Raw genomic sequence first — 64,554 nt, 5'->3', positions numbered from 1 at the left:
CTCACAGCCTACCACTACCACCTAGGCTAATGTTATGCCTCTATATTTGATGAATTAAGAAGTAGGCCTATGTATTGATCAGGGAAACATTTAGTTTCTTTTTCTTTCGGTCCACGGTTCCAGCAGTTTTCCAGCCGCAAAGTTAACAGACAGAAGCACCAGGCATAGGGGAGCGTGGGGCACAAAGTAACTTTTTGGTTATGGCTAAATAATTCTAAAATCATTTGAGTTTCACTAGTTATACTTTTTAACAAGCAACATACATATCTCTGTTACACATATGCACTGGAAGTTTGTTTGTATGAGCTACTGTTCTTTTACAATTCCACGAGAGTGGCGATAGGTGAAATGTTACAACCTGCCCCATATGCGGGGTTAGTTATGCTTTCTCATCAGCGTCAACATTATGGCATAGCGGGAGCTAAGTGCATCGTCATGTAACTTTAGCTAGCTGCATTACTCTGAACTGCTTGCAGTATTCTCGTTTGCTTTTGATATCAGTTATTTTCATTTGACAATTTAATTTAAAAACCTGTTAGTATATAACCTGTAAGTAAGTTTGTTTTCTAGTACCAATTTGCTTGTTAGGTCAGCATTATATTGGCAAGTCAGTATAGCATACCAAAGCTGAATAAATCAATGGGCGCCGCGTTTCTAAGTTGCGTTCTCTTACATGAAATAAGTTGAGCGATATTTTTACTCCTCTCAATATGTAGTTGTAGAAAACAAGATGTGAAATCACGGATTCTGTCAGAAATGTAGTGCTAATTAACGTATTGCCTCTCCTCGGGTTGTTACCTCGCTAGGCAGTTTGTAGTGAACTGTTTTACCTTGCTAACTTCTAAATGACAAACATCAGACGTGCTTGTCTCAACATTTTCTAAGATGGCATGACTTGATATTCTACTCTTCTCAATATGTAGTTATAGAAAACATGATGTGAAATCACATATTATGTCAGAAATGTCATTATTGCATTTCAGCAGTTAGTTACTAGGTGAAATGTAATCTGTCTTTATCTTAATGCCAGCCAGGCAATCAGATTTAGGGTAGCTAAACCCATGTGTAATAAAATTACTTTTCATACTTATAAATATTTTTGAGTTCCTCAGAATGCTTCAATAGTTTAGGCTACCTCTTCTTGTGTATGTATGTGCACACACGCACGCATCTGTAGTTTTGTGATTTTATTTTTTAAATTAATAAAGGTATTACATTTGTATGATTTTACTGTTGTTTCAGATGGAGGATGACAAGACCTACACAGACCTCCTTGCAGGCCTAAAGAGGTAGCTGACTGCTGATGAGCTTGCGCTCACAATGTTGAAGACCATGTGAGGATGGAGGAAGAAGGTATAGATTTAGGTGGCGTGCGTAGGGTGGTGTAGACTGCCACTAAAACACTGCAAAATATACTTGTTATGTTGTTTTTTATATGTTGTTGTCCCAGACATATGTGGTTTTACCAACCAGAACGGGTGGGAGGTTGTGCTTAGTAGGCCGTCGTATGCAAACACACAGTGCAGGGGCATGGGACGAAGAGACCCCAGAAGAGTTTCACAGTTTTCTGGGATTGATCATTGACATGGGACTTCCCTTCCCTCCCTAATATCCATTGCTACTGGGGAACCAAGTCTCTGAAGGGATCAGGGAGCGTTGACCAAATGAGAAATACATATTGTGTACAGTTTTTCTCCATTGACATTGCCAGTAGTTTCTTATTATTTCAAGTAAGGCTGCACGATATCTAAAATCTATCGTTATCGCAATATCAACATTTGCGATGGACATACCGCAAAGATTACTTAATTTTCGATAAATTTCGATACATTTTCTGTGCCGTGCGCATTCCATACAGTCTATGGTGTATTCACATTCTGAATGTCAACATATTTTACCAAACCGATGCTGACTTTGGCGAAAATCTATCACAACAGCTGGCAGGCATTTCCGTCAAAATTTCAGCCTCACCTTCAGCTGCTCCAACTACTACTATGTCGTATTTTCATCAAGTACATATTCCTGTACAGCAGGAGCCAAAGAAAAAGTGTTGGCTTTGTTGGCCACATTTCCCTATCCTCCTCTGTGTGTGTGTGTGTGTGTGAGTTTGTGTGTATATGTTTATTCTCAATGTACTCCACTTTCAAATGTTTAGAACACATTGATTTTTGAGTGATGTTGAAGATGATTGTATTCCTAGTTTAATAAATAATACATTTTATAGATGTATATCATTTTCATATTACACTAATTTATATAAGGAAGTTGTATCTGTTGAACCAAATGTATTCTATGTCTCTATTCAGAATTGATCTTCAATAAATATACAGTATACTTACTTCCTGTATTACTGGTAAGGTACATGTTTTTCTTTTATATATCACTATTAGAGTGTCCCAGTGACTTCCGTTTTACTTCCGCTACAAGGGACCTATCTTTCAAAAAAATATGAACGGGAGTTAATGGAGAGATAACAATTATTTTTTTGGTCCAGTTTGAATTGTGCCACGAATTTCACATATGATGTGTGTGAATTTAAAAGATAAATTTTCACGTCAATAAAGTACTGTTGTTCGATAGACTTCAAAAGTTATGTTGGTTTTGTGCAAATCCCCTCAGTGGACTACATCTCTCATCTCGAACGATGTACGTCACCAACGTAATGAAATGATAAGATTAGCTGTTATGCTAGTTAACGGTTGCATCTTGCTGCCTGCTTTGTCACTTAACAGTATCTAATGTACAGTCTATGGACGAATACAACTTACCTGATGTGTTTAATCCTCTGACTCATGGTATTTTCATCGGCAAGGAAAGCACAATTAAGACCTGTTGCTGGTATGCTTGTACAATCTAGTGTGGCTGTGAATGAGCTAACGTCATTAGCGCGACTGATGGGTTTGTAGTCGTTGGAATTACGATCTTTCACAGTGTTGTAATTCAATAGTTACGAAACAAACTGCAAATGTCTTTACAGGAAAAATTGTCTTTAAAATTGACAAACATCATATGGGTAATTCAAGGCACAAGTCAACCGGGACCAGAAAATAATTTATTTTTCGCCATAGACTGGCATTCAAAATTTTTTGAAAGATAGGTCCCATGGAGGCAAACGGAAGTGGCGTCACTGGGACACTCTATAGTCCAGTAGTAATAGTTAGCAAATTAGTAACAAACTGAATTTTTCAGGATATGTTCAGAATACCTTTAGGAATGACATACTAAAAGTCCCCGTGAATCCCCTGTGTGCTCTCTGAGATATTCAAGATGGCGTCCAAAATGGCCACCATTTGGAGATTTCTCCGTATCTCAGGCTTAAAACCTGATACAAATGCAATTAAAAGGTCAAAATATATGGTTTTTTTTAGGGTAAGTGAGTTAATTTCATCATTAGTTTCTTGAATGGAGACATTTCATAATAATTAATCACTTCAGTCATCATGTTGCTTGGCTACAGCACTTTGGACGCAAAGTTGCCAACTGGAAGGACGAGGAAAGTGAAGTTCTGCTGATTGCCTTATTGTAAGCTATGTATCGGAACTGATCCAGTGATTCACAACTGGAAGCTCCATACAGCTTCAGGAGGAAGCTTTGACCTGCTTGTTGTACTTGCTGATGAGTACTTGCAGCATTGATGAATGTGTCAAGTAGATCATACTCTTTCTTCTTATGCACCAGATTGAATGCCTTACGCTTTCCTTGGCGATACAGAGCAGATACAGTGTCACATCCAGTTATAGCATGTAACACCATCACCCGTCAGCATTATATATAATATTATGTGCTATTACATTACAAAGGTTATAGAGGGAAAATTGCTGTCTGATTGTTGTCTAACTGTGCGTTCAGACCAAGAGCTCCCAAAGTTGCAAAATCGCTTTTGTCACTGGTAAAATGCAGCTGCTAAATAATAATTCTGTCGTTTTTGTCACTCAAGTCGCTCACGATATGAGAGATTTGAACTTGATTTGAATTTGAACTTGATTTGAATCATGGTTTATAAACATGATTAAATGTATACAGAAATGCCTGTAGCCTAAATGTGCTTTAAAACTTGCCATCAAAGTTATTCCTCTTTTGCCAAACTTTCTGAATGAACAAGGTATTCTTATTCAAAGTTAGCTTACACTAGCTGTTTTTTGGGTCACTGTACCATTTAAGCCCACCATTTAACCTACCATTTAAGGAAAAAGGCATTTTTTGCACATATTTCACATTTAGAAAACATTTAGTTTGTATACTCAACATTTTTAATCCTTAAGCAGTGTATCTATCAGTAGGGCTACATGTATTGACTAATGGTTTGCTCACTACGCTAACTAGCATAACTCATCTTTCTACATAAAGATATAATACAATAAACAATAATCTCCCAATTTACATAATATGAATCTACATACTAAGTCAGTGGCTGAAAATAATTGAAAAGAGGCTCTATCTGAGGGGTTCAAAAACACCAAAGTTTTGAAGCGACTTTATCTGAGCCTCCTTGAGACTGCACAGATGTAAGCGAGCCTTATTCAATATTGACAAATGTGATTGGTGCCAAATAAAACTAACATATAATAAAGACATTGTGTGATTAGACAAAATAATGAATAGCATTAGAGAGGCCCCTCTTTTTCTAAAAAATGACTTCAAAGTTACACATGGGCTTAAATGGTGCCTGGGGTTAATGGGTACACTGTGAATTTTGTGTTATTGTCACATTAATGACCTTGTAATCTTGGTTAACTTTAACTTTAGTAGTGTGTCAATGGTGAATTTGGATTCCTTGTATGAGAAAACATATATTTTAACATTTTTATTGCATTTGTATTATGTTTTAAGCCCGAGATATGGAAAAATCTTTCAATTTTGGACGCCATCTTGAATATCTCAGAAAGCACTGAGTCAATTGACTCAATTTTGAGGTAATGCTCTTGGACTATAAATTTATCATAACTTTTGAAAGGTTAATGATATTCCAATTCAGTCTTTTTTGTTAAATAGCCCACAACTTGCTGAACATGTCATACACTCTATATTTTTCTCTATCTCGTATAGAAATATGCTGAAAATTCATTTTTATGTGAATGAAATTCAATTTTAACGAATTTCGGTATACATTTGGAGAGGATTTTCAAAGACTGTTCATTACTATATAAACATTACCATATTTATTTTACATCATTCGATAGAACTGACCCTTCTGATTACAATGGTATGTATATCCCATTGATGGTATGTATTATACTCAAGAAATAAGGTTTTTTGTGTAAGGAGGTCATCCAGCACCAAAAATGGAGTGTTCGGCACGGGCACGAAAGGGTTAACGTGGACACCTCCCCTTAAGAGCAGTGCATGCAGGTTCACGCTTAGGGCATGTTTGGGACACAGTCGGAAAAAACAAACAAACAATCTTAAGATGAATCATAGAAAACCCTCGTAAGTGCATGAATCCATTGTCATCGGGGAACCGGGCCCTGGGCTTTTCACAACTGAACAAGAATGCTCTTGTTGATTCATTTAAAAAATCTTTTTTTGAGAATTTTGATCATGCAGGAAACATGAAAAAAAAAAAATATTTCCTGATCATAAATATCAGGAAATTAAAAGCAAATTCTGCTGACCACCAAGTCACTGAAAGTAATGTTTCCCCTAAGCCCCCCCCCCCCAGAAAACTACACGATATCAGTTGGCCCACGCTGAGTAAATAATAAAACATATCTGACCCTGCATTTCCAGTCCCAAAAAACATACATATCTCTATACATATGGTCTACCCATTAGTCCAGATGTGCCGTTATTTCCTAGAACACATAGGGCTAAGAGCTATTAACACCCAGGGCATGTTGCCTGTATTTCTGCTGCTGTCGCGGTGCTTTTTAAATGAAGAGCTTATGCTGAGGCAAGATTTTTGTTTGTCTAAGAAGAAAAAATATGTAAAGTAAAAACAAATAGAGTTATCTACTGACCAAATAACTTTGTAAAACCAATTTTAGGATGTCCTGGCAGGACACAGAGAGCTCTATGTGCCCTCCAAAATCTTGATAGTGGGGAAAAAACAGCTCATGACCTAGCCTTTAACTATCTGCAGGAGATTGTGTTTCGCCCTGGAAGTGTGAGGGTTGACAGTTCTGAGGCAGTAGAGAGAATGGTGATGAAAGGTAGATCTGCCGAAACAACTGTTATTGTGTATCCCTGGCAACAATTAAAGATGTTAGGTCCTCAGAAAGATGTGTCTCATTAAGTGAGAGCATATTTGCAGCACATGAGTCGTAGAACATTTCCAGTATGTTTCCAAGTCTTTTTAGTTTCATGGAGCAGACTGGCTCCAAGATGGGGTTAATCATTTTCATATATCTGGGTCCTACTTTTTAGAATTGCTTCAGTCCAGATATCTGTCAGTAGTGTTAAATCCATATTAGCTTTATTTATTTGGCAGAAAAACTTTGGTAGAAAAAGCAATAGAGACTATTTACATGTTAAGTAATATCTTCCCTGTAAAAATACATTCTCAAAGTAGAAAGACTCATATTTATGTCTTAGTTCTGGCAAGTGTTTCAGTCCTCAAAGTAGTCCGTGAGAAAGCGAGAAAATAATTCCTTCCTGCTGCTTCTCCATGTGCTTGGCCTGGCTGGAAGCTCATGCATGTAATCGTGGCAAACCTTTGGAAATAAAACAGGAACTTGAATCTGGCATCAACAGCTTATCAAGACAATACAATAGTGGTTTGTGTGTGTTTTACATGTGTGAATATTTTTTTTTAAATAATCATTTAAAGTGATGAAAACACTGGTTGGAAGAATGTACACTAATCATATACAGTATTTTAAAGTAATTTCCGCACCTGATAAATCCTGCAACTCAATGCTGTGCTGATATGGGTTGAACCTTGGATTACAAGAATGAGCCATGAGTATGAAATCAGGGAAAGTGTTGTAAGTAAGGCTTTAAGTAATTTGATGAAATGTAGAAATAAAGAAATCAGTAGTACCTTTCATGTGCCATGATCTGGGTTCTGTGATAATTATTTTGAAGTTTCTGTTGATAGTCATCAGCATAGACATAAGCAAAGGTTCTTGAGCATGTAAATTATTAGAATTTTATTTTTTTGTTACTTAAATGAAAATGTAATAAGCTGAAAATTCCCAGTGAATAAAACAAACCTTTAATCCAGTGAATTAAATTGTGATTTGTTAGTGAAACTGCATAACTCTGACCTAATGAATAATTATGATAAGTTTAATGTCTACATACCTTGTGTTTTATGAAGCAACAAACGGTGATAGGTAGAAGTATTCCACAACATGCTGTCATGGCAATAAATCCAAGCTTGTAGAAGTTGTGTAGATCTTGGCTAGTCTCATTCCTGAGGTTACTCCCCAGCTTTTCAATAGCAGGCTCCTCTGAGAAGAAATTAATTTGTGACTATCACACTCACAGTGTTTCTTCTAGATCAGGGACTGGTTGTACGCGAGCTGCCACTATGGGGTACTCAAGATGAAAAGGGCAATGTCGGAAAGGTGTTAACAATGATTAATTAATTAATAATCGAATTAATTCATAAATAATAAATAATTTCGAATCGGGTTATAATAATATGGAAACATGAAATTAAAGGAAATCATTTGTAAGGGTGTCACAATTTCGATTTTATTTCGAAATCGATCGAAATTGCATCTCAATCTCGAACTTCGAACTTAAAAGTAGAATCGACGATGCAACCACACCCCCAATGTCACGTCCAGCATGTATGCCAAGACGCACAAACACATGCACGTACTGAACTGCAGCGTCAACACTCCTCTAATTTTAGGCTGCAGCCAGTTAAAATATAGGCCTACACATCAACCTACCGAAATCAAAGCCCCTCTTGCTACTTTGAAATCACCGGTGTGGAAGTATTCGTTCATTCACGTCAATTAAAACTAACTTAGCAACTTAGCGGGTAACAATGGGGCAGAATGATGAAGGCAGAGGTGGAGCGCTTGGGGATAAAAGAAAGGATGAGACAGAAAAGACTGCGCGAAGAAAACAAAAGTATGATGAGGCATATACTGTAGGCCTTGGCTTCACATGGATTGGGAGACAGACTGCCCACAGTGCGTAGTTTGTAGTGAGGTGTATCTAACCGGTCTAATGTTCTTCACACTGTTTTTTTTTTGCGTGAGAGCTCATAGACCAGTTGCACATTTTGATTTTGTAATTTGTTATCATGTAGGGCGGCTAATTAAACATGATGCCTGGAATGCGTCAATAGAATGTGTTACTTTTTTATGTGTTGGATGGTGGGGGTACGCGAGCCGAGTCAGGATGTAGAAGGTGGTCCGCGGGGGAAAACGTTTGGGAACCGCTGTTTTAGATTTTTCTTAGCTGTGGGGGCAGGCCAGGGGGACACCCCCTCCCACCTTCAGAGTGAGCGGGAGAAAGCTTTGGTAAGCCAGTTATCTATAGGGTGGCCATACGTCCGGATTTAGGCCATGTCTGGTGTCCTGCACAGCCTCAAGCCCGACGCTCATTTGTCCTCCTTTTTGGAGTTGCGCTGGGCTTCTAGAATCGGACGCTAGACTGGTAAACCCAGCCTGATCTGCCGGCGATTTCTTTTTCGCCCTGCCGCTCAGGCTGGAATCTTTTTCTGCTGCTTCCGTTACAATTTTGCCGGCTTATCCACCTGGCACGCTATTGGCTGGTTTAAAACGATGACGATAGCGGAGCGACGGCAAAGTCTCTCTCATGACCGTCAATCCAATTCCCTTTCACCTCTCAACGTTGTTCAATGTCTTTTTTAGGTTAGCAAACAAATTGATTGAGTGGGTTTAAATACCATGCACTTTCATGTTTTTTTGCACAACCTGCAAAAATCGCTCGATGCCATTGCTGCTTCTGCAGACCGCTGATAAATAGAATGTTACCTATTAGCTGACTCTTTTATCCAAACCAACTTACAACGTCAGTTAAGTACCTGTGCTTGGCGGGCTGTAAGCAGGTGCCGGCAAAGGTTCCTGCTGGGCATACTCTGTCTCACAGCTCCAGTCCACAGGTGTACTGCTGTGGGTGATGATGTCCAGGTAGAGGGTCAGCACCTCCTGCACCCTGAGCAGGGCCTCTTTGGGAGAGCCATGGTACACCCGTTCAAATGTCACTGGATCCTCCTGATTTTGCAAGAACAGTAGCAAGATTAGTGCTGAATCAGTATAGTCAGTGTCTACATCAAAAGGAGAATTTAGATCATAAAGGATCAGTTCAAATCAGACATCTCAGATTTTGTTCAAATGCTGTCCAAGGCCTGTAAAATATTTCTGTTCAAATCATGTCTTCATATTATTTTCAGCGCTTGAAATTACTTCAGTTTTAGGGTGTTTTCACACTTGATCCCTTTCAGCCCTCTAAACAAACTCAGATCTATGACTCAGCATTTTTTGTGCATGTGAACACTCCAAATGCACTCAGAACCCTCAAAAGTGAACCGAACTGAGACCACCTCGGGAGGTAGTCTCGGCATGGTTTGCTTTAAAGTCCGGCACGGTTCGCATTATCTGTGCATTGTGAACACAAATCGCCCTGGGTTCTCTTTTTGCATTGTAGGCTAGCATATTTTGTCCTACTTGACTTACCATTGCCAAAGGAAGAGAAGGCATGTTGTTTATTATAATAATAAAAAACAATATTATCGTTAGGCTCATGATAGGCCTACAGACATTTGTAGGCTAATTTGGCTACAGCCAAACAAGTTTGTTATAACGTTAACATTAGACTGCATATGTTTTCCTCCAAACTAACAATGTAGAAATCAGCGAACTTTGGATTACATTGCTCACCATTTTTCATGATCTGCTAGCTAGGCTATTATCTCTCTGTCTAACTCTTCTTGCATGTGGCAAACATAAGAGAGACTGCGCAGTGCAGTTAACGGGCTTCTGTTCACTTGTCATTTTGGACGTGAGCTAAAGTTGGACATAGCAACAGTAACCAGGTGTGGTAGAAAAGTGTGATTCACCGGCGTGTTGACTGACAGTTCAAGAGGATATTTTATACAGTGGGCAGTGCTTCGACTTGGCCAGCTTCCCTCGCGGTCCGCGTGCGGGATCACGCAGCATCAAGCGACTTTAATTTGTATTTTTCCAGTGACGCTGCAACGACACTGCAACAACCGGCAGAGGTCTCAAGTGAGCAGGGTGTCTCGTAAAAAGAAATGGAGCTGGAAAACCCTACACAGACTTCACTACAGACTTTAGCAGACTGGTTTAGAAATAATTTAATAGCCAGAAATATGCCTGCCCTGCCCTAATAAAGAAATATTTGGTTAACGGCGAGTGAATCCCCTTTGCAGCCGTAGAAGAAACGCAGGACAAATGAAACATTCTGGTTTTCTCCGAGTGCAACGATGATAGACAGACATCATTTGGACAACATATAGAGCATATTAACCTCCTTTGCTTAGCTAAATGCCTTCCTGTTACGTCCTGTTATCACGGAGTTACAGGCGATAAACTATTTTTGATGGTCACAAGTTTACTTTATTAGCGTTTATTTTTTTGATTATTAAAGAGTGTTTTTCATTTAAAGGCTTGACTTCATGCTTATTCAGAAGAGCATTTAGTGCTCTCCCCAATCCCAGACGTTCACACTGCATGTTTGTTTGTAATGGATGCAACCGCGAGATACGCTTGTCATAGGCGCCGATACCGTGGGTGCTCCGTCTCTCGGGCACCCACTGAAAACATCGAGCACCCACGTGTGCCAGCTTACAGTCCCGGCTAAATTTACATTAATTTAAAATCAAACATCGCAGTTTATGTTAAATTCAGCATCTCTCATAATGTGATTGGATATGTTGCTGTCAATTCCCTACTCCATATACTAACCACTAATGAGAACGTCTCTCGTATGAAAATTCCTGACACTTCCCACCTGAAGAATTAACGCAAGGCTTTGTCGGGTCTTCAGCCCCGAATGTTTAAAATATAGCACTGTGCTTTATGATTGTTGGCTTCTGATGGTATCTTGCTAATTCACTGAACTGCATTAGGTGACACAAATGGTATTGCCTTTATCTTATAACTCCTTGTCTGAGCGACTACCAGTCCTATGGTTTTTAAAAGTCAGATGTTCCCTGACAAAGACATTCGAAAATTAAGAAAGTTTATTGACTTTAAAAATACACTAATTTTTGCAAACTCCCTTCATTCAACCCTTGAAGACATCGCGGTCTGGTGCGCTATGTAGATCGTTTCTCGTACCATTTAATTTCTCAGAATTTAGGTCTACTAGGCCTACAATAACGTCATCACCAAATACATCTTTTATTTTTAGTTGATCAACCACAAAGAGTAGCATAGGCCTACTGTGCACAGTGCACTGACGACTGTAGCAGCCCAAGGTAACCAGTTGTAGATGAGAGGCAACCCCTTGTTTCAGATAGCCTGGACAACATGTTACCTGGGTGTTGCCTACATTATTAATTAATGGTAGCCTACAATAGTTAATTGATTCGCATAACATATAGTTGGCTCAAAGAGTAGGGAATCAGGATGGAGAGAGTCACGCGTGTGTTGCTTTTGCGGGATCGAATCCAGTTTAATGCTAGTTTTCAAAACATATATTTTTTTACATGTCTTTTGTCCCGAGTGGCTGTAATGTAGCCGAGCGCTCATGGCGTATGAAAAGCGACTTCAAACCGCCTAAAACAACTTGTTTGTGAATGTCTGACAACTGCTGCAGTGCATGCACGTGCAAGGAAACCAGTAGGTGGAGAAACCAGAAGGCACACAACACTGGAACGATTTTAAGGCTATTTCGCATAGGCTACTCAATGGTGCTATTTCACACGCATTATAGCGACCCCCACTCACCGGGGTTAGGTGAAAGGTGTTAATAGACGATTGGCGTAGCCTACAGTGGACTAGGGCTGTCAAAATTGCTCAAAAATAACGTTCGAATATCCCCTCTAAAATAAACACATGTATTCGAATATATTGGAATATCTAGGCTATATTATTTGCGCATTATGTCAGTGACGCGCATCATGTCATCTGTTTTTAACTTTTTGTATGGTTATTGCTTGACAGGGGGGATCCCACGCAACCTTCAGCCATAAGGCATTTCCTAATTCACCCGACACTGATATTCAAAATGTTGAAACTATTTCGGCATAGTCTATAAGCAGTTTAATTAAATGTAATGTTAGTTGTAAACAAACGGGCTACTTGGTGAGGCTTGGCCTCACAGATGTGCTCGTGCCTTAAATGGCAATACAAATCTTCACGATAGGCCTATTAACTGACCGCCCGATTCACGTTGGCTGGGGGGCACACTGTAACAAGATTCTGTGATTTTCACAGCATCACTGCTGTTTTTGAGAAAAATGTGTACTGTATTTGTGAATACAGTATGTTGCTGTAGTTTCGCTATGAATTATGGTCAAAAATGGTCAAACTACAGTAATAAAAATTTGCTGCGAATCATAACACAGTAATAAATCTGACTCCTCCCTCACTTGTCAGCTTTTTGAAAATTTTGAAAAAACATGGCGGAAAATCAGTTGGGGTTTTCTGTTTTCTTTTTGCACATAAATACAAAGTTAAGCTCCCAGATAGCAAGGTGACATTGATATTATGTTGATTTTCCATCCAAATCATAATTTTGAAAAGATATTGAAAAGTCATGGATTTATGGTTTACTGGGAAATTTTGACGTGGTGATTGAAACGTGCACCGCGCGACGACGTTTGAACTGTCCGGCGGCGGGAGATCATTTTTGAGCAACAGTTCAGTCAGTCAGACCAACGGTGTTCAGCACTCTGTCAAGTTCGCAGCTCCACCTTAATGGTAAGCAAGCATTTATTTATGTAACGTTAATGTTTCATTGTGAAATTGTACTACATTAAATTCGGGCATGTGTACAGTCTATGTACGTTGTACTGTCTAACTTACAAACTCATCCATGCTTGTTGGATCAACTAAGTAAGTAACGTTAGGCTAGCTATCATAGTTGCTGTTGCTGTGAAGGTGGCAATAACGTTAATGTTTTATGTTACATTAACGTTTTGGCAGTCTCATTTATATTAGGCCTACCTTAGTTCTCAGTAAGTTACAGTTTATTATATTCATATAATTTATATAAAACATTCGCTAGTAGTGCTAGGCCTAGTATGTTACTGTCACAATGTTAGGCTGAAGATGATGTGCTGCTGGTTAACGTTAACGTGGAGGTTTAGCTGCTACCAGCTAACTTATGTAACGTTAACTCATCGTAATCATGTACGGTTTTGTGAGTTTAATAGGCTAACTTTAGCAATATTGATATAAGTTAACTTTAAGTCACATCACATCTGACTATCATTAACCGTTGTTCGGACGAACAGCACGAATGGCTGTTGCTGCCATATGTGTTGCTGCAAGCAAACATCATCAATGAGCTCACCCAGCTGGCTAACATTAGCAGCCAAATATACCTTGCGAAACTGAGTTATGCTAACACCATCTTCAGCCTGGCATTTTGACAGTAAACTCAAAAAACATACAGTATATATATAAATGATTATTTTAAAGTTTCACTTGTAAGTAGCCTTCAGTTTCAGTTGAAAATTGTTATCTAACACTGTTTATCTTTTTTTCTTCTATTTCTGCTAGGTGCTGCTTCACTCTGCTACTGGTGGTGGATCAGGCTGACTGAAACCGTTGGTCTAACGTTAGGATGCAGCACACAAGAATTTCTAAACGGAAAAAAGTGAATAAATGTACTTGCTTTTCAAACTGATAACAAGTTGTCAATGGTTATTTATGCAAGTTTGTGTAGCCTAAACCATACCTAGGCCTAGTCAAATTTATCCTGGCTGTAGATAAAGCAGGATATGAATTTCCCAAAATTACTGTATATAATATTACAGCACTGGTATTACTACTGTACTAAGTTACAGTATGATCCATAAGTACTGTGATTAAAAATACGGTAGAGAATTCAATACTGTATACATTACAGCACTGGTAGTACTACTGTAGTTTGCATTTACAGTATCAGGCATAGGTACTGTGATTTCATATACAGTAGATGTACTGTAGAGTGAAATACAGCAACTTGCTGGTTATTTGCTGCCAGCAAGTTGCTGTAAATTTTACGTTAAACTTTTTACAGTGCAGGGGGGGCCATCAGACATTTGTTCCCAAGGGTCTATGAATTGTTAATCCGGCCCTGCCCCCAACAAACGCAACTTTCCACCTCTGAGACAGATTAAAAGAAGTCTAGAGGACTCCTAACTCACTAAGACCTACTTACTGCAGGCTGCGCAAACCACAGGCCTTTTTTTTGGGCAAGTCTGCATTCGAGGCAGGCCTTCTGTTGAAGAATTTTATATAAATCCTGCGCTAACAGTAATCCTCCTACCCCCCGCTACCACAGCTGTGGATAGTGTGGCATGCTCACGCTTTATGTCTCCTTCTTGCAAACTAGGCCTATAGCTCAACCATTTACGTCTTCAAAAAATAACAACTTGCCAGATATGCCTTCATATCTTTGGGCTTCATTCAGCATTTTGTTCTTCCACTGGAAATTACTATTCTACATTTGCTGCCTGCTGCATCCTTTCTGTTTGTATTGTTTAGAAAATGTTTGACGTCTTGAGTTAATGCATTAAACATTGTTTGCTGGTAACCAGCCACAAATAGCCTACAGATTCTTGCGTGCGTACATTCTCTATTCTCTCCAAAATGTGCCCATTCTATATGCTGGCTGCGTAATTCTGCGGCATAAACCAGATGTATTTGTTTATTGTACAGAAAAATAAAAATAACCTGTCAAGCAGTCAATTGACTACATTGCAATCAATAAGTAGGGCAAATTACGAAACCAAAACGTGGGTCATAGTTGTCTAAGCCTCTGCTGTGAGGCCAAACCCATGAACAAAGACGCATTGATATCTGCAATAGTTTTTTTTTTGGCGAAACAAGCTCACAGCCGAACGAGTCATAGCACTGAAGGGAGAGGCAACTGGCATGTGATCTCCCCACGGGCCAATGGATGTACAAGTTTTCTCCTGTGCCTACGATATTTAATCCAGTGTTTTGTCAAGTTGCAAAATGCTATTCGTTTTAACGAATTTTTATGATAGTACCCTATACAAAAAGTACTTCATACTATCTTAATTGCTTTATACTCAATACTTGACCAATGGCTATTGCATCTGTCTATTGAAAGTGAGAATGTGGCATGTGATCTACTGTGTAGGCTTCATAAAATGAAATAAACAGATTGCTAATGGCCTACAAGCTGATCTGGGGTGCGTTTCCCGTACAACTACGGTTAGCTTTTTACTAACAGGATGCATCGTTCAACTAACCAACATGTAAGTTACGACTGTTTCCCAAAACTGTCGTACTTACATAGTACTGTAAGTTTGGACCATGATAGTTTCCAAACTTCAGTAGTCTGGTGGTTAATGAGGTTTATTAGCACGTGAACGGGCACCAGCACATACTTCTGTGGCGCATTGCGTTAAGGCCGGCAGATGACAGCCGCCGTTGCACAGCAGTTACCAGTCCCTTGTCCAAGAGTTCGAATCTGGGTTAAGATTTTGACAACAATATTGACATCGTTGTTTACCTAAGTTTATATTTTGTGCAGATCATATTATCAAAATCAGAATCAGCCTTCTTGGCTTGGTTTGCGTAAACTAACAAGGACCCCCCCCCATGAAAGTCAAAGGCTACATATTCTTAGCTGACTCGTCAAAAAGTGCGCACCACCTTATTATTATCTGCAGGTGTGTGACTTTTACTTACGTGCACATGGCTGCAAATTCACTTTTAATTACAAGGATACAAGGAAGTTTATTGTCACATGCATATACTGGAAGTAAGAAATGCAGTGAAATTATGTTTATGTATTTTCTGCCTTGGACATTTTAAAATATGGATGTATGGTGGTTAGAAGTGTAAATATCAATTAGAAACCTAAATATATTTATAATTATTAATTTGCAAACAAATAACTGGCGTCAGTGACGTCTTTGACATGAAGATCCCTGGAACTATGCTTCTAGCATTCTACCACAGGTCGAGAGGTGTAGTTGTAACTACACAACTTTACGATAGTGGTTGCGAACGTTCGTTGCTACTATGGTTTTGGGAAACACTAGTAGTGTAACGATGCATTGGACTATGTAAGTTCCAAATATGAATGTAATTCTGCGGCATAAAGCAGATGTATTTGTTTATTTGAGGGTCTCAAAACTCCTTTATTGTGACACACCTGCCATCAATCAGTATTTTCTCTAGAAATATAATCCTTTTTTAATGTTGTCCCAAAACTTGAAGTCTCCAAAACAAAAGGCCATGACAATAATAAGGATAAAACAAGGCGTGTTTGTATTTTGTGTAATTTTCATGCAACTGAAATGGTATGTGGGGTTGCTAGTAGGACCTTAAAAATCTATGTGGAAATAGCTGTGTATATGGAAATTTAGTGTAGTGCTAGGCGGTATACCGGTGTATATTTTCGGTATGATATGAATTTTTAACATACCGCCATACCGGTGTATTTGATTACACAACGTTTGGTACGCTGCGCCGTGCGACAGTGTTTCAGACGGGACTTTTTTCACACGCACACATGGTGCGACTGCGAGGCATGGTGAGGGTAAACACAAAACACCCTAAGTTTTTCCCCTGAAGAAGTATGACCCTTAAAGCTTAATTTCTCCTTAGGTAAGGGGTTTATTTAAGGGTGTTGCACAGAATACCTTAAATTGTTTCTTTAGTTAAGGAAAAACGTTAAGGGATACTGCATTAAAAGGGATTTGCCGTCACAAAATTTCTATTGAGATTGTTCAACAGCTGTAACTAGCTGGCTAGTAGGTGATGTTAGTTAGGAACCCACCGAACACAGTGAAGAAGAATTCGCTGAAATTATCCAGGTAGCAAGTAAAGCATGTTATAGACATGAACTGAGCAATACTAGCTGGCTAGTTAGAAATGATTCTGACTGTCATCAATGCACCAAAACAAACTTTTTTGTTAATGTTTTGCCTAGCTAACCGAGCCGAACCGAAGCTCATGGCAGGCTAACAAGACATCCACATCCACATGAAGTTAACGTTAGCCTACCACTATGTAAACCACACAATAACAATAAGGCATGTTTCTGATCGTCCTATTTGACAGAGTAAGCATATTAGCAGAGAGGTTTTATTATGACCGCCGCGCAGCGATGTACCCCCATCATTGATCTGTAGCTCCCCCGCTGGACTGCACCCCCCACAATAAATTAATTTATGTGTACATTTAGTGACCGTACACCAACAAGGATTCCCGGGACACTGAAAGACCAGGGTACACGAAACTTGGTGGGCATGTAACTCCACATGGATAGCATGGAACCATCGTTTTTTGTTTTGATCTGTAGCCCCCCTGCTGTACTGGACCCTCCGAAAGGAGGGTAGGGCAGACACAGTTTTCTTTGAATATCTTGAGAACCGTAGGGCCTAGGATGACCAATTTTTTCCGTATGTTTGCCTCCAGGGGTCATGTTAACCCATTCCATGTGCACACATGTGCATAAACTGATACACACGCACACGCATACATTCACAGTAATCATACGTATGACACATACTCACACAGTAGACATATGTACACAAACACACATACGCAGGCAAACACACAAGCACGCACACACACACACACACACACACACACACACACCCACACACATAAACATAAACATGTACACGCACACATGCACACAATTCAAGAATTTCTCAGAATTATGAACAGGCAAGATGGGTGGGGTTGTATAAAATGAATTTTACATGTGAAATCTATGAACTAATCATGTTTTGGTACTTGTTGTCTAGCAGATACCAGTGAGAATTGAGTGTGGATAATGCATAAGACAGTTAGAATCATATGGCCTTTCAGCGTAATTTAATTAAACCAAACGCCCACTTAAACAGAGAATTGCTGAGCACAAAGCCGCGATACGTAACCAAAACATGGACTATGCTATAGCGTGCCACTATGTCCAGGTGAATCATGGCTCTTCCGCCACACTGAAATTCTGGGGAATTGACAAAATACTGCCTCCCCAACGAGGCGGAGACGTTGTCAGAATGCTACTTCAAAGAGAAGCGTTTTGGATCCATACACTCAACACAGTTGAGCCCCATGGTTTAAATGAAGAATTATGTCTTTCCTGTTTTCTCTAACTATGTCATTTTTTATTTTATGTTGATTTATTTTGACTCACGTCTGATTCACACTGACCAATGATGTATTTGATGCTTACTTTTCTTTCTACGAGGTCTTGTACTGGTTAATTGATGTTAATACCCACCCCTCACTACTAACCAATGTTTTGGGAGAGGGAGGGGAGAATGGACTTTATTATCTCTGCAATGTTACCAGTATGATTTGAGTCTGAGGAAGACGCAGTGCGTCGAAACGTCAGTCGTTTGTGCACCTGAATAAAAAAAAGTTTAAAGTGCTCCGGTCATCCCTGGGAGAACATTTTAATTTGATTCACAATGAAACGTTACATTTAATTTACATGTTAACAATGAGTAGTTTTGATTGTTGTTGGTGGCGTTATTGCATCTCTTTTATGAATGCAAAATTGTTCCCTCGCGATTGGAAGCTCCTGTTGCCGCATAGGCGACGCATTTCAAAACATCGCAACGTGAAATGCCGCAAAAAGCTGTTTGTGAATAGGTCTTAGTGAATTAGGAGTCCTCTCGACTTCTTTTAAGCTGTCCCAGACTTAGGTGCTACTTTTAGGTCTAAAATGCTTCGTGAATTACTTTTAGTGAAAAAAATTAGGAGTCCTAAAGTTAGGAGTGACACGCCCATTATTTTTAGGAGTTGCTCCTAAATTCGCCACTTAGGAGCTACTTTTAGCCTTAAAAGTCTTTGTGAATACGGCCCCAGAACTGTATTGCATTTTAGGGCCCTATTGCATCATATCACATCGTATCGATTCGTACCAAATCGTTCTATATTAAAATGTATTGTTTCTTAACCATATCGTAGCTTATGCATCTAGATACGTATCAAATCATCTTATAAGGGAGAGATGCACACCCCTACCTCAGTGGTTACAACAATTACATTAATACACAGTATTAGGTGTTAGTGATGTAGTACTCGAGTCCGGTCTCGGACTCGAGTCCGGTCTCGAGACCAATTTCTGCTTTCTCGGTCTCGTCTCGGACTCGTTCCTTCAAGGACTCGGTCTTGACTCGGTCTCGGACCACAGTGGGAGGAGAAGGACTCGTAATTTCAGACCGAGTCCTCGAGACCAACGCATTTTTTATGTTCATATAAAAAACAGACAACACATAACAACAATAATAATAAAATGCAATGTTGACCGGCATTATTTGAAAATGACATCCCATGGTGCAATGCAAAGATACTGCTGTCAGAGCCGTTTATTTATCTCTATGGCTCTGCTGCCGGTGAGTGTCTGTAGGTCAGCATAGTCCATATTAAGACGTTAAGACTGCTCCTCTAAACAATTCCCAATCTAGCTTAGTCTGTAGGCCTAACTGTTGATTATTAACTGGGGTGATATTAAATTATGAATATTAAAACTGAAATTTTTTTATGGTCTTGGTCTCGAATCGGTCTCGACTCCTAAAAGACTCGGTCTCGACTCGGACTTGCTTCTTCAAAGACTCGGTCTTGACTCGGACTCGACTGTATTTGAAAACCAACAGACTCGGTCTCGACTCGGTCTCGACCCTTCAAAGACTCGGTCTTGACTCGGACTCGGCATAGGCGGTCTCGTCCCCATCACTATTAGGTGTTATAAACCCTTGTGCCAAAATCCAAAAACACATTCAGAAGCCCCTGCCCAAATTAACTTAAAAAAGCGCGCTAACCACCAATCTGCCAACCAATGGTCACAAACACAAGACAAATGGCCCATCTAACAGCAGTATACAGTATGCAGCATGTCTTTGGGGTTATCAAATGGGCACCCGCATTCACCGATGTTTCGTTAGGCCAACGACACCTCATGAAGGCTTAACAGTGAAACTAGCGTCCTGGAGACACTCCCCTCCATGCTGCCACCATATAGAGCTGGACAGTCCCGCCCACGGCCAAAATGCGGTTAGGTGCCGGATGTAAGATTCCCATTCATTTGTCCCACTGACGTTTGGAAAAATCTGTATCTAAAGAGTTTTACAGCATGTCTTAGGCTAACCAGCTACGGCATAAATCATAAGCATACAACATATCATTTCGAGTGAAAAAACGAATAGAAAATCCAAAAAAAGTCAAAGGTACAAGATTGTGTACATATTTTCATTTCCGAGCGAAGGAACTACTCATCCCATAAACCACCGCGCCTCACTGAATAATATATAAGCAATGCACGAACCAGCGCGAAATCATTTCCAACAGCACGGGAACCCTTTCCTCCAAACAGTGATTTTTATATAGTGAATGTGCAGTTAATAGCAGTTATTTCAGGAATAATCGTGTACATAATAGTGTTTTGATATTGAATTTTATATTTATCATCGTGTATTTTATATCATGTGTGTGAAAGCGGTTAACGTTAACGGCAGTGCTTCGTAACGTTACCTGACTCATCCTATGCCGTCATCACTGCTCAGTCGGGCTGATGCATGGACTGGTGCATGGTCTGCTCTTGGACCACCATATTCAGTTTATTAATTTGCAGTGAATTATTACACAAAATGTTCATTAAATGCACAAAGTATTCCTAGGTTAATGATTGATATGAATCATACAGTATGAAGGCTACAGTAGCCTAGCTAATGTTAACTAGCACTGCTAGCAGCATTAACGTTACCAACCTCCCTGCTTAACTCACCACAACTTTGTAGGTCTTGTCCCTCATGCTGGTCCTTACAAACTGACTCTCGGACACTCAACAGTCAATAATGTGACCCGATTTAAAGTGGCTTTCACCCCTTTGGACACTCACTAAAACATAATATATGTCATACCTGTGTTGCAGCATGTAGGCTAATGTTAGCTGCATTATGTAATGGCATACAATGTCGGAAATGCTAAAGGTTAGCCTGTCGGCTACCTGAAATGTTTGAGTGTTTAAACTAACATTTACAGTGGTCTATTTGATAGTGTATTGGCCCTGACTAAGTTGGTGTGATGTATAAACCCCAATCCTTGTTGATACAAGTACCAATATTCGTCAAGAAAATTTTTAATCACATTAAGATTTTTGCCATAGGCAGTAAAAGACTCCACCATCTTTGTCAATATTTTTCGCTGAGAAAGTTTCAAACTATGACCATAACGGCCTTTCCACCAATCAGAGGCATCATTGTGGGATTGTTCAGGATTGTGGGTAATGAAGTACTTATCCAAGAGATCGCGAATAAAAGGCATTTATCTCAAAACAAGGTTAGTGCCCCATGAACTTTTGGCGTCTATATGAGCATATACAATCGCTTAGTACAGCCGTAGCTGGTTTTAAGTCTACCACATGCAGTTAAGTTTTTATGGCTTATACCACAATTGTCAATGGAGAAATTGCATTGAATTTTTACATCCGGCATTGGCTGTGGGCGGGACTGTGCAGCTCTATTACCGCATTGAAATATCCAATATCCAAGATACTAGGCCTGCACGATAAATCCTTATAAAATCGCAATCTCGATTCACCCCTGTGAGCGATTTAATTTTTAAATGACTTCGATTCTCATTTAAGTTTACGAGCCGACTGCATCACAAACGCTACTACTTTCTTCTGTGAGTTTTAAAGCGCTCCCCAGCGCTGCAATGCTCTCCCTTGTTCTCACAAAGTTCAGGGCTTCACCCTCAGCCAATGACAAAGTGCCTTTTAGTCACGTGTTTCACACGCGAGCGCGGTAGCCTAGTTCAGAAAGCCTGCAGCATCGTCGAACTCTTGCGACAGGAAATAAACAAAATTGATGCTGATGAAACAGACTACTAGCAGTGTTGTGGGAAACGAGTTACAAAGTTACACGCTACAATAACGAAGGTAACGAAGTTTCAGTAATTAGTTACAGTTACTGAATAACTAACTTCCATTCCAGCGTTACTCACAATAGCCTATCTCTAATATATTGACTTATTGTTTCCATAGTAGCACACGATTGCTTATTTAAAATATAAATTAGATGGTTCACTGTTAAGTTTCATGCAGTTGAAAAAGTGTCGGGATTTCCACTGTTTATTGCGAGACAAGGCAGCCCTTCAGTGAATAGGGGTTGTGCTGTAATGGAAACCTTTTTGCGTAGCCAAGTAGCCTAAATTGAGTTATTGTTTAATTATGCATGATTTAGTACTTTTTTTTTAATAAAATCGTAGGCTGGAATGCCTTGAGTCGCAACAATTGTGTTTAAATGTAGTAGGCTTCAGCAATTAGCTCGCAAGGGACGGCAAGAGAATGAGCTTGAGAACGTGTGTTGGAGACCCATGGTAGAAAAACGACTTTTCTTTGCCAACCGTAGGCTATTAATCCAACCAACATAATACAATACAATACAACATATAATAAAATATAAGAAGAGGTGTTATTTAATTGACTTAAATCGAAACAATGTCTTCTAGTGGAATGATGGCAATTGTTGGTATGGTAGGCAATTGTTACCCCGTCTTGTATATGGGAACCATTTGTCCTGCTATAAATAGAATCAATCCCGGGCATAATTTGAGGATTTATGGTAGCCTAGTGCTCAACTCCTCCTGCTCAACATGACATTAGCTGTTATGTTTATTGATAACAAACTCAACTAGCCTACTTATCAACTCGTTTTCACTAGCCTATAAAATACAAGTCTATCAACGTTTGTGTTCTAAGACATTTATTTCAAACATAATTTCAAGACACACATTGGATACTTCAGTTACCTTGGTGCATAAATCCCAGCCCAGTAGGCTACCACACCCCAGAGTGATGGGCCTAGCGTTCTTATCCGTGTGAAGTGTGGGGTATAAATAATTTAGCGGTGTCACGTCTGCCTGTCACAGACGTGGGGAGCTCTTTGAAGCTTGGGATAATGTGATACAGTTACTACAGTATTTATTTATTTTTTTTCAATTCATAAATACTTTTTAAAAATGCTGTTGGAACAAATAGTTGATTATAAAGGCAATTTTCTGTGTGTTCTGGACTGGTAACTTGTTAAGCCAACACTTTTTAAGTTCTAACGTTGCATAAATATTAACTGCAAACACACAGTGGAGAGTTGATTTGGTTTACCAGACAATTTAAGTAGGCCTAACTAGGCAATTTGATCATGTAGTCTATGTTTGGATCATAGGCATGATTCATTCATGGCTTCATAAAATATCAACATCCCATGTTGCTTTTTTCTACCATTGGCCCAAGTAGTGTGAAATAAATATAAAAAAATAAAAGTAGAATTGCACATAGCAAGAAGCTGGTCTGAGGGCAGATCTGGCTCATCCATAGACTGTATATATAATAATAATGCAATATAATGCAATAACTGTATATATACAGTCTATGGGCTCATCTCAGTTTTCACCATTTTTATCAAAAAATATTTTGAAAACAATCAATGGTATTATCTTAATATTCTGACAAGTTTAAAATATGATGGTTGAAAGTGGGCCAGAGGTGGCAATCCGATATCTGGAAATCTGATCTCACTATGGGTTAGTGTTCACAATTTGGTCCCCCTCACTTTCAAAATATCTCCTGCGCCCCTGGCCTAGACAACTTTAATGCATTCAAGTTAACTGAAAGTAAAGTTAGTATACACGAATCCGACGAGCGTTCTGTGGAGGCTGCCATCTTGTGGCGACGCCATTACTGAGCTGTTACTGGTATGTAAACAAACCTCAGTGATAATGCACCCTCAATGACAGCTACAGCCAGGCAGTATGGCTTGTTGGGTTGATGATGTTAGACAGTGGCCGTTGTAGTAGAGTAGAGAACGAGGAAATAAAGACATAATTGGGACTAGGTTGATATTATATCTACTTAACTACTGTAGCTAGCTAACGTTAGCAATAACTATGCTAGCTAGGCTAGCTAACGAGGAAACTATACAAATATCTGTCCATTTGGCATGTTTTCCTACTCGACATTATAAAAGAAGTAGTAAGACAGTCGTAAATCGCGGGCTGTTATCCCAGTGGACACAACCAATCCAATATGGTATGTAAACAAACCTCCGTGATAACGCACCCTCAATGACAGCTACAGCCAGGCAGTATGGCTTGTTGGGTTGATGATGTTAGCTAGGCTAGCTAACGAGGAAACTATAAAAATATCTGTCCATTTGGCAACAACTTCCGGTAGTTTCGCCGGATTCGTGTATAGCCTAGGCTACTTATCACAATGTTGTCAATCGTGTTGTCAATTTCAAACGCTAATTCAAACGTCTCTGCACCGAACTACCTGTGGCTTAATTTGCGGAGGACATAGAGAAAGCACCCGTTTAATCAAATGAGCCAGTGGTGGAGAAATAACTTTTAAGAAATGTTCTGTAGCCTAGGGTAGGCTACTGCAAAAAACATTGGGTACTAGTGACGAGAATCAGCCAACCACTCAGTCTCAAACCGAACTACATGGCCAGTTGAATGTTAATTCTCTAAAAGGCAAGCAGTTCAAGAGTGTGCTAAGAAATCATTCTGTTTTTGATACTGTACTTGCTGCTAATACTGCTAATTTGTTTTGTTTTGTTATGGTTTATGTGTGCAATAAACATTACACTTTGTGAGAAAAAAAATCGTGGCAGAGAATCGTGATATCAATTCTAAGCTAAAACATTATGATTCATATTTTTCCCCGAATTGTGCAGGCCTACAAGGTACTCTTAACCAACCTAGGCATGGTCTAGGTTGGTTGGGTTGGTCCGTCCCGTTGATGTGGACTGAACCATAACCCTAAAAACCCTAACCAACCACCATCGACCTAGGCACAGTCCATCACAAACAAAAAACAAATGAGCCAGTTAGCTTACACCCCATGTTGCCACCATATTACCACAATAACATATCCAAAAACACTCTTAAGACATGGTCTAAGTTGGTCTGTCCTGTTGATGTAGACTGAACCATAACCCTAAAAAACCATAACCAACCACCATTGACCAAGCCACGGTCCGTCACAAACACAAAACAAATGAGCCAGTTAGCTTACCTTAGCTTGGGCCCCAGGAAGTGTAACTTCTCCTTACCCACAACCATTCACTTGCTTGTTCAGCTAGGACATGTTACTAACCACTTGCCTTAGACTTCGTCTACAAATGCCCAATTCAGACAGCAAGCCAATAGGAGATCTGGCCACAAACTCTCGTGCACCGATTTCAATAGGCCTTAGTGGCACACTCCAACCTCGCTGGGCTGCCTCCTCTGCTATTTCAATTAATTTCGTTCTCTTCAGCTCATTGGCCTCTTCCACTCTGTCTTCTCTGAATCCGACCACAGAAGTAAATTCGGTCTTAATCTAGTGCTCACTATATGTGGAGGTACTGCCATCTGCTGGCCAAGATCAACTTTCATTTCCCAGCCCCGCTCCATTTTCCAACTGGCCGGTTTTACACCTGGCCTTCACGGAACGAGGTTTATCCCCCTGACGTACAAAGTTAATTTGCCTAACCCCTTTACTAGTTGCTAATTAATTGACTTCTCTCTGTTTATCCTCAATTGCCACTGCCAAACATTTCAATACCTGGTTGTGACGCCACGTATACCGCCCCTGGGTGAGACTGACCTTGCACCCTGATAGGATATGGTGGAGGCTGCCCACACACGAACAAAGTGTGCATTTATCATTCTCGCCAAACCATTGACGTAAGTTCTTGGGAGCACATCATACGTAGCACCTAACATAAATTCTGATCCTACCAGCTTTCATGCCCCATAGATCTTTCCATCTAATCTGTCTTTTTTCCATTTTTTCCCAGTTCACCCACTGCCCTTGTTTTGCCTGTGACATTGCCTTAGTACTGTACATCTTACAGTCTCCTCCTGTGTATGCATTTCCTCCACTACCATTTTCCTCTTTTCTCCTGCAGAAGCCTTGCTCCACAAGGGTTTACTTGCGTCCAACCCTAAACACCCCCACCCATGCTGCACATGGCCCATTATATCCCTATGCCTCAATGCTGATTGAGCTTGCCTAACTGTTCTGGGTTCCACTTCCTCCCTGCATTAGACAACTCTACAATGCCCTTTCCCATACAAGGCTTATTTATAGTTATAATATATCTTAGAAGGCAGGAAAAGAAAGTTAGATTGGTTTCGAACAGCACTTGTTTCCCTGTCCCTGTTAGATATCTGAAAAGTTAGCATTTTTTACCATTTCGAAAAGAGCCACAATTCGCCCTATTCACCCAGCGGCCAGAACGAGGCTACAGGGTACACTTGCCACCAGGTGAATAAGGTAACTTTATTAACGTTGTGCCAATATTTGAGCTCTCCACATATAATATGGGCTTGAAGATTTTAAGGATTAAACAAGGGAAGGTTGTGTTTTTCCCCCCATAGGATTAAAATGGTATGTGTGGTAGCTAGTAGGCACCTGAAAATCTATGTGGAAGTAGCTCAGTGTATGGGCATTTAGGTGTACAAAGTGCCAATGTTGTACCATAGATAAAAAGAGTCATAGATAAAAATCATTGTTTTACCTCAGGGACAAGAATGAAAAAGCAAAAGTATACAATGTAACCAAGTAAGTCTATTTATCTATGAATAGAACATGGAACATCATTGGCACTTCATACACAAAATGACTATAAAGTGAGCTATTTCCACATTGATTTTTGTGTTTCTACTAGCTACCCCACATACCATTTTAGTGGTATGAAACCTATGGTACCTATGAAAATCACCAAAAAATACAATCACACCTAGTTTTATCCTTAATACATGTGCATTTGTTATGGAGACCTCAAATATTGCCTCAACATTAACAAAAGCATATAAGTGTGCAGATAAAATACTGATTGATGCCATGTGGGTACAAAAATGATTTTACTAGACCCTCAATATCACTAGTTTTGCACTTTGCTCCAAATTTAGGCTTTATGTAAAAGAAATGGACATGCAGTATAAACTTTTAATGGTCCAGTCATACTGAGAACATATTTGTCTTCGATCCTACTAAATTTGAGCAGGCTAGGAATAATAACATGGTCTCTAGGATATGGTATTTCTAGGATATTATTGGTAGGTCTCCAGGATATGGTATTAAATTTGAGCTGCTGGTTGTGGATGGAATAAGAGGGCTGCCCGGTTTTGTTTCCTCGTTATTGCAAAATAATCTTTTAAAATGCAAACACAAAGGATCTTGGTTTATTCTTCTACTTTATTATTTTACATTTGATATATATATATATATATATATATATAGTGTTTCCCATACATTGACTAATCTGTGGCGGGGCGCCATGAAATCCAAATCGGCCGCCACAGATTAATATTTTATGTTTAATTTAATTTAATTGAAATCAAATCCTTGCATTGCCATTGAGCTGCGCATTTTAAGCACGCAGCCTTTCCTTACCCCGCCCCGCTCTCTCTCCTAGCATTGAAGTTAACTCTGCTAAGGTCTTATCACAACATAGTAGGCTACATTGAAGAGACTAAACTAAGTTAAGTTATGCAATCAAGCAGTATCTCAAAGCTAACATTAGAATACTGTTTGGATGTCGAATTTAGCATGCTTAGCCCCCCTGTCCAAGTCAGCTACCGCCACAAATTGAATCCTATTCTGTGGGAAACACTGATATATATATATATGGTTAACAAATAATATGTGCAAGATAACCCATGAAAATAATCTTACATGCCTTTTATACAGCTTTAATGGGGGGAAAACAGGCTTAAAATGGTCAGAATGACATGACTCCCCAAATTAATCCTCATCTGAGAAGTTAATTATTTATGTATGCATAACATAAATATTTTTTAAAACTTTTGGAAGAATCACTTAATCATTTGCAAAAGACAGTTTATTGCTAAAATGTCCACATGAGCAGAGATCAAGCCCTAAATAGGGACACAACTCATTGACCAAATGTTATGCCAGTGTTAGCGTTAGCATTAGCCAATGTAGAACCACTAGCTGGGTTCCAATTATCAAGCTAAATCTAGGCAAACAAAGGCATCCCTAGGCTAATTGTATCCCCATGATCACCTGGGGTGAGCATTTGTGAATCTGTGGGGCTTCCTGGGGGGTATTGTACCGTTATTTCAGGAATAACATTACAGAAGCTACAAAATTTTGATTTGTACTACAGTAACGTAGCCAGCTAGTATTTAGCTGTGCAGTATGTACATTGAGTAAACCTCCTTCATGATATCTTGACGTGCTGGTGAGAGAACTAGCAGCCTGGGCTTTTAGCTCAATTACTAGCATGCTCGCCTCCCGATCCGAGGTGCTAGAGAGCAAATATGCATTCAGCCAGCTCAAAAAGCGCAGAAATATACTGTATGCTCTGTCTTCCAGAGAAGTATACACTACAACTCCAGCTGTTACTTGTCAACCAAAGGCCATCTTAGTGCCAAAAGTTAACCAAACCAATACCTGTGGTGAACTTAGCATGGGCAATAACAGAGGAGGAAAAGTGGGCTGAGTATGCAATCAAACTGATGCTTCACTTTAGTCAGACCTGTCTGACCCACCTGCTATAAACTCACTACTTCCTCTCTTTTATGAAAAAGCTGCCGGCTTTGCCATGGTCAGACATGACATGAATGTTGTAAAACAATTGACAAAGCACCTAAATCCCGGCCAGGTCCCAGTTATGGCATTTGACCTACCACTATATACATTTACAAAAATGGTTCAGTGGAGTGATCCAGACTGTTATGGAGAGAGAGGTTTGTGATGCTTAGTGGGTTACACATAGAGATGGCTCTATGGAACACAATCAGATAACTTTTAGATGGAAGTAGTTGAACAACTGCACTATGTGATGCTGGGGTGGCTACCTCTGGAACAGCAGACTCCTTCTAAAGGGTGGGCAGCATGGAAACCATTTCCAGAAGTAATGGATACCTTCATTGCTATGACAGCAACTGCTTGCATTGCGGGACAAGTACATTTGTGTTCTTTATGATAAGAAAACGGATCTTGAAAAAGTCAATGATCTCAGGAAGGACTTGTTTTCTCAAATATGTCAATGAGAACATTTCTCAACGGAAAATATCCCTCCCACACAGGCTGCACTGATACAGCATTCAAATAGAGCAGTGTACCAAGCTAGCATTTGGTCCAAAGGTCTGCAGGCTACCCAGTCAGTGTCTTCTCCTGAAAAATATGGATGGACTAAATTAGATGATCTTTGGACACCTTTATGGACACTTTTACCAGAGGCAGCCAAAGTATGTGGAGAACCTCTTAAATGTGTCAGCAAAGGTGAGCCTCTCTGCTCTCGAAAGTGCCGATGCCAGGATGCTGGGTTGCCTTGCACAGTATTATGCCAATGTGCCAGAGCATGTGAATAGATGCATATATGCAGTATGTAGACTAGGACTAATGTAATCTAGTGTGGTGTTTTACTGTGTCTTAAGAAGTTGCAGGGACTATCTGTGCTTAATTGTATGTTTTTTATGAGGTCTGCCTGAGGTGCTCGAGTGTCTGTGTTTATAGTATCCTTGAGACAGTTGGTGGATATATAGGTAGCCATAGTGTAGCCGTATTGTCTGCTTAAAACAAAGACATATCTACAAGACAAGACAAGACAGGGGTTGTTTAGTTGGCCTTTGAAAAAGCTGCCAATTTCGTGGATAGGCAGTGCAGCCTTTTATCAATTTCTTTAAAAATGCACTTCCCGTTTGAGTAATCTTCCAGGATAACTTAGGATCACCCAAGGGACATATATCAAATTTCAATTTGTTTTGGTGGCCTCTAAATCAGCTGTTAATTATATGGGTGGCCATTTTAAATTTCTTCAAAATCTCACTTCCTGTTTGAGATATGTTTGGTCACCCCTTCTAGGATGTCTTAGGGTCAACCAAGGAATATATATACCAAACTTCAAGCTTTTAAGAGGTTGTTTAGGTGGTCTTTGAATTATAGCTTCCAATTTTGTGATGGAGAGTGTGATATTTTTCACTTTCTTTAAAAACTCACTTCCTGTTTGAGATAATTTGGGGCACCCCTTCTAGGATGTCTTAGGATCACCCAAGGAACATGTATACCATATGTGAAGCTTTTAAGAGGTTGTTTAGGTGGTCTTTGAATTAGCTGCCAATTTTGTGGCGGGGAGCGCAGCATTTTTCAATTTCTTTATAAACTCACTTCCTGTTTGAGATATTTTTGGGCACACCTTCTAGGGTGTCTTAGGATCACCCAAGGAACATATCTACCAAATGGCATGCTTCTATCCACCGTATACTTAGGACTAAACACCACCCTGTGCCACTGGATATTTGACTTCCTCACCAACCGTTCACAAGTGGTTAGAGTGGGGGGTCTGACATCTGACTCATTAACCATCAGCACTGGTGCTCCCCAAGGCTGTGTTTTGAGTCGACTGCTGTACAACATCTACACACATGACTGCAAAGCCAACAGTAGTCATACCTCCATCATCAAGTTTGCAGATGACACAGTGATCTTGGGCCTGATTAGTAACAACAATGAACAGCTCTACTTGGATCAGGTTGATGATGTGGCACAGTGGTGTCAATCTAACAGCTTGACACTGAATATCAATAAAACCAAGGAAATGGTAGTGGATTACAGAAGGCAGCAGCAGAACTACAGTTACACCCCACTAATGATCAGCGGGCAACCTGTAGAGAGAGTCACAAGTTTTAAATACCTTGGTGTCCACATTACTGAAGACCTAACATGGACTGTTAACACTCAATGTTCTGAAGAAGTCCAGACAACGACTCTACTTCCTTCGTCAGCTAAGGAAATTCAAAGTTTCTACATCCATCATGAAGGCCTTCTACACTTCAGCGGTTGAGAGTGTTCTAACTGGTAGCATCATCACCTGGTATGGGAACTCCACAGTTAGAGATTGTAGTACTCTGCAGAGAGTAGTGCGCTCAGCTGAACGTACTATAAGAATTCAACTCCCTGCTCTACAAGATATCTATTCCAGAAGAGTACTCCTAAGAGCCCAAAAGATTCTGAAGGACTCTTCTCATCCTAACAATGGATTATTCCTACCACTGAAATCAAGAAGACGCCTATGTAGTCACAAAGCCAGAACTGAGAGACTCAGGAGAAGTTTTTATCCCCAGGCCATCCGAACTCTGAACTCACACTATACTGACTTTGCACACATTCACTCTTCAGCACTCTCAAACATTTCCCAACTCTCAACTCACACTATACTGACTTTGCACTCATTCACTCCTCAGCACTCATGACCCCCCCCCCCCCCCCACACACACACACCAACAAGACTTTTAGCACACTTACATCCCTCACCCTATGCTATAGACCTTTATTCATTTTCTTATTTCATCACACGTCAAAACACACACACACACACACACACACATATCTGACTTTCTCCAACTTTTGCACATCTCCATAGAACTTTTTATTTATTATCTTTGATTTCTCCTCCATCTACCCATGTCCTTGATTGCCTAGCCTTTCTGCCCACCCCCATCCACCCCCATCCCCAACACACACACAAAAAACACACACACTTACATCATCACTGTCATCACCTCAAATACATACAGTACACTGCTTGCTACAGTAAGCCTCCTCTACTTGCTGCACACTGCCCCCCCCCCCCCTCCCCTACATACACAGCACATTGTCTTCAGGATCTTCTCCAACACACATCCTCTACATACTTACAGCACACTGCCCCCACCTACCCACACGCACACTACACAGTCACTGCTACACTCCCCTCCCGCCCACACACACATCTTCATCACTCACATACATCATACATACAGTACTCTGCTTGCAATAGTACAAGTCCCTTCACCATACTTGCAGTACACTGCCCCCCCCCCCTCTCCCCTACATACACAGCACATTATTTCATCAGGAAGCTTCTCCAACACACATCCCCAACATACTTACAGCACACTGCCCCCCCCCCCCCCCAATACACAGCACATTGTCTCATGAGGAAGCTTCTCCAACACACATTGCACACTGCCCTCTCCCCACATACACAGCACACTATCCTATCTCCCCTGTCATCCCCCCAACACACACACCAAGACCCCTGGCAGTTGGGTTAGCCCCTTGAGCCGTGGATCTGCCCAAGGTTTCTTCCTTGGTAAGGGAGTTTTTCCTTGCCCCTGTTGCTCTTGGGTGCTCCTTGTTGGTGCCCCCCCCCCCCCCCCCCCCAATTCCAATCCTCCCCCACCTTATGCAGCCCTTGCCACTTAATCTACTAAACCCCTCTTCTACTGCACTTTTTACCCCCCCCCCCCCCCCCACCACTTTGCACAAATAGGCTGACACCAGACATAATTTCACTGCATTTCTTACTTCCAGTAACTATATGCATGTGACAATAAACTTCCTTGTATCCTTGTAACGATTTTTCACATAATCTCCCCTACTAGTGATCTGAAACGTCTGGTTAGAGGCACAAAGTTTAAAGACATTTAAGGCGTGTCCAGTCCACATTCGCTAATTGAATTCCGTGATTTTTTTGTGATCAAGAGCTGGGCACAAAAGGGTTGTTGTTCTTATGTTTCTTAATCAGTCATGGGTGTGTTTTGAATATCCTTTCAACCAATGATTATGACATAATGACGGATAATGATGGTCTGGTAATGATGATCTGCTAAACTCAATAATCCCTTTTTAAAGTCCAACCCTTGTGTCAAATGGCAAACACAGTTTTGTGTATGGGTAAAACCTTTTTAAATCACTAACAACAAACTTGTGTGGTAAAGCTAAAACAGCTGTTTTTGTGAGCCTTTTGCAGTTACAGTGTCACAGTGCACTTCATATACTGTAGTTTTTCTGAATCATTCTTGAAGGACTCTCTCTGAAGATCTTTGAAACCTATGTAGCCAATAAATCCACCAAATTTGCCAAGCAGGACACACATTCTCACACATTTTTTGCAGTACTGCAAAGTGAATTTACGGCTTTATGCAGGTTCAGCTTTGTTTTGGCATTATTTTGACAAACTTCCAGTGTGGGTCCCAAATATGAAGGTTGGGAATGATTCTGTCTTGAACAGTCTTGTAGTGTGACATACTCATCAACCAGCAAGTTGTCCGTCAACGAGTTGTTGAGTGTTACAAGAGAGCACTGTCCAAAGCTAGCTGGTTTGCATGCTAACTTTTGCCATTGTGTTTTTGGGTTGTCCATTACTTGTACATACTCGTACATCTACATAGGTCTTCGTATGTCCCATTCTAAACGTCACATACTAAATGTCAAGGATAAAGGTCACTGTGACCTCACAAAAATGCAGGTAGACTGAAACTTGGTGGACTTAAATGCCACGGAAGGCTCTTCAACAAGCAATATATTTTAGATGTAGCATCAGTATAACAGCATCTTCTGTTATATTCTGCTCCTTTCATGTTCTCTCAGACACTAAATATCTTGTTTATGCAGGATAACAGGGCAACTCTTTATTCAACTTTGACGCACACATAAATCCTTCAGCATTTTAACATGCTCTTTCACTAGCTGCTAAAACACAAGTGACAGTCCATCGAAAATGTATATGCTTGCTGAAAAGCCTTCCTGGAGGAGCCTAGCATATAGGCAGTTGGTATCTATTCAATTTAATTCAAAAGCAGACACTCACCTCTACCTCCTCATTGATGACGGGTGCACATTGCTGGGAGTAGATATTGAGGATTAATCCTTTTAGGGCACGCACATTCTGCCCGTTCTCTGAGCTTGAGACATAGTGGAAATTTGCACTGAGCAGCTCAAGTGCCCAGGGCAGGGCTGCCTTGATGTAGCACACCTTACTCTGACAGACAGGGAAACAAAAAAGGCAGATTAGGAGCCAATCAAACAACATAAGTAGCTTGTGATGGAGTCAGGAGATAATGTATTTAAAGGTGCTATGTAAGACATTTATTGTAATAAATCATAAAATGACCATAATATGGCATCAGAGATTAAAGCAACATGTTATTTTCAAACACTGGCTTCACTAACAACAATGGTACAGCCAGGATATTCATAATTCAATTAATGTTTTGAGTTTGTGTTTTGGCCTGCTGCGCCACCCTCCACCAATCACACAGCTAGTAGCATTTGGATTGCCGGATTAGCTGACTTAATGCTCTCAAATGTTTTGATTTTGGACAGTAATGGTTGTTCTTACATATAGCACCTTTAATATTTTTTCTTAATACAGAAGATCAGGTAGGACATAGGTAATGAAGGCATTTTATGAGATTGAAAGAGGCATTTAAATACTTTGATTAGGATTTACTGAGATCAGAGCAGTAAATAAAAATGAAAACATGATGTAAATGTAATTATATGCCTTTATGCTGGGCTTTCATTCACTTACCAAGCTCCCCCTTTCAATGAATGTGTAGGTAATGAAACATCCACTTTGCAGCTGGTTGTTTATCTGTACGGGTAAAGGAAATGTGAAGTAGGATTCTGGCCTTTTTCTGATTGACTGACGATTTTCTGTTTTGATGGTTGCTTCCTCAGGCAAGTATGTCATCTGTTTTACTAGATTTTGTTTTGAAAGAATTATTCACTGAAAGCGTTTTTTTGGAAAGCATGGGCTGTAAACAAGTTTTTATCCAGGATTAGTCCTTTATCAGGAACATCAGACTATGGCTGCACAGAGAGAACCGATCAGCCGAGAGTACAGACTATTATGAAGAGATTTAGAGCTACAATTCATGACCAATAGTTTTGAACGATTTCAAGAAATGGATTGTGTTTCATATCCTTTTACAGTTACCTGAGTCATGTGCTGGCACATTTGCATTCTAAGTTTTCTAAGTTTTCTTGTATTGGTGTTTGGCAGTGCTTACCAGACTTTTGATATGAAGCAGATGGTCTTTGGTCAGGGAGTGCCTACATGGGCCACGGACATCCCCCATGGCAAGGTTGACACACAGCAGCATTAGAACACACAAAGTCTTCACCTGAACACAAGATGGAAAGTTTTGCTAGTGACTTACAGTGTGTCAATTGGTTCTGTTGTACAGTGTTCTATAGTTTCTCACCAAAAAGTGGGCAAACATGTAAAATACTGTGATCCTTTTCATTACACTTTGTAGTGTTATTCAGTTGCTCCTTCATACTGTACTAGAATTTACTATTGCATTATTTTACACTTCTACTTCTAAAACATGTAATATTGACAGCGTTTTTATTGTGTATGTGAAACTGAAAACAAGTTGGAGCTGTTACAAATATTTGGAAAGCAGACATGCATTCAACCTGCCAGGTAGGCCTTACATCTGATTTGAAGACTAGACTGAAGTGAGACAACCTTGTTTTTACTTCCTAACATTATGAGGATAATTGTTTTTAGCTATGACAAACTATGGATCCTTTGTAATGTCTTTTCAGCTGGTCATGCTAGCTCTTGGACGAACGTGTCTCACAGTATGACTGTGTTAATAAATAGAAAGAAAATACGGATCTGCCAATGCCCTATTAGTCTGAGTGGAATAAGTACACAGCAGTTGCTATTCTCATCCAAAGATCACAGTGGTTTGGATGCAATTTAAGACGATAGACCCACACTTAAGCTTTTTTCAGTTACTCAACCAGTTGTCATCCGTTGTTCCAAACACAAACATGCAGATGACAGTTACTCATGAAAAGTTATTTTAGATTAATGCTAATAATCTTCAGAAATAATATTTTATTTCTCACCTGTGGTATGGTGTTTTCACCATTGTGAAAGACTACTGGTACCAGTAAAAGGAACTAAATATTTGTATCTGTTTTATTTTACCATCTGCTGATAACCAGGGGCTATGGTGCAAAATAGATGGATGGATTAGTCAAGCAAGTGAAATAAAGTGTTTTAAACAAATTGTGGAAGTGTTAATGTTCACAATGGCTTGCCTTTGTCATCACAAGTTCTCTTTTGGTCTGCCTAATTGAAAACATAAAATTGTTGATAAAAATGCAAGAATCACTATTGTTGACAATATGACACATTTTATATCCCTGCTTTTTAAATTAGAAATGAATAAAGAGACTGGTTGATTTAGGATCAGTAATGTTAAAAATGTAGTTGAGAACAAAGCCAGTGAAATTTTGGTTATATTTCCATAACGTGGTCTTCAAACAGAATCAGATGGAAAGTGATCTGTTTTTCGTCTTTGCTTGTTCGAGAGTGGATATAGCAGGGTAGTTTAGATTCAGCATCCAATCTGGGAACTCTGTTTCCAATTTTTGTTCAGAGCCTTCTCCCTGTGGTGGAAGATGGATGATTGCCAGACCAAACACCACATTTGGTGCACTTGCCAATATGTTACAGCTTAAATAACTTTCAGACATGCAAACATGAACATGGAAATGAATCAGCATGCATAAACAATTGATTGAATACTTGCTCAAACTTTCCCCAGTAGTCATGACCAGTGAAGTACTACATGATCATACGACCTGCAGACCCTGTAGTTTGTCCAAAAAGGTGAATATTTTCTGGATTAAAGTAAATACAGTAGCACTATCTTACCTGCTCTGATAGCAAATGTGTCAGCTTACACAATGACAATCCTGGCCATAAAAGGAATAGGGAAGACTTGAAAACCTCCTTGGTTGAGAACAAAACAATTGTGAAAAGAAATCCTTCACGTCACATAGTGACAGTTTGACTTGCCGACCCTTGAATGAGAGTAACGGTTATACGAGCGTCGTACCTGGGCGTTGTGTAAAATTTGGTAAAGCTTGGTGGTGGTCATCAGGCTCCTTGCTAAACTCAGCAAAGGTCGAAGTCTGTAGCTGGATGCATCGGACCAAGCAAAGTTTTTTTTTTTCTTTTAGTTTTTTTTTTTTATTCAATTAGAGGTAAGATTTCCCAGTTTGTCTCAGCTGAACTTGCAGGCTGTCACTGATGGTTAAGTGTCCATTGTGGCTGTTTTAAAATAGATTGGATAGAGGGTTTCCTCTCTTGTGCTTTTCCCTCCTGCCCTCTCTCACCTCCTCTGTGTGTGTGTGTGTGTGTGTGTGCGCGCCCCTCGTGTTTCTCTCTGCTGCCGGTTTTCCTCTCCCTCTTCGCTCTCACTCCCAACCACACCTCTTCGCTCTGGCATTTACACACCAAAGTTTCAGGCATTTTACAACATTAGACTTCAGGAAATACCAGATAAAGAGTTCAGATGCAAAAGCCTCTAAATCCATCTGACAGTTTTCTCTTAAATTGGCTTTTTTTATCAGGTTTTTGCCTACAAATTGATATTTCAGACCAGGAAGAGAGTGGTATTTAGCGGGTTTTGAAGCTAAATTATTTGATTAACGTATACTATGTGTAGACAGCATTCACTCATCGTTATCTCATTTTTGATGGAGGTGGCGTTTAGAGGCTTTTCCATCTGAATTCTTCAGATGTTCCTTCTATAAAAAGTAACAAATATAATTTTGGAGTACATTCTATTTTGGCTTGTATTCATTTTACACATTTTATTTTACAATGTTAAATTTGCTCATGTAATAAAGCTTTATACATACTGTACAGTGCTGCTTGAAAGGTTGTGGACCCTCAGACATGGTTAGTTGCTTTTTACAAAAAAAAAAAAAAAACTTATTAAATGCACATCCAAACCAAAGCTGACCTTCCAAATAATAGACAGAAACAAAGGAAAGTTAGTTGTGTTCATAAGTTTACACACCCATGCTAAAGTTGACTAAAAAGAGGAATAAAAAAATCATCTTTTGGAAATTGATCGTAATGCCTTGATTGAAAAAATTAGGAAAAAATCCAACTTTTGAGGACACCAATTTTCTTTGTGAATGAATGATGTATCGTACATAAATAAATAAATGCTCTTCCTTAATATACAGGAGACAAGTTTTGTTATGATACCAAAATTATTCTATACCGTCTCTATACCGATACCAAGTCAAGAATGATACTTTTAAAAAATTTGATTTGGGGGCTCCCACTAGAGGTCTGCACTCCCGCGGTAAACCCGCGGGACCCACGGGTCCCGACGCAAAAGAGTGCGGCGCGGGACAACTTTTGAAAGCTCTTTGCGGGAGCGGGCGGGATGAGAGAGGTGAGTTCGCGGGTGTGGGACAAACCGATGATTCACTGCATTCCCGCAAATTAAATATGTGCGTAAAATTAAATACGGAAATGATTAAAGTACTGTTCATAACTATAGTTTAGCTGGATGTTCTGTTAGGCAGCATTAAAAAACGGGGTTTAAGCGTAACTGACGGATAGCAGGCCTATAGCCTATATTGTCGTTTACGTGGGTTCAATTTGTTCCTGCTGCTCATTGTCAAAACTCAAAAATCGAAAGCATGACAGAGGAAGAGGGCACCAGACTAGGCCTAGGCCTACTTCAGTTGTTAGCCTACATTCAGAACCAAGAAACTGACATCTGGAGTCTTTCTCAGGTGTGTGTGCTCCTTTCGTGAGACAGAAAGAAAAACTGAATAGGCTATCCCTCCTGCATGCGGGCTTTAGCGGGCGGGAGCGGGACATCATGTTACAGATGCGGGTGGGAACGGGACTAAAAATGACACATTTATGCGGGAGTGGGACAGAATATTGCGGGAGCGGGACTGAAAAATCAGTCCCGCGCAGACCTCTAGCTCCCACCACCTTCATGTCATCAGTAATATTGAATATAGTGTGATCATTCACACCCGTGGCCATCCTAGCCACACACACACACACACACACACACACACATACATGGAAAATGATGGTTTATGTTTCCATTTCATATATTTTGGAATCTAAATATAAAATATTTTTAATAATGTTTAGTATTTTATAATCTGCAAAATTACTAGTAGCTAAAATATTTAGTCATTTGAATACTGATTTTAAAACTATTACACTTATACAGGCATATCACAGAGCTTGGACTGGCATCCCAGTAAACAAAATAAAGTCCTGGCGACGTCCCTCAAAGGTCCCCTGGCGAACGTCACCTCCTCGAAATTGTGTAGGGTTCCCTTTACGTCCCACGGACCTCTGTTTGGGAGGTCTAAAAGACGTCCACGAGACTTTAAGAAGACGTCCTGTAATGGTCACCGCAACGTTATGCGTGCAACGTTTATATTTCCGCGATGGTAAAAAAAAAAAAAAAAAAAAACATGAAGCGCGATTTGGTATGGTATTACATCCTGTAAGTCTCAGCGTTGCTAGGAGAGAGGTAGACGGAAAATGAACATGAATTAATGACTTGATCTACAACTACACAATCAACTTCACTCACCTCATATACACGCATGTATATGAGGTGAGTGAAGTTGTGTCCTCCGAATGCATTACACTAATGATGACATGAACATTTATACCAGGCTAGGATGTGCTGCTTTCACATCTACGGTGTCATTTTCTTAATAAACTAATACGACGTTTTAATGGGCATGTCCCGTAGCACAGCGGTCCCCAACCACCGGGCCGCGGCCCGGGACATTCCTTAACCGGGCCGTAGCCTACGACATGAGTTTTAAAAAAAATGCATGCAAACTAAACTCAATTTAATTCGCAATAATGTCACGTTTTTACATGACATAGGCCTATATGCAGTTGTTTGATTGCAAGCATGTTTGCATTTTGCAAGGTCTATTTTCTTACGTCTGTCTGTCCCGCCTTCAACACTTTTACATATTGCATTCAGCGCTGCGCAGCCTCAGGTCAGCTCACTTCACTTTTACATTACATTACATTACATTACATTTGGCTGACGCTTTTTAACCAAAGCGACTAACAACATGGTAAACAGTACGTTTTTAGAACAATTCTCACAATTTTAGGACAGTTTAAAAAAAAAACATTAGAGTACAGTAAGAATAAGTGCGTCGGTGAGTGCTGTTTTTAACAGTTACTTGTCAGTTTAAAACGGCTGGTGAGTGCTAGGATCAGTAAGACTTGTTGTAAGTGTTGCTATGAGAGTAGATGTTCTCTAAAGAGCTGGGTCTTCAGGAGTTTTTTGAAAGTGGAAAAGGAGGTCCTTGCCCTTGTAGGAACTGGCAGTGTGTTCCACCAACGAGGAACAACAGATGAGAAAAGTTTGGATTGGCTTGAGCGTACCGGTGGTAGAGCTAGACGTCGTTCGTCAGAGGAGCGCAGCGGTCTGGAGGTAGTGTAAGTCTGTATGAGGGCATTCAAGTAGGTGGGAGCAGAACCGGAGACTACTTTGTAGGCAAGCGTTAGAGACTTGAATTTGATGCGGGCCGCCATAGGTAGCCAGTGTAGCTGGATGAGCAGCGGGGTAACATGTGCCCTTTTGGGTTGGTTGTAGACCAGGCGCGCCGCCGCGTTCTGGATCATCTGAAGTGGTTTCACTGCGCAGGCTGGGAGACCTGTCAGGAGGGCATTGCAGTAGTCGAGTCGTGAGATGACTATTGCCTGAACCAGAAGTTGGGTAGCATCTTGAGTCAAGTAAGTCCTGATTTTCCGTATGTTGTAGAGTGCAAAACGGCATGACCGGGCGACTGAGGCAACATGATCTGAGAAGTTTAGTTGGTTGTCAAGAACAACTCCTAGATTTCTTGCAGTCCTGGTCGGTGAAACAGACAGGGAGTCCTGATCAGTCCTGATCACTTGATCAGTTCTTGGCGAACGGTAGTGTCACACGAAGTTAGCTAAACTGCTAGAATGAGCAACAAAAAACAAGCATCTTTAGCAGGTCACTGGCCAGAGTGTTTGAGTTGTGAGAGCCGCTGCAGAGATTTCTTACAGAAAAAAAGTCACCATTAGCTGCACATTTTAGTGATGAGGACTGGGTGTCAAAACTCGCTTACCTGTGTGACATATTCGGGTTGCTTAATGACCTCAACCTGTCACTCCAGGGGAGAATGACGACTGTCTTTAAACTGGCAGATAAAGTCGCTGCATTTAAAGCCAAGTTTGATTTGTGGGGACGACGAGTGGAACGGGGTGTATTTGATATGTTCCAAACAGTAGTGGGGGTTTGGGAGAGACTGAGGCAGGGCCCTTTCTCTCGCAGCTGGTGCGCGATCACCTTGTTGCGCTTTCAAATGAGTTTGTGCGTTACTTCCCATCCTCCAAAGATCCACGGCAAACCAATGAGTGGGTCTGCTACCCATTTGTCAATATCCCGAATAGTCCTAACTTGTCAGCGCAGGAGGAAGAGCAATTGATCGAAATTGCAAATGACGGTGGTCTTAAGAGTGTGTATGAGGAAACCTCTCTGGCGGATTTTTGGATCCAAACCAAAGCAGAATATCCCGATAGCCGTAAAAGCGCTGAAAACGTTGCTACCATTTCCCACCACGTAGGCCTATCTATGCGAGGCCGGGTTTTCGGCAATGACTGCAACTAAGACCAAATTGCGCAATTGACTGGACATTTCAAACACACTGAGGGTGTCACTATCTTCCATCACCCCCAGATGGAACCTTCTTGTTGCAGGGAAACAAGCACAGGGCTCCCACTGATTATGTTCGTAATGCACTATTAGTTCCCATGATTTGTTCCCATATTTTGTTAAACATGTTCACACTTGATAGATGTAGCTTCAAGTTGTTCAATATTCATAGTTCATATTGTTCAATTTTCACTTCTTCAAGTTCAAGTTTTTCACATGTTTAAGAGTTCGTTACCTTCACTGTTTATACATAGCTGGAGCTAGTTCTTTTCAAGTAATGCATGCACAACACATATGGAACCCCGCCCCCCCCTCGCCGGTCCGTAAAAAAAAATGGGAATAGATTCCAGATGTTTCTATTCTATATCATTGTTTTATTAATAAACAGTAAGGGTCTGGTGAGGCAGAGAGCTTGCTCCTCGTCAGAAATCTCATCGGATGTGCACTCTTTGCCGTTTCCACAAGGAGCTGCTGTAACATCAGGGACAGCTATGCGTGACACTTTTAAACGCGAGCATGCGTCAAATAAATTACAATGACATTTAAACAAGTCATGAAGAAGCAGTATCCTTAATTCTTCTGCAATGTTTTTAACATTTCTCTAGTTTTATTGCATCGTATTCAGCTCCAAAAGTCGGTTCAGTCCCAATTCGGCCGTGTGTGTGTTTCTGAAAATAAAACAGATAATAAGTATGTGACGTTAAATAAACCACTGCCTATTTAGAGCATGTTACATGCATCACGTAATGACAGTTATCTGAAGAAATGCGCATTGTAGGCTAAGCTACAAGCTAAGAACAGCAACTTTGCTAACTACACCAAGCATCACATCAGCGAACATGAATTTGATAAAATCCCTTCCCTAGTTTGTAACGTTATACATTAACGTTAAACTCAAAATGTATGTGCTACATAATTCGCAGACATGCTGAATTATGTAGCACATACATTTTGAGTTTAACATTAACAACCCTTTTCCCAGTTTATGAAGTTGTGCGTCTATGAGCAAAGTAGACATATGGTTCTACTTTGCTCATAGACGCACAACTTCATAAACTGTATGATATGTTGCCTTAGACTACGGTAGGCTAATGCAGCTACTGCTAAAGACTAGATAGATAGATACTTTAGTCATCCCCAGACGTGTAACGTGAAGTCGTGCATGGATGTGATGTCTCCGTCCTGCAGGCGGTAGCCAGAGCGCTCTCAACTCCGCTGCCATGTGTGAATAAACAAACGCCCCCCCCATGTCCCCGGTATAACGTTATTGTCGGGTCCTTAGGAGGTATTTGAAATGACCAAATGCAAATGTCATCCGAGGGACCTGACGGTGACGTCCCCAAAAAGTCCTGCTCCAGACGTCAATAAGGTCACCGGAACGTCCGCTAGAGAACATGACGTTCGGGACCAATCGGGGACGTCTGAATGTCGACCAGGAGCCGAGCTTGAGGGGGTGCGGCACGCCCCCGGCCCGGGACCCGCAAGGGCCCGGTGCGAGGGTGCCCCTCCCCCACCTCCAGGTAAAGTTGGAGCGGGCCTCTCCCACGGCACAAGGCCGGAGATCATACAAACGGTTTCTTTTCAATCATTTTCATCAGAGTGGGACGTATTAGGCTTATAGGTTGCCCCAGTCAGGACGAGTTATGACTCACGGTTGCTGAAATGTTTTGAAGTTTACTTTGATGATTTAAAATATTGAATAAAATGTTCTGCTGTATGACTGGCTTTGTTTTAACTCTCATATTGAACTTTACAACGTGCAAATTTACAAAATTGGATCAACGATATTGTCTCCTACAGGCGCCAATGAGAGAACACTTACACTTACATGATTTTGGTTTGATGTTTGATCGTTGTTTTGGTATGAAGCATCTTTTACGTAGCCTAATGAAAGTGCTTTAGAAAGTGAAAGTAGCCTAACCTAGGCCTATAGCCTACGCGTTCTGTGTCTGAGCTGTCTGTGCACTTCCGCAGTTGATTACGTTCCTCAAATGGAGAACACATCGATCCCATGGTATTTTTTGCCCTAAAATGCATGAAACATGCAAGTTCGAAATCCCGCCGGTAGCCACGTTACATCTTCGTTTCATATTTGCCTAGGCTACTAGCCTACAATAAATGAATTGAACGAACTGACAACAGGTATAGGCCTATCTACTGATTCGATCATTGAGACTACAGAATACAGTAAAACAAACTTTCTGTCTTTCTGAAGTTTATTTTTGTATTCCGGGGTACAGTAGCCTAATTGCCTAATGTCTTGACAACAGTTTTTCTTACCGGCTTACTGTTTAAACTGACTGCGCCGCTCTGAACTTTACTGCCAGGTTTATGACGTAAACCGCTACATCTCGGCTCTGGCATTGCCTAAACTCATCGTCTGGGAAATCAGATTATCTGTCAGTATTGGGCTTTGAAAGTAGGGGATATTTGCTCAGTAATAGTAGGCTACATTTTGTAACCTAGAGAAACCGAGGGGAAGTTAAATTAGAAATTAGAATAGTTGGAAATGAAAAAAAACACGTACAAAAAAAGATTCGGGGCTTTTGAAAAGAGATTCGGGGCTTGAGCCCCCGAAGCCACCCCCTCGCTCCGCCAATGCAACCACCCAGCAGTAACTTCTGCATTCAGTGAGATTTGCACCGCCCTAATTTTATTTTTGACTCTTCCCGTCACCGTTGCAACCTATGAGCGCTCATTCTCCAAGTTAAAGATCATTAAAAACCACTTGAGGAGCACAGTGGGACAGGAGAGACTGAGTGGACTTGCCATGTTGTCCATAGAGAATGAGAGAGCAAAGAAAACGGACATACACAGAGCATCGTGGACGAGTTCGCAGAGCGCAAGGCTCGTCGTATGCCCTTCAAATAGTGCTGCGTATTATTGTTGTTTTATTATTAGGGGTCATGTAGCCTAATGTTTTTGTTGTTGTTCTCTTGGTTACATACGTTCGATGGACCTCAAAATTACATAGTTGCTCTCCGTGGCGCTGACGCTTGTAAGACGCGCTGTTGCGGGCATGTGTATGTTGTAAAATTATGTTATGATGAGTTTAATAAAGGGCCCGGTCATGTGGCCTGCCCCCAGCCCGGCTCTGACTTGTTCCGCCACTGATGTCGGCATAAGGTCCGGGGGACGTCCCGTGTTTGTTGGGATATGCTATAGCCCCAAATCGCAAACAGTGGATTAGCTAGGGGCAGTGAGCCAAAAACTTCCAAAATAGCATCAAACAATTTAGACTTCAATCACCGCCATACACGCGCATCACTAAACGTGTTAACTTAAATTAACAGCAGTGTCCAGATAGTAGGCCTATTAAATAAAGGAATGGTTCGGTCATTGTGCAAATTAACCTTTTAGGCTAATGCCACGCAATTAGCCACACAAATAATGTAATGTGGTAATATAGCCTACACCAGTTATGCATTAGCCCATTAAACTTTATACAAATAGGCATAAGACGCGTGGCACTGTTCCGTTTCTTTGAGGACAAGACTGAAAGGGAGTAAATTTGTCCTAGGCCACCTCTTCCCACGCATAGGAGAAATCTCGCTCGCTTGCAGGGATGGCAGTAGATCTCGCAATCTGAGCATTTCAATATTGGGAAATAAATGACTGCTCTCTCCACCATGAGAAAATGTCAAGAGTCATTAGGTGTTTTGTAATCAATGTAAGCAGCCACTTCGCCCTGAAAGACTGCAGGCAGATCCCGTGCATGTGATTTTTAAAAGTGAAAGTATGCGCCTAATTTTGGGAGGGCACACGAATAAACGGATGGATTTTACATTTGTTTATCAACTTGAAATGCAGGCATATTCTTGTGGATGTGTTACTAAAATATGTATATATTTTTTTATGTTTGCATGTGATGTTTATGAAATGCCAATAGACCTCTGAAGTTCGCCTACAAACTACCTATGGCAAGTTGCATTGTAAGTTAGCTCTGGGGTAGCAAAGATCAAAGTGTGCCGTCTTTACATAGCCTACCAAAGATCACAGTATCCACTCGAAGGCAGAGGACAAAACTGAGTAAAACGTCTTAATTTCCGATTTCTTCGTCCCCATGAGAGTTTAAAAGGTGCAATAATTCAAAATCCCCATGTTATTTTCCCTTAGAAAAAATCTCATGATACCGGTTCTCCTTATTTGGGCAAAGATGGTAGCTTTTTTTGTAGGCAAGCTTCAAAAGGCTATTCTATATAAGCCCTTTTTCCATTAAAAAAATAAAGAAATGGACGAATAGATTACGTTTTCACTGGGAGGGCACTGACACAAATTCAAACAGTTTTTCAGTTGGCTTCCCATCGTACTGCGCAGACTCAAACTAACTTTGTGACGTTAGCCATCGAACTGAATCTTGTAACTCGTCTGATAAATGGTTCACACAGAAATTCTTCACACTTCCTTCGCCTTCAAAGTCATGAAAAGTTAAACATTTATTTAGTTATTATTATTAACATCATCATCACAAGTGATATCAAGTCGGGTTCATGTTGAAACTACCAGACATGATCATCTTCATCGTCAATGGTAAAAGAAAAAAAGTTATAATCTTCTTTCTACTTTTCCAACCTAGCCTACTGTCAATCCATCAAAAACCTCTGATTAATTATGATTAGTGCCGTTTTTTTTTATTAGTTTTAATTGTTTCATCAAAATGTGCGGGTACCCGAACTCTGAATTAAACTAACAGACTAATAATGAGGAACAGGTGAGGGGCAGAGACAAAGACACAGGGAACATGGTAAAACAAACACTTGGAGCACATGGCAGACAGGAACAGGAAGTAAACAAAAGCACAAGGAAACCAGAGGGGTATTTCACAAAACCTAGATAAGGAATTAAGATGGGATTTTTAGGTTATCCTGGATGAATTTAGCCTTGACTTGGTTTCACAAAAGAGATGGCACATAAGTTACCATGGGGATTTATTCTCTGCACCTAGCCTGGTCCCGACCAGGCTAACAGCCAAGCTCAGTTAATTCTAATGGTAATTATGTCGTCTTATTGGTTCAGCTAGCTGTCCTTCACATCAGACCTCCGTGCTAATTTTTAAGGAGCTTTATTCCATTTATAAACTATTTGCTAAATGTATTTGCTCGCAAAACAAAACAGATTGTCTACTACTACCATATGGTTATTATTTTAATTGTGATAGCCTTATAATTATTAACATAGGCCTAGGTACTCATTGTTTACTTATTTTATTGATAGACGTTTGATGAATAGCCTACTGTAGTTGATTGGAAGTGGAGGGGCAAGTTTTCGAAGGTATTTTCAACTATAATATTAAGGTACATCATAGGCCTACTATGTGCATCTTTGCAGTGGCAAGCGCTTTCTTAATGACGTTGCGTGCCGAGACAAGGAAGCACTCACGCGTGGGTGCATACGTAAATTTGCATTCAGTTGGTCTACCACGCCTACTCTTGCTGTTTTACAGAAATAGCCATGATTCCCCATTCCAAAAAGGACAACTTTACTTCATTGTTAGTCTATATCAAAAGCGGTTGTTCACTTTGTGTGAATGACGCTATTTTTCCGTGTCTTTTTTTTATTCCAACTGTGGGCACTTTGGAGCAGAAATGAGAACGCGCACACATCCTGAATTACTTACACCTGGCTTGACATAGTCACTCCTACTCATCCTAGATTGGCATTAGTGAAACGAGTAGTGCTAGGATGACCAGACAACGCTATGTCAAACCTCGCTTTATCACTTACATGTATCTTGGATGTCTTAATTCTGCCTTTGTGAAATACCCCTCAGGAAGTAAAAGACACATGAAGTAACAAAAACAAGGCAGGACAAGACTCTTGATTGATAGTGATTAAACGTCCACGAATAATGAATAATGTAATGGCCCAACTCGAGGGGCGGCACCAAGCATGCATTTGAAAATCTTACTGCACGCAATTGGATAACACTAAACAACCAATGTTTACTGACTGATAACTTTGATAACACTGGATAACACTATGACTCTCATCTGTTTAGCCCGCCTCTGGCCCACCTATATCAGATACACCGATGTGATTGGTTCCCCACGATGCAAGGGGCAAAAGTAACGCAAAAGTCTCGCTAATTTTAGTGAGCATTCCGTTCCATTAATGAGGTTAACGTGAATCCCAGCTTGGTAACCATGGGAATTTATGCCACAGAACTAACCTGCTCTGTAGCAGGTTAACTTTCAAGCTAAATTAAGCTGTGTTGCAAAAAAAAAAAATCAGTCGGAAAACGAGTCCAAAAAGATGGTTCCGTCAACCTGTGCTCTCGTCACCTGTAGCCTACAACTTCAAAAATAGAAGTAGGCCTATAGAAATGTTTTTTTTCCGACAGTGCACCAAGCATAGATTTACACATCCGCTACCTCCAAAGAATGTATGAAGATTATACGATTAAAAATGTTTTAACTTCACATGCGTGTGGTTCTAGGAATCGTGCTACTCTGTGTCACTTACGTTCGGTGGTGGTGTAACGTGCAGCGAGACGGTATAGGAAAGGAATTACATTCTTGCGTGTTCGCAGGTTCGCTTCCCATACGAAGTATTAAGGCTACATTGTTTATCACCTTGATAATGGCATTTTTAGTTATAATCTTTGATGAAAGACATATGTCTACTGCTGATAAAGGGTCATGCACATTTGGTAGGCTGTTCAGTGACTGCTTTGCCAGTGGGCTATATTATATCTGATGCAAGCCACAGGGTAATTATTCTGTAGCCTAGGCAGCTAATAATTAAAACTGCTTCATGTGTCGACGATTGCTCACGAATGTCAAATCAACTGTGTGCTACACAGATTAAAAACTAGGCATAAATTGAATTGAAAGCCATTGCATTTCAGATCATTTTATTTCAAACACTTTGGGACTTATGGGAGACAATAGGCTATTATGTTGATACTAATTTATTTTATGACCACCTACACCTAGACAATAATTTGGAGTGAACTCTTTTAATATAAGAACGTAGGCTATAGATAGTTTTGAATATATGGCAAAGTTGTTTTTGAGTTTATACTATTTATTCATTCACTCGTTTTGTTCAAGCATAGACTGTAGGCTATAGTATATGTGTTCAAGAGTGAAGCCAATCAAACTCGCAATTGATTTCAAACCATTAGCATTGTTGTTTTAAATGTATGCTTTCATTACTCTCCAATTTCTGTAGGCAATCTATTTTTTTCTCTCGATGTTAAATTTGATGACTTTCGATGAAAATCCTGTAGATGGCGCTTGCCTATCGAACAGAAATCATCTAGTATTGTCTTAATTTTACGACATATCGTCTTTTCGTCAATCTACTGTTTTGGTCTACTTTTCTACCTTGTGCACGAGCAGAGATGAAGCTGAACTAAACCTCGCTTGAATAAACGAGGCCAAGATGCCGCTAACTTGAGTTAATGGAACGGCTTCAGCCCCAAGTGAAAGTCTACGCTAGTTCAAGCCAGGCTATTTCTGTTAAGCGCCGCCTTCATTAGCGAGGTTGATGAAATACCCCCCAGGTGTACAATAGCGATTTTTAGACAATGCGCTAAGCCACTCCCTAAGTTGTTAATTGCCACACCCCTGGGCGCATTGTTTAAAAAATAAACGTGCAAAATACCGAATTAAACTTGGCGCCGGGTGGAAAACGAGTTTTACGCCATGTGCCAGGGTGCAAAATACAGCCCATGAATGAAAAAGCTTTTTGTCTCCCACAGGAGCACTGCATGGCAAGTTGCTCCTTCCTCATTTATGCATATGCATTCATGGGAATGTCAATGGAAAAGTGGGAAGTGGGAGAACAAGCTTTAACAGCAATAGACCTCTGAAGTTCGCCTACAAAAAAGCTACCATCTTTGCCCAAATAAGAAGATCCGGTATCTTGAGATTTTTCCTATGGGAAAATAACATGGGGATTTGGAATTATCACACCTGTTAAGCTCTTGCGGGGACGAAAAAGTCTGAAATGCAGACGTTTTCCTGAACACACTTTTGTCCTCTGCCTTCGAGTGGATACTGTGTTCTCCAGTCAGTTTTCAAAGCACCCGTTAAGTTTATTTGTACCATGTCGAAAGCGATCTTTAGCTTTGTTCGCGTTTCATGTCTTATGTCCGCTCTTTCACGTCTTCCCTATAGCCTATGCCTGCTTAATTTTGATTTATTTTTTTTCCGTATAGCTGCACAAATAGCTTGCACATATTTTTAAATGGAATAGAACTACGACACTGCATTATCTCTCTGTTTGATGACATCTTATTAGTATTGTATTATTTCCTCATTGCTAAAATTATGATTCCTTTTAATGCCCTCCACAGTTGATTCCTTTCAACTGCGCTTGTGATTCAAAGGTACCATTACGTTGTGGGCACAAGCGCCAGCTGTGAGATGAACTTTAGTTAAATAGAACATAAAAAGAGAAGGTACAGTGTGCAGTTTCTGTGGACTGGCAATGGCAAACGCACCATAAACAGCGCCAGTTTAGTGCATCTGCTCAGCTTGTGAAAAGCTATTTGATGTTGGTGTTCATTTGCCAGAGTGTGAGAAGAAGTAGTCTAATGATCATTGTTTTAATCTGACTGAAAAAATCTTGTGTGAACAAAATCTCTAAACCCATCATGCTTCTACCTTTAAAGGTGCCATGTGTAATATCCGCCAAAAAATCAATTCATACTCCACATTCCATAAAAGATGGAGGCAGTATACCTCCAGAAAGTGAGTTGGTCTACCCTAGAGTAACAACCGAGAAACGTGTATTGCAGTTTGGCTGGCGGTTATGTTGCCCGCATACCGCCTCTCATGGCCGAAGCTGGTATTATGACACCTGTCGGGCTGTGGCTAGTAATTTAGCATGCTAATTCTGGTTGATATGTCTGCAGCACTATACCTTGCCATTTTTTTAATGACATCATCGCCCTTATTTCTTCTCATTCTTTTGATGCGTGTAGCTCATTTTTTGGATATTTTTACCTCAATTCTTACACATGGCACCTTTAAGTAGATTCACCAAGCTACTGTAATGTCATTCATACCCTGTCTTATCCACACAGTGGTTCGATTCCATTATCTTTATGCCCCTGTGAGAAGTATGTGTGGAGTATGGGGTCACGCCATGCATCACAACAAACTGGAAATGTGTGGCGACATTGTGGGAACATTGGAGTTTTTGCATGACAGCAAAACATGTGGTCATTCCCCCCAATGTTTTCCAGTAGATGATAGTTAGAAGAAAAAAAAAACAATGGGAGGATGTACCACCAAGGCCTAATCCAGGCAATCCTAAAAGCTGATGTGTTGTCATATTCACAGACATCGGAACTGATCTTAGTGACATTGTTTGTCCCTTAAAATAAGCTGACATAAACTGATGAATGTGCTGGCTTTATTGTGTTACTATCTTGTTCTGTGTCTCCTAACCGAAAGTAAGAGTTTGAGATGCAAATATGTGTGCATCAGCAGAGGCCTGTTTCTATTTGGGGTGGCTGTGCCCCCTTTGAGGTTATCTCCATCTGTGTCTCCCAGTGAGTTATTGTTGCGTTTGGGCTTGACTTTTCACCTAATGACATTTTTGAAGAATCCATGAGACAGCATGCAAGTTTTTCTTCCTGTCTTTGTTTAAGACAGTGGAGATACAGTGCGTCCCATCTGATGTTGTAACATCATTATTTTTTTAAAGATTAAAAGGCTAGTGGGAGTTTGCTTATTCTATGGGAAGAATACGTGTAGATGAAAAATGATTCAATATAAAAAGCTGAACAGCTGGATATGCCTGACTCCTTGCAGATGTAGCAGATCAAGTTTTGTTGTCATGGGCGTAGGTTTGGTCTGAGCTTACCACACACACACACACACACACACACAAACACAAAAAAGGAAATTAAATATCGTCCACCCGATGCCAGTCACTGATCGCAATTTCAGAGTGCGGGAAGGTTTTTTCCAATCTTTTTACGTTTTCAGTGGAAAAGCCTATCTGTCCCCTTTGGAATTATATCTCAAAGTACCCTCAGGAAGAGGTCAGTGCTTTATGTCCTGGGATTACACATGCTCAAAAAGGGAAAAAAACGTTGGGCTAGATTTTTTGAGTTTTCAGGTGTTATGAGAAGCAATATAAGAGAGAAATTTGGGGATCACCGATCGTGGTTTTGGGAGCCTATAGGAAAATTATTTACTTTTTTCCGTTTCAACCTGAATATTGGTGGGGACATTTCAGTCGTCATTTGACATTGATGTTGACACGTCCTTAAGTCCCCACACAAATCTACGCCCATGGGTGAAATACCACAGAGTGCTTAATTTCCCTCCAGTGAGGGAGTGAGTAATCTGTAGCTCATCAATACAGCCTATAGAAACTGAGAACGGACAGGAGGGACTCCAGGGAATCCTGCATACAGTAGAGCTCCCTATTGCCTTTGGCACAAGGAACACTTAAACCGCATGACACAAAGTCAAATTTAATTATTCTATTTGTCATTTAGCATTCAGCTCTGAGTAGTAATGCCACTAATGAAAGTCAACAGAGGTGTGTTTGTTTTTTGGTCGTTTCTTTATACTTCTGAAAATGTTTTGCAGACTTTTTGAATTTTGCCAATGTGTTTGCTCCACAGTTTGAAGTGGCAGCAGCAATCTGTTTGGATCAGCCCTATGACTTTAACATATGGCAGCCATTTATGGGATTGACATGAAAGCTCTGCTTTGCCTATAAAGATAGACAAAAGTACAATGAAGTTTGCATTAGTCCATTCCTCGTCACTGTTTCTGAGGACTTCAGAGAATCACAATTTAACTAGTGTTAGAATTAGGGGTGTGAATCTCTCATGTAAAAGACGATACGATTCACATCTAGATACATGGGCACGATTCGATACAAGAAAAGATACATGTTCATAAAAAACGATTCAGTACGATTCGATGCAGTTGAAGAATGGAAAGCATTCTGAAAGATTTTTTATCATTTGCTTAAGGTGCACATTCATTTTATATTATCAATTATCATGGTCATGTCAATTAGGCAAAAGAAAATGTGTGCCAAATACAACATAAAAATTATTTTTTATAGATTTTATAGTTATATCTGATTGTTTTCAAGGAGCTGTAGCCTATTGTTGAGGTAAGACAATACCGAAATAAAATAAAACAGTGCTTAAGACAATCCTGGCCTTTTCTCAGATAGCCTACAAGAACAAAATAGGCCTAGCCTACATATCAATGAACTGGGCCTGAGTCTGAGTGAATATGAACAAAATAATAATAATTTGTGCATCGTTTTAGCAGCAAGGGCCAAATTATTCTTTAACATTAAGGAAATCCCTTCATCAAACGTAAGGCTACTCTACAGACTATCGTTGCCGTTTAGGAATGCTATAGTAAGTGTTTAATTGGATTTTGAAAAACAAAAGAGTAAAAACTGTCAAAGAAACGACCGAGTGCGAGTTGTCACGTACTTAAGTTGCAGTAGATGTATGGGTAATGAAGTCCTTTGACAACTTTGGGCAACGAGTGTAGCCCAAAACGAACGTCATTACCCACAAATCCGTGCCACGTGTAGTTTCAAAACAGGAAGTGGGATGAACGCGCTGCTTGCAACGTAAATGAGAGTCTGAGCGAGCAAAAAAGGTTGTGAACCAATTCGTAACAAGTAAATCGATATAATGACCGGTTCATTTCAGTTTTATTCCGTCACATATCGATGTAGCCGTATCTTACACGTTAAAAACGGATACCGGTACGTATCGGTTCATCTTTACACCCCTAGTCAGAATACATATTGAGCTATATTATTTTATCCATAAGATTTCTGCACTGCTGTTAAATATTAACTTATGATCAAAGAGAAAGTTCAACTTGGGTTAAGTCATAGCAGCAGTTGTTGTGTAAATGATTTGTTTTGGGGTTTGACTGGTTGTATGGTCGGAAGCAGTTAACATTAGAACAGGACCTCCTCCTACCTACAGGAGTGAGTGAATGAGTGGGTGGGGGAGAGAGGGAGAGGGAAAGAGGGAGAAAGAGGAAAATAAAGCAGACTGGGAGTCTTGCTGGGAAGCGGCGTCATCATCATGTGTCCAGCTGTGAGACATTATAAATCTTTCAGTTTCTCAAGTCATTCCTAGAATACTCACGAAGACAGGAACACACGCAAACCAACATGTGAGTGGGAAGATGAAGATAGAAGTGACATTGTCCTCAACAACAAAAAGATTATGGCATAAAATCTGGGACATTGAAAGAAGATGTGTTGAAACTGTCACTGTCCCTGGTTGCCATTTAATATGATTGATATATTTTGATGGAGACATATTATCCTCTCCCCTCTATATTGCTGGAGAAAGTCTACTTGTTGCGCAATAAACTCGATGAGTTACAAGCAAACTGCAAATTACAGTGGGCATTTAGAGAGGCCAGTTTAATCTGTACAAAATCCAGGAAAATGGTTGCAGCACCAACTCAGATTTTCCTCAAAGTTTGTCTACACAGTGTTTAGGTTCCATAACTAAAACCTGTAAAATATTTTTGTTCAATTCATAGACTTTTTGCCCTTGATTGTTTACACTCTCTAAAAGGCTGTATCTTGGAGGCCAAGTTTGGACATTCATATCTTCAAAAGTATTATTCTTAGCCTGAACAAATGTTGTAGAATGAAAGACAAACATGTTCTCAGTAAGATTCAATAAATAAAAGTTTTTACTACAGTCTCATGTTTTATAGAAGTATTGTGACACACCTGCCATCAATCACTCTTTTCTCTAGAAATATAATCCTTTGTTACTATTGTCCCAAAATGTGAAGTCTCCAAAACAAAAGGACATGACAATACAGTTTTTTTCAGTTGCTAACAAGTGTTTGTCCAACCAGTTGTCACATTTTCAAAACTCTAAATACAGTTAGCACAGCATCGGTCTTTTGTGGCCATACCATTCACACATTTCATGTCGTTTTCACACGATATGCAGTCAGTGAACACATTTCCACAATGCTTACATTTTCTTAACAGACAAGCTATACCTTCCAACAAAATTATGGATTGTTTTTCGAAGTATTTATGAATGTTAACACACAACATCCCACAATAGCAAAAACAATATTCCAAACCTTAGATACGGTATAAAAACCTCTGCTTCTGCAATGATATCAGTTCAAAAACAATATATCTCAGCTGATAATAAACAAACAATTGAATAATTGACACACAACTGATTTATGTTGGGTGAATTGGGCCAACTACAGCTGATTCCAGTCTGGCTTAGACTCAGTGACAGGGGTTATTTTTTTCTATTACATTGACACTTACTGTATTTAGTTAAAGGAGGACTTTGAGGAGTGATGTTTTTAGAAACAGAAAAAGACATACACTGTAATGTCTGGACGAGGAAGAGTACGAGCAAGGGGCCCAGGGAGAAGAGCAGGCCCAGTGAGAGATGCAGGAGCAGTGAGAGGAGCAGGGCCAGGGAAAAGAGCAGGCCCAAAGAGAGGGCAAGATAGAGGTGTAAGAATGTGTGGTGGTGGCATTCCAAAGGCTGCAAGAACTGTTGTCAGTGATGAAATTCGTGCCACTAGCATTGACCATGTAATCAATGCGATGTTGATGAAAACATGTGGCCTAACCCTGAAGATCCTGAAGATCGCAGAGATTGGATACAGTAATTTTGTCCTTTTTTTAGCTCCTCCCTTTTTATCTGGGCTTTTTGCTGTTGTTTTTTTGTTCAGAATGCTCCTGTGTGTTTCATGGATATTTTGTTCACTGTAAGCAATACTGTAAAACTTTTTCTGTTCATCATACTGTAAACAGTATTTCTACTTTACCTCCTGTAGTAAACAGTAAAGGACAAAATAAACTGATTGGCTTTTTACTGGAATGCTTTTGAATGTGAACATAACATGTGGACATACAGTTCCCAACCAAGAAATATAGCTAAGTATATGGACATTTAGTGTGTAAAGTACCAATATTGTACCAAGTCCCATTCACAGAATAAATGCATGTAGTTACAGTTGTTTTGGGAACACCAAAATTTACAATAAACAATAGATTTTAGCGCCCCCCGTGTATGGGACACGCCCCCTCGCGAGTTCCCCAGAAGCCATTATTTCATTACGCCAGCCACCATTGGCTGGACGACTGACGTATGCAACGTGGAGGATGTACTTCCTCCTCCCTTATATTCTACGGCGCAACGTCATTGCTTCAGTCTAAAACCTCTTCTCGCCCCCAGAGGCTTGCTCTCTCGTATACAGGTGCTGTGGCTTGGTGGCTTAACTGTTCATTGAGCGAGGTAACGACTCGGTCCCCGAACGCTACCTTAACGCCGCTTCATCTTCGAAGAGCACTGGTTTGGACTTGGCTAGCCTGTCGCCAAACAGTAGCCTCTCCCTTGCTAGCCTGTCGCCAAACAGTAGCACGCTAGCCTGTCTCCAAACAGTAGCCTCCAAACCCCAAAGCTAGTCTGTCTCCATACAGTAGCTCCAAAGCTAGTCTGTCACCAAACAGTAGCAACCGCTAGCCTGTCCTCAAACAGTAGCGAAACAACATGTCGACGCCAGTGCCCCCCCTCCCCGCGAGGAAGTGCGAAGCCCGAAAGGTTTACGTCTGGCTACTTTTATCGACGACTGGCTGGTGGCCGCGCACTCATACCAGGAAGCGCAGCAGCACACGGCTCTCCTAACGGAGCACCTGTTGTTACTAGGCTTCAGAATAAACTGGGAGAAAAGCGTGCTGCGCCCGTGTCAGATCACCACCTTCATAGGGCGGTCACGAGTCAAAGCGTTCCGCAGGGGGGGCTACTGTGAAATTCAGGGTCTGCCTCAGACTCCTGGGCCTCATGGCGTCAGCCTTGGTGGTCGTTCCCCTCGGCCGTTTATACATGAGGGCTGTTCAGCGATGGGTGGCGTCGCTGGGATTGAATCCCTCGCGTCACTGCCATCGCCCTGTCGCAATCTCAGCAGCCTGCTGCGCTGCGCTAAGGCCCTGGAAACGCCCACTCTTCCTCACAGAGGGAACTACGATGGGTGCTGTCCTACACAGGAAAGTAGTGACGACGGATACCTCGCTGAGCGGCTGGGGAGCTACTCACGAGGGCAGGTCGATAAACGGGGTGTGGGACTCACACATGCAACCTTTGCACATAAACCGTCTCGAACTGATGGCGGTTTGGCTCGCACTCAGACATTTTCTGCCCATCCTGAGAGGACATCATGTCTTGGTCAGAACAGACAACACCACTGTGGTGGCTCATGTCAACAAGCAGGGGGGACTGAGGTCTCGTCATATGCACACGTTGGCACACAGACTGATCTTATGGAGCAGCACACGGCTCCTGTCGTTGAAAGCGACACACGTCCCCGGTGTATTGAATTTGGGTGCAGATTTATTATCCGCTACGGAGACTGGAAACTCCACAGCGATGTAGTGGCTCAAATCTGGTTGCGAACGGGTCGAGCGAAAGTGGACTTATTCGCCTCAGAGGAGAATGCGCAATGTCCGATGTTTTTCTCCCTGCGCAATCAGAAAGCCCCGTTAGGGATAGATGCTTTGGCACACCAGTGGCCACACGTCCTGCTCTATGCCTTCCCTCCGTTGGAACTGATCACTCCAACGCTCGCCAGGGTGCGGGAACAGAGCCTCTCACTCATTCTCGTAGCCCCGCGCTGGCCAGGGAAACCCTGGCTAGCAGAAATAATCCCGTTACTCCACTCCCCACCATGGCCGCTGCCCCCCCGCAGGGACCTGCTGTCCCAAGCGAACGGGGAAATATTTCACCCTCATCCAGAGCGCCTGGCCCTCTGGGTCTGGCCCGTGAAAGGCTGAATCTGACAGCTGCAGGACTGCCCTGCAATGTCATAGCGACCATTCAGAGCGCTAGGGCGTCATCAACTAGGACGTTGTATGATAGCAAATGGCGTGTATTTAATGACTGGTGTATTAAAACAGGGACGATAGCCTTCCAGTGCTCTGTGGACGTTATCCTTACGTTTCTGCAAGACTTACTGGATAAAAACAAGTCCTTCTCCACTGTCAAAGTTTACCTGGCTGCCATCTCGGCCTGCCATGTAGGCTTTGGGGACAAAACAGCGGGCCAGCACCCTCTCATACGTCAATTTATGAAAGGGGCTCAACGCCTCCGCCCGGTTTCTAAACCACTGGCCCCTTCATGGGATCTGCCGATGGTTTTGGATGTTCTGTCTCGCCCTCCCTTCGAGCCATTACAACAGTTGGATCTTAAAGTGCTCTCACTCAAGACGGCTTTGTTGGTGGCTTTGGCTACGGCTAAACGCGTAAGCGATATTCATGCCCTATCTGTGAATACAGCCTGTATGCAATTTTTCCCGGGTGACTCGAGGGTTGTATTAAAACCCAACCGAGCAGGAGCGGCTGAATGCGCTCTGTCCGGTCAGGGCGTTGCGTGCGTACGTGGACAAAACAGCGGAGTTAAGGAAAACGGAAGAGCTGTTTGTGTCTTGTGCAAAGTCACATCTGGGTAGACCGCTCACTAAGCAGCGTCTATCACAATGGATTGTGGCGGCTATTACCCTGGCCTATACGACTAAGGGGTTACAACCCCCAGTCGGTTTACGAGCCCATTCCACTCGAGGAATGTCGACATCATGGGCTTTATTTCAGGGCTTCCCCATAGAGGATGTATGCTTGGCAGCGTGTTGGGCAAACCCGACAACGTTTGTCAGGTTTTACAGACTTGATGTCACTGCCCCGACTTTGGCACATTCAGTGTTAGGCACTGGGACGCCGGGGGCGCACTGATGTTGTTGGGGATCGCAAGCTTGTCTGGCAATCCGGGAGTCACGATATCCCATAGTGAGATACCAAATGAATGCTTGAAAGAGAACTTAAGGTTAGCTAGAAGAGGTTGGTTAGCTAGACTGGAGCAATGACGTTGCGCCGTAGAATATAAGGGAGGAGGAAGTACCTCCTCCACGTCGCATACGTCAGTCGTCCAGCCAATGGTGGCTGGCGTAATGAAATAATGGCTTCTGGGGAACTCGCGAGGGGGCGTGTCCCATAGTGAGATACCTCACTCATGCTATCAGAGAACCGGGGTTACGTGAGTAACCTTAAGTTGCTTGAAAATGACACAAAAATACAAACACGCCTTGTTTTAAACTTATTATTGTCATGGTCATTTGTTGTGGGAAAACATTAATAAACTGATGTGAAGAGGAAATAGTGACTGATACCATATGAAAAAAACGTTTTGAATACCCTCAATATCACACTTCATGCACATTTTTCCAAAAGATAGGGCCCTTTCGAAAGTCAGGAGACATTTAGTACAGATATGAAGACAGAAGATTTGCACAGAAATATTTTACAGGCCTTGGTTTTAAGACCCATTGATGATATAGACGAGGTTTGAACAAAATCTGAGACGGTGCAGCAACAACCTTATCTGATTTGACACGGAATGACTTATCACCGAGACCTGGCTTGATCACAATATACCTGAGGCTGAACTCTACCTGAAAAACTTTGGGGTGCCACTTTGTGTGGATAGAGACGGCGCCAGAGTGGGAAAAGATGTGGGGGCGGTCTGTGTATACATAGATACAGATATATACTGTAAATAAGGCATTGAGTTGATCAGTTTAACATTAGAGAAACATGCTGCACACCCAGGGGCGGACCTGCCATTAGGCATGGTCAGGCAATTGCCTGGGGCCTCGGCCACCAGGGGGCCTCGTCATCCCCATATCGTTTTTTTTTTTTTAATAAATGATCACGCATCCAAACAATATATTCTAATCCATAATAAAGATTGAAAAAAATATTTTGCCTCATGATTGCTCATAAACTCATCATAAAATCAAATGACTGCAGTGCAGGTCCGCTTCCTGTCACCATCGCAGCAACTAGCTAGTCTGAACGAGGTCTTGGTGAGGTGGAGTTGAGCGAATGACAGCAGCCATGAAACGTTTCCAGAAGTGATAAACGAAAAAGAAAGAGGGAGGAGGAAGAATTTAGAAAGAAATTAACCAACTTCTTCCAGTCGAAGAATTCTTCCACGGAAGAAAGTAATTTGGACAGTGATGCAACAACATCTGCAACATCTTCTGAGCTAGGTGGTGTAGCTAATGCTAGCTGCAGTAGCTGTGGCACTGATGCACCACCACCGACAACTTGCACTACATATTCTTCAACTGATGATGATGATGATTATGATGTTGATCTAAGTGAAACAGTCGTGAAGGACAAGATCACTGTCACTGCCGAAGTCCGCACTGGTGCTGGTGGTGCTGCTACGGACACCATTTCAGTAGCAGAAGCTTTGTGTACAACGAAACCAGTAACGTGAGTAGCCCTAACACGATACCTAGCACTACAGTGACGACCCTGCGTTATGGCAAGACACCGTAAGAGATGCAGAGCGCGTTGAAATCGTTAAAAAAGGCCCTGTGTAAATTAATAACTTTGAATTCCCCAAAAATGCAGATAAACCACCCAGAAGATTCACGGTTGAACATTATTCAATGACCATAAAAAAAAAATAGAAAAAATAAACAGAAAATGGCTAGTTGATTCGGTCAGTGCATACGCTGTTTATTGTTTTGGATGTCGGATGTGAGGTGGAAGATCGAACACCTCATTTAGTTCGCACGCACACACTCACTCTCACTCTCTCTCTCTCCTACACATAGCCTACACGGACAGACTCTCATACATAGCTACAAAGAGTATATTCACACATAGAGACTCCAAACCCCTAGCCTACTCTCTCTCTCTCTCTCTCTCTCTCTCACACACACACACACACACACGCACACTCACACATACACATACACACCATTCATAATTGTAATACTTTCAAAGGTTTTTACTACTGTTTCTTGATTGTCATCTATGGCAAAAAATATTTGTTGTATTTGAGTATGCCTCAGCGTCCCATTATTACAGAATAAAGTGTGTTTTAGTTTTAGGGTTGTGGTGTGTGTGTGTGGGGGGGGGGTTCGGAGGGGCCTCGGAATCCTTTGCCTTGGGCCTCAAAGTGTCCAGGTCCGCCCCTGTGCACACCAGATGTGGAACAAATATGTGTATCCTTTATCCTTTAATATTCCAGCAGTTTGTGAAATGTGCCACCTGGGGCAAGAACACTTTTGATCTCTGTTATGGCAATGTGAAAAATGCATACACAGCAAGGGGGAAAAAACCACTAAGCACTGCTGATACACCTGATACCTGCATATACAACTCAGCTACAACGGGAGGAAGTATTTAAGAAAACAGTAAGGGAATGGGACAGCTCTTGTGCAGAGGCTTTGCAGGACTGTTTTGAGCGTAACATTATTTCCTCAAAGACAGCTAATATATTCTCCATTAATCAAGGCTGTAGTCATGATGTCAACAGTCATGTCATGGGTAATAGACCTGTGGTATGACTCTTTGTCTCCAAAATGTATATATTTTTAAAATAAATTACTACAAACTAGAGTATCTTTGTTAGCCTCGATATTACACAGAATGCAATGGCTCTTTGACTACAGTAATTACTTACACCTAAAGGGTTGTAAACTAAGGCTTAGACTCATAGGTTTAGACCTATAGCCTAATACAATTTTGTATTTGTATTTTGATTTTATTATGCTGATGGCTAATCACACAATTTTAACATAGTTTGAAAGGGACAGGATTCAGAAATATGCTACTAAGACAGGCCCCTCTTCTGTCTGACTCACCTCACACCTCAGGTTAATTTCTGACATTACTCCTAGCATATGAATGCATTATTTATGTTGTAAGACATGTGAAAGAAATGAATGACACAGGCATGCACAAATTCATCATTTAAACTAAAAGGGCACTAAGTTTCACTATCGCTATCATTGCAAGAAAATAGGCTACAATATGGAAAATGCTTCAAAAATCCCTTTCAGTCTGATAGGCTACAAAAATTAATTAAATTTCCGTAGCCTGTGCTACACCATTCCAACAAGTTTTTTGAGAATTGTACCAGTAGCTTTTGTGATATTGTCTCTCTGGAACTATCACTAGGCTACTAATTTGTGCGTTATTTACATTTGATTACATTTCAGATGGTGGTGCTTGTTGGTTTCCTATAGTAGCCTATAGCGTTTTTTTTTTCTTTCTTTTTCTATGTCCGTATATTGGGGGGGACATTTTTTGTCATATTTGAAATATTGTGCTTTTTTACAATAAAAAGCACAAAAGAAATACCTGTTATGTCCTCCATAGTAGATGTAGGCCTACACATTTACAGTAGGAACAGATATTGGGTTCTGCCCAAAAGTCGAATAACATAAAAGTAATGTAAAAGTAACAAGTAACGTAAAAAGTTACTTTCCATAGAGGGTAACTAAGTAAAGTACTGGATTAATTGTTTAAGAAGTAACGAGTAATGAGCAAACACTACTTTTTAAAAGTAATTTCCCCAACACTGCCCCGCACGACTCTATTACTGAAGAAAAACATGTTGAAGCTTGTTTAAAGTTTGCTACACAACATTTGGACAAGCCTATGAAATACTGAGAGAATGTAGTCTGGTCAGGCATGTCATCCTATACAACATGTTTGGAGGAGATATGGCACTGTACTGTACATCACCCTAAAAATACCAACAGTGAGGTTTGGAGGTGGAGTCATCATGGTGTGGGTCTGTTTTTCATGTCATGGTACTGGCGGACATCATACAATTGAAAGAATGATGAATGGAGTATTTTTTTTTCCGGGAGAATCTTACCATCCACCAGGATGATGAGGATGAGACATGGCTAGACCTTCCAGCAGGACAATGATCCAAAGCAGAGAAAGGAAATCAAGGCCCTGACTTAAATCCAACTCTTGTTCTTGAGGTCAAGCTTTTGTTACCAGCCTGTCAAGTTGGGGCAGCCGTGGCCTACTGGTTAGCACTTCGGACCTGTAACCGGAGGGTTGCCGGTTCGAACCCCGACCAGTAGGCACGGCTGAAGTGCCCTTGAGCAAGGCTCCCCGAGCGCCGCTGTTGATGCAGGCAGCTCACTGTGCCGGGATTAGTGTGTGCTTCACCTCACTGTGTGTACACTGTGTGCTGTGTGGATAAATGCAGAGACCAAATTTCCCTTACGGGATCAAAAGAGTATATATACTTACTTATACTAAGTCGCCCAGCATCCTTCTTCTTTGTGCTTCCTCCCCAGCATACCACTGCATAGAAGAGGACGCTGGCAACAACAGACTGGTAGAACATCCTGAGGAGCTTAGCTGCACATATTGAAGGACATAAGCCTCCTCAGGAAGTACAGCCTGCTCTGCCCTTTCTTGAAGAGTGCGTCAGTGTTGGCTGACCAGTCCAGTTTATTGTCCAGGTGGAGACCCAGATACTTGTAGGTGCTTACACCTCCACATTGACCCCATCAATGGAGACTGGTAGCAGAGCGGGCTTAGACCTGCGGAAATCCACCACCATCTCCTTGGTCTTTGAAGTGTTGAGTTGAAGGTGATTGAGTTTGCACCACTGCACAAAGTCCTCCACCAGGCTAACAGATTTTAGCAGAGAGACTTTTCCGCAGAGGAAGGTGCTTATAACTAAGCTCTCAAATGAGGCACTAATAAAGAGTAATAAAGAGGGAGGATGTGGAGAAAGTCTTCCAAAGAGTAGATCCCAGTAAAGTATCTGGGCCAGATAACATATCAGGCTGCCTCCTGAAGACCTGCTCCAGGCAACTCTCAGGGGTTTTCTGCGAGCTTTTCAACTGCTCATTAGCACAGCAGTCCGTCCCTGCCCTCTGGAAGTCTTCTATCATCTGTCCAGTGCCCAAAAACAGCAAGCCCACATGTTTGGACAGAGGGGTTGATGACGCTGTTCTGACTGCTGCACAATGTCCATATGCACCTGGAGAAATCAAGGAGCCTTGCCAGGCTGGTGTTCATTGACTTTTCAAGTGCATTTAACACTGTGCTGACTTACCTCATGTAACAAGCTCAAGACATGGATATACTTGGCAGGTTATTTAAATTATCTTCTAAATCTAAATAATGCTGCCCTGTGGATTAGCCTTCCATACACTATAGAGCACAGTCAGCAATAATCTTCAATACTCCCCAGATGGAGCACATTCGGAAATTCACGTTTATGACGTCAAATTTATGACGTTGGTGGCGACACCTAATATGCCACGGAAGGCTGTTTCAGCCAGCACATTTATTTCCGGTGGAGCGTCAGCAACGGCATCTTCTATTCATCTTCTCTTTACCTTTTATTGTGCTCCTTTCGTTTTCACCCGACACTAAACAGGGCTCTACAGTGCGCCCATTTCACTCACACATAAAATAATGGCGTGCGAGTGCAAAAAAATATTTAGGCGCACTGGTGCGACTGACTTTTAACCAAGTCAATGTTTGTCTACAAAATACACCACAACATCGCGAAACATTACTGGTGCGAACCATAAAATCACGTCGCCAATGCAGCATAAAAACTACACCTCCCATCAATGTTTTCGCAGTTTCGCGTTGTGACTTGCTAGTTGCTTCTATTAAATTCAAGGGTCGCAGAAAAAGCGGAAAGTTAGACTAGCCTGCCAAGATGCAAAGTAGAACTAATTTCTTCAATCTGTCACGGACAGAAGACGACCCAAGAGCGCAAGTTCAAATTCAGAGTCTTTTTATTGAAGGGTTCAGGGGGGAAGAGGAGTGAGAGAAACGTGAGGTCTTGGAGGTTCCGGTTCCAGGGGTGCTAGGAGTGCCAGGGGTGTCAGGGGTTCTCGGGGCTCAGGGGAACACACACAACAGCAAGGTGAACAGCAGGCAGTAGTACAGACCAGGGCTAGGCACTAAACGTGGTGAGGGACAGAAGGCAGATTCGAGTTACCGGGGGGGCTGAAGATCGGAGAGTAATCGAGAAGATCCGGAAGGCAGGTCGGGATAACCGGGGCGGTAGAACAGGGAGGCAGTCAAGAAAGGATCCGAATCACAGGTAGGAGTCAGAGAGTAGACAGGCAGGCAGGTTACTGGTCCAGGTTTGAAGACGATCTGACAGGGCTTGGCTGAAAAACAGGGCTTTATATACTGGGAGAGGTTAGTGGAGAAATGCAGTGCAGCTGGCAGAGTAATTAGAGCAGAGTGGGGCAAGGTGAGGATGGTGAGTGGGAAATGCAGCGCAGCTGGCCAGGTAACAAGAGCGGAGCAGGGCGGAGCCAGGTGGAGCTCGTTAGGCAGAGTAGAGAGAGAGTGAGCA

At 41.2% G+C, this 64,554-nt stretch overlaps 1 protein-coding gene across 2 annotated transcripts; it reads right to left on the bottom strand.

Moving 5' to 3' along the window:
• Positions 1-6,390: 6,390 nt before the first annotated feature.
• csf1b (colony stimulating factor 1b (macrophage)) lies at positions 6,391-37,032 on the bottom strand. 2 transcript variants are annotated; one of them, XM_042099427.1, is made up of 9 exons: positions 36,741-37,032; positions 34,890-35,003; positions 34,409-34,471; positions 33,686-33,856; positions 8,948-9,137; positions 7,243-7,391; positions 6,980-7,026; positions 6,833-6,876; positions 6,391-6,650 (listed from the first exon to the last, which is right to left on the bottom strand). In XM_042099427.1, the coding sequence occupies exons 1-9, from the start codon at positions 36,780-36,782 to the stop codon at positions 6,628-6,630; spliced, it is 843 nt and encodes a 280-aa protein (XP_041955361.1). In that variant the 5' UTR covers positions 36,783-37,032; the 3' UTR covers positions 6,391-6,627. The 2 variants fall into 2 exon arrangements, with proteins under 2 accessions (XP_041955361.1, XP_041955363.1); XM_042099429.1 differs by lacking the exon at positions 36,741-37,032 and adding an exon at positions 36,557-36,671.
• Between the last annotated feature and the right edge of the window lie 27,522 nt (positions 37,033-64,554).

Source organism: Alosa sapidissima, chromosome 7, assembly GCF_018492685.1.
Source record: "Alosa sapidissima isolate fAloSap1 chromosome 7, fAloSap1.pri, whole genome shotgun sequence".
In the NCBI taxonomy this organism is placed as follows: Eukaryota; Metazoa; Chordata; class Actinopteri; order Clupeiformes; family Clupeidae; genus Alosa; species Alosa sapidissima.
This window is presented reverse-complemented; position numbering and strand designations above follow the sequence as displayed.

Bases quoted from the DNA above. Each gene is read 5' to 3' on its own strand.
- csf1b (XM_042099427.1), bottom strand. From the start codon at position 36,782: ATGACCACCACCAAGCTTTACCAAATTTTACACAACGCCCAG. The intron at 34,472-34,889 runs GTAAGCACTGCC...TTACCCGTACAG, and splicing joins TGCTTCATATCAAAAGTCTG to ATAAACAACCAGCTGCAAAG. The intron at 9,138-33,685 runs GTGAGTGTCTGC...TTGCAAAATCAG, and splicing joins TCATCAATGAGGAGGTAGAG to GAGGATCCAGTGACATTTGA.